At 42.8% G+C, this 71,899-nt stretch overlaps 3 protein-coding genes and 1 long non-coding RNA gene across 6 annotated transcripts; 2 read left to right on the top strand and 2 right to left on the bottom strand.

Moving 5' to 3' along the window:
- Positions 1–2,929: 2,929 nt before the first annotated feature.
- LOC125544996 lies at positions 2,930–3,862 on the bottom strand. Its single transcript, XR_007299873.1, has 3 exons — positions 3,705–3,862; positions 3,490–3,571; positions 2,930–3,374 (listed from the first exon to the last, which is right to left on the bottom strand). It is a non-coding gene; the product is annotated as an uncharacterized LOC125544996 (long non-coding RNA).
- Positions 3,863–7,450: 3,588 nt separating this feature from the next.
- On the top strand, positions 7,451–11,633 carry LOC125544997 (ultraviolet-B receptor UVR8). Of its 2 annotated transcripts, XM_048708816.1 has the most exons (9): positions 7,451–7,726; positions 8,628–8,660; positions 8,736–8,891; positions 9,063–9,221; positions 9,908–10,069; positions 10,152–10,283; positions 10,364–10,477; positions 11,010–11,108; positions 11,196–11,633. In XM_048708816.1, exons 1-9 carry the CDS (start codon positions 7,492–7,494, stop codon positions 11,369–11,371), a joined length of 1,266 nt encoding a protein of 421 aa, XP_048564773.1. In that variant the 5' UTR covers positions 7,451–7,491; the 3' UTR covers positions 11,372–11,633. The 2 variants fall into 2 exon arrangements, with proteins under 2 accessions (XP_048564773.1, XP_048564774.1); XM_048708817.1 differs by lacking the exon at positions 8,628–8,660 and having other exon boundaries at positions 7,453–7,726.
- An 18,367-nt stretch (positions 11,634–30,000) lies between these two features.
- Positions 30,001–56,190, top strand: LOC125544999 (inositol hexakisphosphate and diphosphoinositol-pentakisphosphate kinase VIP1-like). 2 transcript variants are annotated; one of them, XM_048708818.1, is made up of 31 exons: positions 30,001–30,274; positions 30,414–30,473; positions 31,284–31,330; positions 31,801–31,884; positions 32,493–32,556; positions 35,717–35,870; positions 36,383–36,453; positions 36,962–37,066; positions 37,928–38,020; positions 38,188–38,262; positions 38,964–39,058; positions 39,174–39,377; positions 39,451–39,550; positions 39,641–39,711; positions 46,516–46,594; positions 47,480–47,638; positions 47,948–47,990; positions 49,499–49,581; positions 50,319–50,381; positions 50,461–50,535; positions 50,903–51,025; positions 51,419–51,657; positions 51,766–51,810; positions 52,669–52,735; positions 53,093–53,164; positions 53,426–53,664; positions 53,742–53,799; positions 54,010–54,177; positions 54,918–54,992; positions 55,078–55,296; positions 55,778–56,190. In XM_048708818.1, exons 1-31 carry the CDS (start codon positions 30,203–30,205, stop codon positions 55,784–55,786), a joined length of 3,111 nt encoding a protein of 1,036 aa, XP_048564775.1. In that variant the 5' UTR covers positions 30,001–30,202; the 3' UTR covers positions 55,787–56,190. The 2 variants fall into 2 exon arrangements, with proteins under 2 accessions (XP_048564775.1, XP_048564776.1); XM_048708819.1 differs by lacking the exons at positions 30,001–30,274; positions 30,414–30,473; positions 31,284–31,330; ... (1 more) ...; positions 32,493–32,556; positions 35,717–35,870 and adding an exon at positions 36,616–36,667.
- Positions 56,191–56,318: 128 nt separating this feature from the next.
- LOC125545000 (uncharacterized protein At1g27050) lies at positions 56,319–57,783 on the bottom strand. The gene is made up of 2 exons (XM_048708820.1): positions 57,370–57,783; positions 56,319–56,673 (listed from the first exon to the last, which is right to left on the bottom strand). Exons 1-2 carry the CDS (start codon positions 57,700–57,702, stop codon positions 56,497–56,499), a joined length of 510 nt encoding a protein of 169 aa, XP_048564777.1. The 5' UTR covers positions 57,703–57,783; the 3' UTR covers positions 56,319–56,496.
- Positions 57,784–71,899: the final 14,116 nt, after the last annotated feature.

A 71,899-nucleotide genomic window follows, 5' to 3' on the forward strand; every position in this document is an offset into this window, starting at 1 on the left:
GCGGAGCTGGATTTTAGGGAGCAAAGCAGTTCTATACATGCCTTATAATTTGTTTAACCCTTAATTTATTTACTTAGAGCATCTCCAACAGTTCTCTTTATCCCAAATAAAATCTTTGTATTGGAGGAGTTGAGCCAAACAACAGCTTGAATAGTCCCCTTTCCTCAATAATTTTTTAGTGACCACCGAAAAGGTAACCCATATTCCCCTATTTGAAGGGAGAGTTGGCCCTCTCCCGATCCAATCCTCAATTCTTTCACGTCAGCGCACCGGCGGCGTTTCATCGCACTACAGCCCACCGTCGCCATCCCAGCCGCCGAAAGTTGTCGGATCACATCGGTCACTTTGATAGACCGCCACCGTCGCACATAGTTAGATCGCCACCGCAGATCGTCATACCGCCACCGCCCGTCACCACCCACAGGCCACCTCTGCGGCCGCATATTGATTGGACCATCGTCGCGCCGCCACACTGTGTCGCCGCCCACCGGTCGTTGTCGGTAGCTTGTATCACGTATGTCAGGTTGACAAGTGGGCCCCTTATGTCAGTTTGGTTCTGGGGTTGAGGTTATTGGGGATCTGCCGAAGCGTTCATCCCCAATAACTAAAAAAGTGCTATCGGGAGCCCTAATAAGTTGTTATTGAGGAAGGTTTTTTGGATGATTTGTTGGAGATGCTTTTAAGAAGTTGTTTTTACTCCCTCCATTTTTATTTACTTTGCATATTAGAGTTGACTGAAGTCAAACTTCGTAAAGTTTGACCAAGTTTATAGAAAACAATATAGACATTTATTATAATAAATCTATACGATGTGAAAGTACATTTAATAATAAATCTAATGTTGTTGATTTGTTACTGTATATCTTAATATTTTTGTATATAAACTTGGTCAAAGTTTGTAAAGCTTGACTTTGACCAAAGCTAATATGTGAACTAATAAAAACGAAGAGAGTATTTTTCATACTTATTTTTTTCCTCAGTGAGACTTTTCATTTATTCATAATCAATCATGATAGTACAACAAACGTCAGAGATAACAAAAAAAATCTTGAGATTGACGAAGTCATTATATGCGACGCCTCATAATCAATGAAAAATGTCGTCTTTCATTGAACAAACATCACCAAAAAGTCTAAAATAATTCCAAAAAATGCAACCACCAGTACAAAGCTAAGGACTTGAACCCTGATGGACAGGTTCCACCACAAAGAACATCTACATATGCCACCTTATCAACTCCACTAATTTTTTTATCCCAATATGCATGCATGAAAAATGCTACTTATACTAATTCCCTTAACACACGTATGCATCCTATTATTGGCCTCACTACTTTTTTTGCGTGAAACTTTTGATCTATTCATCCTTAATCATGACAGTATAACGAACATTAAAAATAATAAAAATTACATCCAGATCCATAGACCACCTAGCAACGACTAAAGCACCAGAAGCGAGTCGAAGGCGTGCCGCCGTCATCGCCCCTACCTCGCTGGAGCCATACACAACTTGTTGTAGTAAACAGTCGGAAAGTTGTCATGCTAAGGCCTCATAGGACCAACGCACCAGAACAACAACCGTCGCCGACGAAGAGAAGTGTAGATCGAAAAGATCCAACCTAAAGAAACACGAATAAAGAAGAACAAAGAACGGATCCGAGCAGATCAACCAAAGACGACCACCGACCGAATCCCGCGAGATCCGGCAGAGACACACCCCCACACGCCTCCGGACGATGCTAGGCACACCAGTAGGACAGGGGCTAGGCTGGGAGAATCTTATTCTAATTTCAGGAAGCCGTCAATGTCTTGTCTTTCTGAGCAGAACACAAACCCTAACCAAACTTGAAGTAACACCTAAGAACGGAACCCTTCCACCGGCAAGGGATGGGATCCACCATGCACTCATGACCCTAAAGCAACAGGAGACGTGGCAAATCGGCGGCTCCGCTACCGGGAGGCAGAAACCCTTGTTGCCTTTCCTTGAGAGGAGAGACAAAGGAAGGACGGACGGGCGTGGTGTCACTACTTTTATATCTCCCTGTGTGCATAAATAGTACTTGTGTTTTATAAATATCCCCTCCGTTTCTAAATATAAGTCTTTTTAGAGATTTTAATATGAATATATGTATATAGATGGATTTTAAAGTGTAAATTCATTTATTTTGCTTCGTATAAAGTCCATATTAGAATTTTTAAAAAGGTTTATATTTAGAAACGGAGGGAGTATATAATAATCAAATACAATAAATCATAGTATGTATATTTTTTAACCTTTGATCTCAAATTTAAATTCTAAGACAATTAAATCTCGTTAAAATAATATATTGCAAATGTCAACATCTATTCCCTCCGTCCCAAAATAAATGTAGTTGATTTATATTTATTTTGGGACGGAGAGAGTATGTTGAGTCGGCCATATTCATGGGCGCATTTTGTTCTTTGAGAACTTCGTGGGCGGGGCTAGTAGCTCTTGCGGTTGCTGGAGCCTGGAGGAGTCTCCACGCCGCGCCCGCGGAACGCAACGCGCCAGAAGACGGGCAGGATGCCCTTTGTCCACCCCCAGCCGCCGCTGCACATATTCTTCGTGGATCGCCGCTGCACCGATTCCGCCTCCGGGCCGCCACTCCCCGCGCAACCGGAGAGACGAAACCATCGGCTCCTGCCACAGATTGCGCGCACTACCAGTGCTAGCCTTAGCCTGTCTCTTCAGGTTCTTGTTCGAACCAATGTGCCTCTTCGCTTCCTGTATGTTCCGCTTCACTCTGTTTGACTCTGTTCGGTGCGATTCAATTCTCTGGAGGGGGCGTGTGTTTGCGTTCGTCATGGCGCTCAGTTTTGACTTTCTACCTTACCGGTGCATCTCCTGTGAGCCTGATATTGATAATGTTATTTTTGTAAAATTCAGGATGTCATAGGCTCACATCATAGAAGGTGCCGAACTTTTCTTTTTCCTCATCTTATTCGTAGACTCACATCAGATACTTTTTTTTAGGGGATCACATCAGATACATACATACATGCAACACACACCACCCACCCGTCGTGCCGCTGGAGAGCTGAACCGAACGGCAGGACGGGGTGGCTATTCTTTCTGCAGTTCTACTCTGTTCTAGGCCTCTAGGGGCATATGCTATTGCTATAGCTGAAAGCAACAGCTCAAGGGAAGCACACATACACACGACACGCATATATAAATCGCACATGTACTACTACCAGTACGTTAGGTACGTAGCTCGGCTCGGATGGTTCGTCGGTCGGTCGGTCGGTCGGCCGTCGTCTGGACCGCGTACGTGTTTCGATCAGCTCACGAATATGATGGACGGGTCGCAGCAGCACTCGTCGACGAGGCAGCAGCAGCACAGAGCAGCCAGGCTATTCGTACGTAGTTTGCGGGCATGCAAGCACAGAGCACCTCAGATTAGCACTGCCCACATAGTTTACGCAGAGGAAATTAAGAAAAACCGTCAGGTTCGTAGCTTTTTATTACCATCCTTCGAGGAATCCCGTCTGCCGTCTCGGCGGCGGGGCGTACTGCGGCGGCGCCATCACCGGCGGTCCGTTGTAATACCCTGCATGTGCGCGCGCGTTCCAGTTTCAGTTTCATGCAAGGCAGTGAGCGTGAGCAAACAAGAAGGGGAAAAGGGAAATGGAATGCAAGAAACACAAACATATATTCGTCTATCTATCATGCGTGGGAGTTACCTTGGTTGTGTGGGTACGAGTACCCGTACCTTCGGTCACTCATGTTGGTCACTGACTATGAACTATGAACCCTAGCTGCAGATGGCTGCCTGCTAGCAGAAGTGGACCGGCCGGTGCTGGACCTAGAGGGAGTATAAATAGCGGCTGCAAACCGAAGATCAAGTGGCCTGCTAGTATATTTTTGCCGTGGATTGCACTTTTAGTGGCGCTTCTGAAACATTCGGCGGGCCGCTGTCGGCAGCTCATCGATCCTAGGCGGCAGCGAGGGGAAACGAATAAAGCTACTCGATCGTTATCCGATTATTATCTCTTTGCTTCCTTTTAATTCCGCCCTTCCTTTTTGACCTTCCGTGGATTATTCCTGCCTTTAACTTCAAGCAAATGGGGGGATCATATTCATACGATTGAACTCTATCTCTGCTTGCTGTCGCTATTTACAATTACAGTAGTTATCTAACAAGCGCTAGGGATCGATGCTAATGCGCCACCTTGTAATGTGAACGGCACAACTCGGTAACCAGCATCAGACACCAAAGACGCTGGGAATCTAAACCTCTGCATGCAACGCGAGCTACGATCTTCTTCTTCTTCGTTGGTAAGAGGCAGGTAAAGCGACGTTGCCAACTCGAGACGGCGAGACGAGGAGAATGCATGGTCCGGTTAAATCATCAGAAATCGGTCGACGATTCAAGGGTAGATGCTGGGTTCTTTGTTTCTTTTGCACGATTCGTAGCAACCAGATCGCCCTTCTCTAGAGTTTTCTGTGTCTATGCCGCCCTTCCAGCAGGCACACGGGAGTGACGCGTGGTGCACAACCGTGAAACCTAAGCATAAGGGTTCAGATAACCGTCTGCATTTGCAGTTGCAGGTTGCCAGAATTCAGAAACTGTAGGGGATATCGCCACCTTTGAGGAAAAACTAAAGGAAAATCGGCAGGAACGCAGGTTTGTAGCGACTACCATCTCTTCGTAGGAAATGTACCTGACAGATTTCCGAGACATCGACATCAGATTGTGTGGCTTCAGGATCCGGCTTGCCGGCTCTCTCTTCATACTCTCATCCGTGCTTCCACTTTATCCTACAGCTGTCTTTTTTTCTTTTTCTTTTTTAATATAATCATCTTTCCCCCTGATTTTAAATGGTGGGGCCGAGCCTTATTTTGTTCCAATCAAATCAAACCACGTATGTGGGAGCACGGATGGGCGCACGTGCGGGGAGCAGGCAAGTCTCGTCCGTGGCTTCAACGACAAACTGATCGATAGAAGCATATTTGCTTTAGGTACTTTTTTAGTGTCTTGGTTGGGACGGTGATGCGGCAACGGCGTTCCAAAGTTAGAATAATATCCTCCGGTCATATCCCCGCTCTAGTGGTGCACCTAGCACTGACGAAGGGCGTGCGGATATGTGTCCTCCGCAAGGCCTTTTGGATTTGATTGGGCCTCTTTTCTGTTGGTGTCTTTGTAGGGTTAATAAGGTGGCCCGTGGCATGTTCATAAGCATCCAGAATATTTTGGACATGTGTAGCCTCTTGGTTACAAGTTTTAAAGAACAACAAAGTATCATTCACAAATAGCAAATGAGATATATCAGTAGCTCTTCCTGTAATTTTTAGCGGGAAATATTGACAATTCAATACCTTGATTTATCAGAGCAGAGAGACCATCAACAACAAACAGAAACAAATATGAAGATGAAGGGTCACCTTGCAGAAGCCTACACATCGGTGCAAAAGAATCCAAGATGGCTCCATCAATTTTTACGTGGTATCTCACTGAGGTCACACAAGTCATTATCCAACTAACCCATCGGTGAGAGAAGCCAAGTTTTTGCATCATTTGTTTAAGGTAGGACCAATCAACTCAAACATATACTTTCGATGATTTCTGTACTACTATTGCATGCCAATAATAAATCAGAGGATTTTTAGAAGAAAAAATTGAAACAACTCCTCTATGAACAAATAGAGTCCGCCAAACTTTAGTTGATTCTAAGCAAAATTATATTGTGAAGATTTAATTAAATTCTGAATACCGAAGTTGAAATCCATACATCCAACTAACACCTCTAGTATCCGCGTCTGTATATGTACACACACATACTACCAACACCGCTAGCCAACGGGTCTAATCTTTTACTCTTTTTTCACGAACCAATATGTGGTTGGATGGTTAGAAGGACAGTGGTATCCTCAGCCCAATAGGGTTCAAATCCTGGTGCTCGTATTATTTCTGAATTAATTTCAGGATTTCCGGCGATGCGCTTTCAGTGGAAGGAGATGTTCCCGTCGACGATGAGGCGTCTATGGTGACTTCGTAAATCTCAAGATGATATGTCGGCCCAGTTTCTCGGAGGTGGTCATAGGGATAGGATGTGTGTGTACTTTTAGTGTCAAAGTCTCATGCATCCATTTTTATCGCCTGAACTGGGTCATAACCATCCCTATCATGTGTCCAATTATTCCTTTGAGGTCCAGATGAAGTGCATAATGGTGATGATCTTGCATCTTGTGTCATCATTGAACATGTGATCAAGCAAGATGTCTCTAGCCCATGTATCTGTATGTAGTCTCGGTAAGGTGAACTCGAACCGATCCTTGACAGCAATTCAAAATTTCTTGGCATGCATGCATTCAAGCGCATGCTTGAGGTCCTCATTCATAGCTTTGCATATATCGCAAATGCCTAGAGGTTTGAAGTGTCGGTACTGCAAGGTGACCGAGTTTGGGAGAATACCACGCAACACTCTCCGCCAAAAAACTCTGACCTTTGATACCACATGAAGCTTCCACAGAGCAGTCCACAGCTGTTTATTTGACGGTGATGATTCTGTGTTTCGTCCCTTCATCTAGAGAGCCAAGCTCGTTACGAGTCATAAGAGAACGATACATGGATTTTACAGAGTAGATGCCCGATTTTTCAAGAGCCCAAGCTAGCGAGTCCTCTCCTCCCGCAGGGTTTAAAGGGAAGTTCAGTATAGCCTCGTCGTCAGGGTGAAAGAAATTTTGTCGCACAACATCTACATCCCAATTCCTTGTGTAGTTGTCAATCAAATCTGAAACTCTGGGGAGCTGAGCAACACCGGTGCGCCCCATTGGCTTCATAGTGACAGTATCCGGAATCCAACAATCCGTTCATGTCGCAATCGATGTGCCATCTCTAACACGTTTTATGAGACCCATGTCAAGAGCCTTCTGACCTGCCACAATAGCCTTCCACGTACTAAGATGATCGAGCTGGTGTAGTGGCATTCTGAAAGTCTGAGAGCGGGAAATATTTTTCTTTTAGAACTCTCGAGCAAAGGGTCTCCGGATGGGTAATTAATCTCCAGCCTTGCTTCCCTAGCATAGCTATATTAAATAAGTGAAGATAAGAGAGGGTTAAAGTGCCTCTGTTGTGGGATAGATACTCCCTCCGGTTCTTTTTAGTTCGCATATAAGATTTGACTGAAGTCAAGACTCATAAAGTTTGACCGACTTTATAGAAAAGAGTATCAACATTTACAATCTAAAATCAATATCAATAGATGTGTCATTACTTAAAATTTCTTATTGTAGTATAACTTTAGCATGACAGATGTTGATATTTTTTCATATAAATACGGTCAAATTTTATGAAGTTTGACTTCAGAGAATTCTAATATGCAGAGTAAAAAGGACCGGAGGGGGTACCTAGTAGATTACCTTCTTCTCCGCCCTGAGCGAAATCCTGGCCATTCGCTTCCCGATCGGACGGTGTAGTCTCAGTAATTCGATTGAGACCACGACCACGGGTCAATCGAGCCGACACGGATGACCTCTCTTCCTCAGGGCGGCATGGAGAAAACGGCGGCGGCGGCGGCGGTGGCGGCCGAAGAGGAGCCGGAGGAAGCGTGGGCGTGGACCTGGGGCGCGGGCACGGACGGGCAGCTGGGAAACGGCGGCTTCCAGGACTATCATCTCCCGCAGCCGCTCCTCCTCCCGCCTCGCTGCCGCGGCCGCGTTTCCTTCGTCGCCGGCGGCGGCGCCCACGCCATCGCCCTCACAAGTACGTTCGGTCTTCGTTCAGATACCCCACCTCAGTAGGATCTTTCTCGATAGGATTTGGTCAGGCGGGCCTGCTCGTCTTCGTGGTCCTCGTCGTCTAATGATTGCACGGCTCTCACATGGGTAGAAGCTGAACTCGATTAGATACTTAGATTGGTGAGGAGTTTGTGCACGACAATGGGCTTTGGTAACCATAGCATCACAGTTTCAGAGAGTTGGAATTGCATTGCAGGTTTCCTTCTTGTACACGCACCTACTTGCCTGCTTCTAGGTCCCTGTGTCCTATGAATCTTGTCTGGACATCCTCATCTCGTTCCCTTGAGCTGGATTTGCATATACATATTCAGTGCGGACTTATATGATAGACACGCTGCTCGGTAGGAATAGAGTTCCACCGCATGGTTTTAGAACTGCCTCCTTGTCCAACTTGGTAATGCAAGAGAGGATCTTATATTCACAGTTCCATACAGTGATACACCATTGTATCGTTCAGTGACTAAGGGTTGTTTGGTTCTTGCCTATAGCTGCCCTGCCAATATTGGCTTGCCAATTATTTGGCGTGGGATTCCACCGCCCAGGGTTGGCCAAAAATTTGGCAAGAATCTGTGAAGAAAAGAATAGAGGACTCGTTGGCAGCCAAATATTTGGCAACAAAGCAAACAACATATAAGGGATTTGGCGTGACCAATATTTTGGTAGGGTTAGTTGGGGGCATAAACCAAACAGCCCCCCTCTTCAGTTCAGTGATTAAGTTGCTTTTTAGTTCAGGTCCGCTTTCCATCTTGGCGAGTAGGAATGATTAAAGCATTTTGACATGCTGATCTCTCCCTGGGCATTTTACTTGTCAACATACTATGTTTGTTGAAGATAATCTGTTTACCTTGCTGTGCCATTTTTACCAGTGACTCAAGAAAAAACTTGTCTATGCACCAAAGGTCATTTTCCCCTCACTGATGTCTGACTAGACCAATATGGGTTAGTTTTCTGAAAATCTTTACTCAACATTTCAGGTGATGGTGAAGTATTTACTTGGGGCAGAGGTACCCATGGTCAGCTTGGCCATGGGAACATAGAGAACATCCCTCATCCAAAGTCCGTTAAGTTCTTTGAAAACTATACAGTAACCTGTGTGTCTACTGGATGGAACCATTCTGGATTTGCTACAGGTCTCCAAATTCTGAAACCATTCATTTACGTTTTACTTCTATTTTGGTCTTCACGTTTCATGCCAGCCCGTTTCTTATTTTGTTTTGCTTTAGAACTGTTGTCTTATTTTGTTTGGAAAGTGAATTGTCACTGATGAGCTTTGCTGTGATGTTTCTAGTTGTTATTTTCAGATTCTGGGCAACTCTTCATGTGCGGAGATGGCTCATTTGGACAGCTTGGCACTGGTGATACTCAGTCAAGGAACTCGCCATTTGAAGTGCCATCCTTTACCACAAAGCATGTTGAGAAGCTTGCATTTGGGATGCGCCATTCTCTTGTCCTATTGAAAGGTAGGTAAAATTATGACAGACTGTTACAGTGACACATTAATTTATAAGAAACTGCATGTTCATGGGCAGCCCGGTGCATGAAATTGCATGTTCATGGAACAACACAAATTTCTCTGGTAATACCTTTTCCATAACAACTTGATCAGTAATCTTTTTAGTCTCTGGCAACACCCAATATCTATAGCATGGTTTTTGAGTCGCTGATTAATCGCTGTATAGTCGCCGACTAATCGCCAAGTCATTTTCTAGAAATCAGGGCGACTCGCGACTATACAGCGACTTGGGTCAACTAATCGCCGAGCCGCAGGGCTGGCGGCGACTTGACTAGTCGCAACTCAAAAACCATGATCTATAGTGACTCATTTATGCCTTCCCTAAGGTTCTGACATCCGCAAGGCAATACTTAATCAATATTCCAGTATTCTGTATTTTGTGCGGAAAACAGGGCGCAACTTGCTGAAAATTATGGAAAGCAAAAAATCTGTAAATGAAGCTACTAAAGAGGAAAAAGGAAAAAAAGTTAGATCATCATGATCTTAGGATCTTTTCACCAGACAGCTGGAAGTTTATTGACCATACCATTTCTCCTTTATAACAGACTTCTTTCTTCCAGATAAATGACACAGTTATCAAATTTGGCCCATGTGCATTACGAGTAAATGACACATTATTCTTATTTCTTCCAGATAATTCAGTTTATGGATTTGGCTCAGCAAGACGGGGACAAGTTGGCAAATCTGCTTCCAAAAATCAGAAGTTTTGTAATACTCCTAGATTAATTGATGGTTTTCCAAACTGCAAAATAGTGAATTTATATGCCAATGGAGATCATAGTGCTGCATTGGATGGTAAGCATTGTAGACCTGCAGTTACCAACTCTCTTCTATTTGATACTTGGCCTAATAATTTCCCTTTCATTGAATATAACAGAATCTGGCCAGTTGTACATCTGGGGAAGAGCATTAGTTGGTGAACATGATGATGACCAACCTCGGGCAGCCTTTCCCTCTTTGAGTATTTCTCAAGTGGCATTAGGATGGCATCATGCACTAGTTTTATCTGGTATGTAGTTGTTTCATATTAATTGAACTATGTTTTCCAGAAGCTTTCTCAGAAGGTTGACATTTTTTTATTTATCTTAGGAGGTGAATTGTACACCATTGGTGCTTACCGCCATCAGAAGTGTGACCCTTCTGTGTCAGAAAATGCAGTAGCGCAGAAACTGAATCTTATCACAACAAGCAGTAAACATCATGGTACTCCTCACAACTTTTGATATGCTACATCATATTTGAATTATGGAACAGAGACATGTATCTTGTATATTCATCTGGTAAATACTGCCAAGCAGTTGAGCATCCTTCAAAACGAGAATATGCCAACTGTTTGCACAAAATGGTACCTTCAGATGGGAAGTCAAATCTATATGACTGCGACAACTTGTCTGCACCCCATGGCAAGAATGCATTCTCTTGATCTCTTCTGTATTTAAAAGAATGAGAAAAAAGACAATCATAGATGTACAGCATATGAACTTGTGAAAATTCATGAGAAAATATGACTGGTGTGAACTGTACAAAAGCGTTTTGCAGATAGTGCACACTGCACGAACGGATGATGAGAAAATACTATCATTATGTATGCTCACACTACATGCCGTTAATACACGCCCCAGCCTATTCTATATCCATTTTAACTTTCCTAGAGTAGATTCATATTTGTTCCATCTGATGACCATGTCGCATTTGCACCTCCCACGCCCTCTGAAAGTATGTGTGTGTTGTGCAGAATCATCTTCAGTGTCAAATTTAGCGAAGGTGCCCTCTATTCATGGACAGCAGGTGACCCAGATAGCAGCCGGCACTGAACATTCAGCTTTGGTGACAGGTAAGAGGTCATTTTATCCCAGAATCTAAAAATGAATAAGATGAGCAGCGGCCGGGCTAACTGCTGCTCTTCGCATGTTTTTCTCAGACAGCGGAGCATTGTTCACCTGGGGCTGGGGAGAGCACGGGCAACTGGGCTTGGGAGATACTTGTGATCAGGTGGTTCCTCGGAGAGTAAATCTAGGCGACGAGGGCTCACGTTCTTCTGCTTCGCTCAGCGTGTACTGTGGGAGCGGATTTACCGTCGCCGTGAGCCTGCCTTAGTGGCAGATGTACTGTTGTACCACCGTATTTTGGTTATGTCTCCACACAGTATGTCAGAAAGGTGAACACCAGTGTAGATGCTTTCTTGTAATGCTGTTGGAGAGTGAAGGAGGAGCGCAACAGGATTTGCTCCGTGTGTGTATGAATGAACCACTTGTTGTCTAGTATTATAATCCGGCTCGGGGCAGCAATATTGTTGCATCCCGCGATTTGGACTTGTCAACTGGAGTATTAGTGAAAATGGAAGATGGAATAATACAGACACCGTACTGTCCAGTGCCATTCATAATTGCAGAGGACCATATTGTGGATTGGGGATATAAATACTACAGGGTATCAATAGTGATGCATCTGGTTCCTGGAGGAAAAGAAAACAACAGTGTGCCCGGACGCCATCTTCAAAGTTCAAACCAAGGAAAAGAGGAAGAGATACGCTACATATACAGAGGCTGTGGTCGATAGGTGGGCTGGCTCTTGCGTAAACCGAAGGTCAAATTCCAAGCTGAGTATGGATGTTGGAGGGAAGGCTCCAACAAGTCTTTTGGAGTAGATGGATGGTGTCAGTAGTATATTTGGTGGGGACGGATCCCAAGACCAGGACCGACGTTTGGGATATTCCGGCTGGATGCTCCGCGATCCCGACGTCTACGTACGGCGACGGGAACAGCCATTAGATCGGCCATCATCAATCAATCAAGTCAGGAGGGCTGCCTGACTTGGGATGCTCTTCCATGGGGGAGCATTTGCCTGCCTGCTTGGATATTCCCGGTCTTGCTGAATGTTCCCTATAATATTCCTACTTGGTCTTTCCTTATTCAGCGCAAGGCCACACAAGTCCTAATACTAATGGGGGGCAGTTATATACAAGACTAAAGAGTGATTAAGCCGCCTGACGTGTTTGACCATACGCCATGAAACTGGTTAAAAAAAACATACGCTATGAATCCACTCTCAGCTGCTCCATACTTTAATACTGTATTGTCATGTGAATTTTCCTGCTTTCCCGTGTCTTGTTAGAGAACGTTTGTCTTGCTATTCGATAAATATACGCCTTTCTACGATTGTATCTATTCGCTCCGTTCGGCATTATAAGATATCCTACTCCCTCTGATCCATATTACTTGCCTCAACTTTAATAAATGTTTACTAAAGCACTAAAGCTACGACAAGTAATATGATCCGGTTTCGCGTAACTCTGGATGCTCTTCCATTCCATGGGGAGCAGAGCATTTGGCTGCTCGGATATTCCCACCCGGCCTAGCTGAATGTTCACTGTAATATTCCTACTTGGGTCTTTCCTTATTCAGTTCAAGGTCTGTCTGACACACTTAATACTAATGGGAAACAGTTATACTTCATCTGTCTCACATATTATTTTAAGTGTAATAACATCTTATATATGAATGGAGGGAGTAGAAGACTAAAGAGGTGCTAAGCTGCCTGACGTGTTTGTCCTGCTCTTCGTTACTCTAAATAATACTCTATTGTGAATGTCCTGCTTTCCTGTGTCTCCTTAGAGAATGTTTGTCTTGCTCTTCTATAAATATAGGGATTTTGCTCTCTACGAAGATGCCATATACTACGAGTCAAATTCGACCCCGAGAATCAAGGGCTTGTGCAAACTGTACATTTAGGCTCTGATATAGGTTGACTCAGTCAATTGTGGTAATTCTGTTAATCTTTTCAGGTTTGCCTACTCTATTATTTTTGCAAGAAATTTCCAATCTATTCGTCAATCATGACAGTACAAAAAACGCTAGAGGTAATAAAAACTACAATCAGGTCCATGGATCACCTAGCGACGACTACAAGCACTGGAGCGAGCCGAAGGCGCGCTGCCGTCATCGCTCTCCATCACCAGAGCCGGGCAAACCTTGTAGTAGTAGACAGTCGGAAAGTCGTCATGCTAAGGTCCCAAAGGACTAGCGCACCAGATCGAAAAGTTCAAACTCAGTAACCACAAGAACGAAGTCGAACAAAAGCTGGATCTAAATAGATCCACTGAAGACCAACACTGAACGAATCCCGTGAGATTCGACGGAGACACACCTGCACACATCCTCCTCCGACGCTATTTTTTATTCCTACTGAGGGACATCGCCACCGCCACATAACCCCAACCAAGCTGTTGAACCTACCAAAAACAAGAACTGGTCCCTCCCGCCGACTCTATTGTTGGTTGGCGATTTTTAATACGTATCGCCCAACGAAGTTTTTCCTTCACTAACCTTAGGTGGCTAGGGCAAACTATTCTCTCCGAAGTTCGTCGGCGAGCCCATGGATTCGCCTCCCCTCTGCCTGCGGCTCCAGCGGCCGGTGGCGGAGTGGGGAATTCCGGTGCCTCTGCTCCGGCTAGTAGTTTAGGTTAGGATTTTTTTAGTCCTCGCAGGGGCGGTGCTCGAGCAGATGACAACGCTACTTCTTTGAGTTTATCTTCCGGACTCTGATCCTCCTCGAGTACGTATGTCTGTACGTAGTCGATGGAGCTCCGGCGTAATTCCTGGCGTCTCTTTGGGCCGGTGAGGTTAGTGTTTCTCATCATGTGGACATATTTGGTGTAAGGTGCTTCAGATCTATGTAAGGATTCAACGGCGACGACTGCGTCTCTAGGGCGGTGGTCTTTAGGGGCACGTGCACGAAGACTTTTTGGCTGCCATCGACAAGGTAAGCCTACTCCGGTGGGGGAGCGGCGACAGCGGCGCGTTGGCGGCTCGTTCTAGCGGCAATAGTGGTTGTTTGGGAGTCTTGGAATCTCAATGCAATTTTTATTATGTTCGAGATGCTTTCCACTTTCGCGGAACTTTGATAATAGATCTGGATCATTTTCGCAAAACGAAACTAGGTTATTCCAAATTGAATTTAAATTATCTATATTCATCATGACTAAAGAGTGTCATGCCTATTTGATTATCTGATATACATCATGGTATATTCATTTTAAATTTGGTGTCAAAACACGACTAAGCGTGTCATGCACACAAAAAAGGGCAACTTAACACAATTTGAGAACTGGACTCTTTTTTACATAATTTGTGAACTGGACTTTGTCTATAACACTTGGACTGTGATATTTGGCACATGTGCGCCATATAAGCAAAACTGTCACATCTCTATCTCTTTCACTTTAAAATACCACACGATCCTTCTTCCTTCAACCCCGCCTTCTCTCGAACGACCCTGCAGGCTTGCCCGAGAAACCTACTTCTCCCGCACATCTCGCGCGCCCATCCCTGAGAAAACTGCCATTTATTCACGTCTACCACATGATAAAAAATATTGCACATGTGGGATTCAAACCCACACCTCCTTGGCACCAAAGCGCGCCACCACAACAACCCCACCCTTAGGTATTTGTTGCTCAAACTAAAGAAACTAATCGTTTTGATCCTTTTTTTACAATTGTGTTACTACAAAAAAGTACAGAAAATTACCACGATTTTCCTTCAGGACAAAGTTACCATGGTATTCGCATGCAAGTTATCAGGCCTGTGTTGCGTAAGTCGCCACCACAACTACATTGCTCAAAGCATCGAAAAGCACATTAGAAGCTTGAGCATTGAGATAAGAGTTTTTCTCATCCTCTAAAGATAATCTTTGAGGATCCTTTGGAGGAGAAAAACCAATATCTACAATTCGCTCTAAATTTGGATCCATGACCCTAAAGAGATTAAGCATGCGAATTACCCAAAGATCAAAATTTGTGCCATCGAAACTAAGAGTGTGAGAGAATCCTAATCCCCTAGTCGACATCTTTACTCTCTAGGCGGTTAAGCCTAACAAAGAGAGACGAGGCTCTGATACCAATTGAAAGATCGTGGATGTCGCCTAGAGGGGGGGTGAATAGGCGTTTCAAAATAATTACGATTTAGGCTTGAACAAATGCGGAATAAACCTAGCGGTTAATTTGTCAAGCACAAAACCTAAAACAACTAGGCTCACCTATGTGCACCAACAACTTATGCTAAGCAAGATAAGCAACTATGTGATAGCAAGATATATGACAAGAAACAATACGGCTATCACAAAGTAAAGTGCATAAGTAAAGAGCTCGGGTAAGAGATAACCGAGGCACGTGGAGACGACGATGTATCCCGAAGTTCACACCCTTGCGGATGCTAATCTCCGTTTGGAGCGGTGTGGAGGCACAATGCTCCCCAAGAAGCCACTAGGGCCACCGTAATCTCCTCACGCCCTCGCACAATGCAAGATGCCGTGATTCCACTAAGGGACCCTTGAGGGCGGTCACCGAACCCGTACAAATGGCAACCCTTGGGGGCGGTCACCGAACCCGTACACTTTGGCAACCCTTGGGGGCGGTCACCGGTACCCGTCAAATTGCTCGGGGCGATCTCCACAACCTAATTGGAGACTCTGACGCTTGTCCGGAGCTTTACACCACAATGATTGAGCTCCGAACAACACCAACCGTCTAGGGCGCCAAGGCACCCAAGAGGAACAAGCTCTAGGGTGCCCAAACACCCAAGAGTAATAAGCTTCTCAAACTTCACTTCCACGTATCACCGTGGAGAACTCAAACCGATGCACCAAATGCAATGGCAAGGGCACACGGAGTGCCCAAGTCCTTCTCTCTCAAATCCCACTGGAGCAACTAATGCTAGGGAGGAAAATGAGAGGAAGAACAAGGAGAACACCAAGAACTCCAAGATCTAGATCCAAGGGGTTTCCCTCACATAGAGGAGAAAGTGATTGGTGGAAATGTGGATCTAGATCTCCTCTATCTTTTCCCTCAAAAACTAGCAAGAATCCATGGAGGGATTGAGAGTTAGCAAGCTCAAAGAAGGTCAACAATGGGGGCAAAAACGAGCTCAAGAGATAAGGTTCATTGGGGAAGAAGACCCCCTTTTATAGGTGGGGAAAAATCCAACCGTTATGCTCACAGCCCGCACAAAGCAGTACTACCGCTCCAAGGAGCGGTACTACCGCTAGGGCGGAAGTACCCCTTTGAAAAACAACAGCGAGGAGGCAAAAGGCCAGAAGAACCGCCGGAGCGGTACTACCGCTCGTCCTCACGGTACTATCGCAAATGGTAGCGGTACTACTGCTTGCGAGCGGTACTAAAAAAATATATCCGGGCCTACCACCGCAAGACTTGGGACGAGTTTTTGGTCCGGAGCGGTACTACCGCTGTAGGAGCCGCGGTAGTACTGCTCTGGAGCGGTAGTAAAAAATTACATCCGCTCCAATTCGCGGTAGTACCGCTGCAGCCTTTTCAGAACACCAAAACTGTCACAACTTTTGCAAACGGACTCCGAATTCGATGAAACCAAGTTTGTTGGAAAGCTAGCGACAAGGGCTAACACAATCTTCAAAGAAATATCAATAAGAAGCAAATGAGAAAAGTCCCATAAGAAAATGGTGAGAACCCTTCCTCGGAAAAGACCGGTAAAACCTCCAACAGCGAAAACATCATAGAAGATGCATGCGAACTCCGTTTTCGATGAACTCAAGCTTGTAATCAAGATGACCATAAGCTCTAAGACTCACAAAGAGAACCAAACAAGAACCAAGAAAGATGATGCAAGGATGCAATGGTTTGAGCTGTCTACTAACGATACGATCAAGCTACCAACTTGAGAGCCCCCTTTGATAGTACGGCAAACGATCCTATAACCCGGTCTCCAAACTACCACCATGAGACCGGTAAAATAGAAAACCTATCAAGGGAAAACCTTTGCCTTGCACATGGTCCACTTGAGCTAGATGATGACGATCTTGACTCCCTCAAATTGGACCACCTTTCTTGATTGTGTTAGCTCGATGAAGACTAGATGATTGCTCCCCCATAGTCCACTATGGGTGAGCCACTCTTTGGCACATCTTCACAAGTCCATTGTCACCACAATGGACGGCAAGCTTCAAGCACTTGATCTCTTCGCGATGATCCACTTGAACTTGCACATGGCAATCTTGATGACGATCACCACTTGATGTCATCCTCTCCATGGGTTGAGTGATATCTTCCTCTTGACACAAGCCCATGAACACGTACCTAACCCCACGTAGAACTCTCACATAGACCATGGGTTAGTACACAAAGCACAATGGACAATGCTTACCAAACCATGGGATCACTTGATCCCTCTCGGTACATCTTCTACGCTTTGTGAGTTGATCAACTTGATTCACTCTTGACTTAGTCTTGATCAACCTTGAATCTTTCCAACTCTCTTCATTTGGATGATGTCTTGAAGGTAAACATGAATGATCACACAATCTTCTTCTTCAAGACATGCTTGCAATAAGCTCAACTCTCACATGACCAAGCTTTGGATAATTCCTTAATAGCACCTTGGTCAACACAAACTCTCCTTGAAACCAACACATGTACTCCAAGAAAAGCCTATGGACAAAACCTTCAAATATAACTCAAGGCAACCATTAGTCCATAGAGATTGTCATCAATTACCAAAACCAAACATGGGGGCACCGCATGTTCTTTCATACTTACACATAAAAAACTGGGTGTGTTTCGGTAACTTTTTCCATAGGTCAAAAATTACCACGATGTTTTTGCATAACTTATCACGCCTATAGCGCGTCAAAGTGGGCCATTTTTCTGGGCCAACCCACGAGTACATGTGCTTCCTCATGACACTAAACATTATGTGGCTTTTCTGTGGCACATCTGTTGGGTTTCGTAGTAATTTCAATAAAATTTCCTACGCACACGCAAGATCATGGTGATGCATAGCAACGAGAGGGGGAGAGTGTGATCTACGTACCCTTGTAGATCGACAACGGAAGCGTTAACTTGGTTGATGTAGTCGTACGTCTTCACGGCCCGACCGATCAAGCACCGAAACTACGGCACCTCCGAGTTCTAGCACACGTTCAGCTCAATGACGATCCCTGGACTCCGATCCAGCAAAGTGTCGGGGAAGAGTTCCGTCAGCACGACGGCATGGTGACGATCTTGATGTACTACTGTCACAGGGCTTCGCCTAAGCACCGCTACAATATTATCAAGGACTATGGTGGAAGGGGGCACCACACACGGCTAAGAATATGATCACGTGGATCAACTTGTGTGTCTAGGGGTGCCCCCTGCCCCCGTATATAAAGGAGCAAGGGGAAGGAGGCCGGCCGGCCCCTATGGCGCGCCAAGGAGGAGTCCTCCTCCTAGTAGGAGTAGGACTCCTACTAGGAGGGGGAAAGAAGTGGGGAGGGAGAAGGAAAGGGGGGCGCCGCCCCCCTCTCCTAGTCCAATTCGGACCAGGGGGAGGAGGCGCGCGGCCCACCTTTGGCTGCCCCTCTCTCTCCACTAAGGCCCATATGGCCCATTACTTCTCCCGGGGGGGTTCCGGTAACCCTCCGGCTCTCTGGTTTTCTCCGAAATCACCCGGAACACTTCCGGTGTTCGAATATAGCCGTCCAATATATCAATCTTTATGTCTCGACCATTTCGAGACTCCTCGTAATGTCTGTGATCACATCCGGGACTCCGAACAACCTTCGGTACATCAAAATGCATAAACTCATAATATAACTGTCATCGTAACCTTAAGCGTGCGGACCCTGCGGGTTCGAGAACAATGTAGACATGACCGAGACACGTCTCGGGTCAATAACCAATAGTGGAACCTGGATGCTTATATTGGCTCCTACATATTCTACGAAGATCTTTTATCGGTCAGACCGCATAACAACATATGTTGTTCCCTTTGTCATCGGTATGTTACTTGCCCGAGATTCGATCGTCGGTATCCTATACCTAGTTCAATCTCGTTACCGGCAAGTCTCTTTACTCGTTCTGTAATACATCATCCCGCAACCAACTCATTAGTTGCAATGCTTGCAAGGCTTAAGTGATGTGCATTACCGAGAGGGCCCAGAGATACCTCTCCGACAATCGGAGTGACAAATCCTAATATCGAAATACGCCAACTCAACACGTACCTTTGGAGACACCTGTAGAGCTCCTTTATAATCACCCAGTTACGTTGTGACGTTTGGTAGCACACAAAGTGTTCCTCTGGCAAACGGGAGTTGCATAATCTCATAGTCATAGGAACATGTATAAGTCATGAAGAAAGCAATAGCAACATACTAAACGATCGGGTGCTAAGCTAATGGAATGGGTCATGTCAATCAGATCATTCAACTAATGATGTGATCCCGTTAATCAAATGACAACTCTTTGTCCATGGTTAGGAAACATAACCATCTTTGATTAACGAGCTAGTCAAGTAGAGGCATACTAGTGACACTCTGTTTGTCTATGTATTCACACATGTATTATGTTTCCGGTTAATACAATTCTAGCATGAATAATAAACTTTTATCATGATATAAGGAAATAAATAATAACTTTATTATTGCCTCTAGGGCATATTTCCTTCAGTCTCCCACTTGCACCAGAGTCAATAATCTAGTTCACATCGCCATGTGATTTAACAGCAATTGTTCACATCACCATGTGATTAACACCCATAGTTCACATCGATATGTGATCAACACCCAAAGGGTTTACTAAAGTCAGTAATCTAGTTCACATTGCTATGTGATTAACACCCAAAGAGTACTAAGGTGTGATCATGTTTTGCTTGTGAGATAATTTTAGTCAACGGGTCTGTCACATTCAGATCCGTAAGTTTTGCGAATTTCTATGTCAACAATGCTTTGCACGGAGCTACTCTAGCTTATTGCTCCCACTTTCAATATGTATCTAGATCGAGACTTAGAGTCATCCAGATCTGTGTCAAAACTTGCATCGATGTAACTTTTTACGACGAACCTTTTTGTCACCTCCATAATTGAGAAATATTTCCTTATTCCACTAAGGATAATTTTGACCGCTGTCCAGTGATCTACTCTTAGATCACTATTGTACCCCCTTGCTTAACACAGTGTAGGGTATACAATAGATCTGGTACACAGCATGGCATACTTTATAGAACTATGGCTGAGGCATAGGGAATGACTTTCATTCTATTTCTATCTTCTGCCGTGGTCGGGCTTTGAGTCTTACTCAATTTCATACCTTGCAACACAGGCAAGAACTCTTTCTTTGACTGTTCCATTTTGAACACTTCAAAATCTTGTCAAGGTATGTACTCATTGAAAAAACTTATCAAGCGTCTTAATCTATCTCTATAGATCTTGATGCTCAATATGTAAGCAGCTTTACCGAGGTCTTTCTTTGAAAAACTCCTTTCAAATATTCCTTTATGCTTTCCAGAAAATTATACATTATTTCTGATCAACAATATGTTGTTCACATATATTTATCAGAAATGTTGTAGTGCTCCCACTCACTTTCTTGTAAATACAGGCTTCACCGTAAGTCTGTATAAAACTATATGCTTTGATCAACTTATCAAAGCGTATATTCCAACTCCGAGATGCTTGCACCAGTCCATAGATGGATCGTTGGAGCTTGCATATTTTGTTAACACCTTTAGGATTGACAAAACCTTCTGGTTGCATCATATACAACTCTTCTTTAAGAAATCCATTAAGGAATGCAGTTTTGTTTATCCATTTGCCAGATTTCATAAAATGCGGCAATTGCTAACATGATTCGGACAGACTTAAGCATATATACGAGTGAGAAAATCTCATCGTAGTCAACACCTTGAACTTTCGAAAACCTTTTTCGACAATTCTAGCTTTGTAGATAGTAACACTACTATCAGCGTCCGTCTTCCTCTTGAAGATCCATTTATTTTCTATGGCTTGCTGATCATCGGGCAAATCCATCAAAGTCCATACTTTGTTCTCATACATGGATCATATCTCAGATTTTATGGCCTCAAACAATTTCATGGAATCTGGGCTCATCATTGCTTCCTCATAGTTCGCAAGTTCATCATGGTCTAGTAACATGACTTCCAGAATAGGATTTCCGTACCACTCTGGTGCAGATCTCACTCTGGTTTACCTACGAGATTCGGTAGTAACTTGATCTGAAGTTACATGATCATCATCATTAGCTTCCTCACTAATTGGTGTAGTAGTCACAGGAACAGATTTCTGTAATGAACTACTTTCCAATAAGGGAGCAGGTACAGTTACCTCATCAAGTTCTACTTTCCTCCCACTCACTTCTTTCGAGAGAAACTCCTTCTCTAGAAAAACTCCGAATTTAGAAAACAAAGTCTTGCCTTCGGATTTGTGATAGAAGGTGTACCCAACAGTCTCCTTTGGGTATCCTATGAAGACATACTTCTCCGATTTGGGTTTGAGCTTATCAGGTTGAAACTTTTTCACATAAGCATTGCAACCTCAAACTTTAAGAAACGACAGCTTAGGTTTCTTGCCAAACCATAGTTCATACGGTGTCGTTTCAACGGATTTAGATGGTGCCCTATTTAACGTGAATGCAGCTGTCTCTAATGCATAATCTCAAAACGATAGTGGTAGATTGGTAAGAGACATCATAGTTCGCACCATATCTAATAAAGTATGGTTATGACGTTCGGACACACCATTATGCTGTGGTGTTCCAGGTGGCGTGAGTAGTGAAACTATTTCACATTGTTTTTAACTGAAGGCCAAACTCGTAACTTAAATATTTTACTTCTGCGATCATATCGTAGAAACTTTTTATTTTTGTTATGATGATTCTCCACTTCACTCTGAAATTCTTTGAACTTTTCAAATGTTTCAGACTTGTGTTTCATCAAGTAGATATACCCATATCTGCTCAAATCATCTGTGAAGGTCAAAAAATAACGATACCCGCCATGAGCCTCAACACTCATCGGATCACATACATCAGTATGTATTATTTCCAATAAGTCAGTTGCTCGCTCCATTGTTCCGGAGAACGGAGTCTTAGTCATCTTGCCCATAAGGCATGGTTCGCAAGCATCAAGTGATTCATAATCAAGTGATTCCAAAATCCCATCAGCATGGAGTTTCTTCATGCGCTTTACACCAATATGACCTAAACGGCAGTGCCACAAATAAGTTGCACTATCATTATTAACTTTGCATCTTTTGGTTTCAATATTATGATTATGTGTATCACTACGATCGAGATCCAACGAACTATTTTCATTGGGTGTGTAACCATATAAGGTTTTATTCATGTAAACAGAACAACAATTATTCTCTAACTTAAATGAATAACCGTATTGCAATAAACATGATCAAATCATATTCATGCTCAACGCAAACACCAAATAACACTTATTTAGGTCCAACACTAATCCCGAAAGTATAGGGAGTGTGCGATGATGATCATATCAATCTTGGAACTACTTCCAACACACATCGTCACTTCACCCTTAACTAGTTTCTGTTCATTCTGCAACTCCCGTTTCGAGTTACTACTTTTAGCAACTGAACCAGTATCAAATACCGAGGGGTTGCTACGAACACTAGTAAAATACACATTAATAATCTGTATATCAAATATACCTTTGTTCACTTTGCCATCCTTCTTATCCGCCAAATACTTGGGGCAGTTCCGCTTCCAGTGACCAGTCCCTTTGTAGTAGAAGCACTTAGTCTCAGGCTTAGGACCAGACTTGGGCTTCTTCACTTAAGCAGCAACTTGCTTGCTGTTCTTCTTGAAGTTCCCCTTCTTCCCTTTGCCCTTTTATTGAAACTAGTGGTCTTGACTACCATCAACACTTGATGCTCTTTCTTGATTTCTACCTTCATCGATTTCATCATTATGAAAAGCTCGGGAGTCGTTTTCGTCATCCCTTGCATACTATAGTTCATCACGAAGTTCTACTAACTTGGTGATGGTGACTAGAGAATTCTGTCAATCACTATCTTATCTGGAAGATTAACTCCCACTTGATTCAAGCGATTGTAGTACTCAGACAATCTGAGCACATGCTCACTAGTTGAGCGATTCTCCTCCATCTTTTGGCTATAGAACTTGTTGGAGACTTCATATCTCTCAACTCAGGTATTTGCTTGAAATATTAACTTCAACTCCTGGAACATCTCATATGCTCCATGACGTTCAAAACGTCTTTGAAGTCCCGATTCTAAGCCATTAAGCATGGTGCACTAAACTATCAAGTAGTCATCATATTGAGCTAGCCAAACGTTCATAACGTCTGCATCTGCTCCTGCAATAGGTCCGTCACCTAGTGGTGCATCAAGGACATAATTCTTCTGTGCAGCAATGAGGATAAACCTCAGATCACGGATCCAATCCGTATCATTGCTACTAACATCTTTCAACACAATTTTCTCTAGGAACATATCAAAATAAACACAGGGAAGCAACAACGCGAGCTATTGATCTACAACATAATTTGCAAAATACTACCAGGTCTAAGTTCATGATAAATTTAAGTTCAATTAATCATATTACTTAAGAACTCCCACTTAGATAGACATCTCTCTAATCCTCTAAGTGATCACGTGATCCAAATCAACTAAACCATGTCCGATCATCACGTGAGATGGAGTAGTTTCATTGGTGAACATCACTATGTTGATCATATCTACTATATGATTCACGCTCGACCTTTCGGTCTCCGTGTTCCGAGGCCATATCTGTATATGCTTGGCTCGTCAAGTATAACCTGAGTATTTCGTGTGTGCAACTGTTTTGCACCCGTTGTATTTGAACGTAGAGCCTATCACACCCGATCATCACGTGGTGTCTCAGCACGAAGAACTTTCGCAACAGTGCATACTCAGGGAGAACACTTCTTGATAATTAGTGAGAGATCATCTTATAATGCTACCGTCAATCAAAGCAAGATAAGATGCATAAAAGATAAACATCACATGCAATCAATATAAGTGATATGATATGGCCATCATCATCTTGTGCTTGTGATCTCCATCTCTGAAGCACTGTCATGATCACCATCGTCACCGGCGCGACACCTTGATCTCCATCGTAGCATCGTTGTCATCTCGCCAATCTTATGATTCCATGACTATCGCTACCGCTTAGTGATAAAGTAAAGCATTACAACGCGATTGCATTGCATACAATAAAGCGACAACCATATGGCTCCTGCCAGTTACCGATAACTCGGTTACAAAACATGATCATCTCATACAATAAAATTTAGCATCATGTCTTGACCATATCACATCACAACATGCCCTGCAAAAACAAGTTAGACGTCCTCTACTTTGTTGTTGCATGTTTTACGTGGCTGCTACGGGCTTAAGCAAGAACCAATCTTACCTACGCATCAAAACCACAACGATAGTTTGTCAAGTTGGTGCTGTTTTAACCTTCACAAGGACCGGGCGTAGCCACACTCGGTTCAACTAAAGTTGGAGAAACTGTCACCCGCAAGCCACCTATGTGCAAAGCACGTCGGGAGAACCGGTCTCGCGTAAGCGTACGTGTAATGTCGGTCCGGGCCGCTTCGTCCAACAATACCGCCGAACCAAAGTATGACATGCTGGTAAGCAGTATGACTTATATCGCCCACAACTCACTTGTGTTCTACTCGTGCATATAACATCAACATATAAAACCTAGGCTCGGATGCCACTGTTGGGTTTCGTAGTAATTTCAAAAAAAATTCCTACGCACACGCAAGATCATGGTGATGCATAGCAATGAGAGGGGGAGAGTGTGATCTACGTACCCTTGTAGATCGACAACGAAAGCGTTAACTTGGTTGATGTAGTCGTACGTCTTCACGGCCCGACCGATCAAGCACCGAAACTACGGCACCTCCGAGTTCTAGCACACGTTCAGCTCGATGACGATTCCCGGGCTCCAATCCAGCAAAGTGTCGGGGAAGAGTTCCGTCAGCACGACGGCGTGGTGACGATCTTGATGTACTACTGTCACAGGGCTTCGCCTAAGCACCGCTACAATATTATCGAGGACTATGGTGGAAGGGGGCACCGCACACGGCTAAGAATATTATCACATGGATCAACTTGTGTGTCTAGGGGTGCCCCCTGCCCCCGTATATAAAGGAGCAAGGGGAAGGAGGCCGGCCGGCCCCTATGGCGCGCCAAGGAGGAGTCCTCCTCCTAGTAGGAGTAGGACTCCTACTAGGAGGGGGAAAGAAGTGGGGAGGGAGAAGGAAAGGGGGGCGCCGCCCCCCTCTCCTAGTCCAATTCAGACCAGGGGGGAGGAGGCGCGCGGCCCACCTTTGGCTGCCCCTCTCTCTCTCTCCACTAAGGCCCATATGGCCCATTACTTCTCCCGGGGGGGGTTCCGGTAACCCTCCGGCTCTCCGGTTTTCTCCGAAATCACCCGGAACATTTCCGGTGTCCGAATATAGCCGTCCAATATATCAATCTTTATGTCGACCATTTCGAGACTCCTCGTCATGTCCGTGAATCACAATCCGGACTCCAAAACAACCTTCGGTACATCAAAATGCATAAACTCATAATATAACTGTCATCGTAACCTTAAGCGTGCGGACCCTACGGGTTCGAGAACAATGTAGACATGACCGAGACACGTCTCAGTCAATAACCAATAGCGGAACCTGGATGCTCATATTGGCTCCTACATATTCTACGAAGATCTTTTATCGGTCAGACCGCATAACAACATACGTTGTTCCCTTTGTCATCGGTATGTTACTTGCCCGAGATTCGATCGTCGGTATGCTATACCTAGTTCAATCTCGTTACCGGCAAGTCTCTTTACTCGTTCTGTAATACATCATCCTGCAACCAACTCATTAGTTGCAATGCTTGCAAGACTTAAGTGATGTGCATTACCAAGAGGGCCCAGAGATACCTCTCCGACAATCGGAGTGACAAATCCTAATATCGAAATACGCCAACTCAACACGTACCTTTGGAGACACCTGTAGAGCTCCTTTATAATCACCCAGTTACGTTGTGACGTTTGGTAGCACACAAAGTGTTCCTCTGGCAAACGGGAGTTGCATAATCTCATAAGTCATAGGAACATGTATAAGTCATGAAGAAAGCAATAGCAACATACTAAACGATCGGGTGCTAAGCTAATGGAATGGGTCATGTCAATCAGATCATTCAACTAATGATGTGATCCCGTTAATCAAATGACAACTCTTTGTCCATGGTTAGGAAACATAACCATCTTTGATTAACGAGCTAGTCAAGTAGAGGCATACTAGTGACACTCTGTTTGTCTATGTATTCACACATGTATTATGTTTCTGGTTAATACAATTCTAGCATGAATAATAAACTTTTATCATGATATAAGGAAATAAATAATAACTTTATTATTGCCTCTAGGGCATATTTCCTTCAACATCATGTGTTGTGTTCATCTAAGAGGCCCCGCGAGGCGAGTGTATGTTTCTAACAACTTGTTTTCCTTTGGTAAAAAGTTACCATCATGTTTATATTGTAAGTTATCGGTTATGCGGTGCTTATATTATCATGTTATTCACGTAAAAATTATCAGGGATGTTTTAAACAACTTGTCTCCGGGACAAAAGGTTATCATGGTGATTCTAGGTAACCTATCAAGCCCGCAGTGCTTAAAATATCATGCTATTTACACAAACTTTATCAGGGGTATGTTTCAGCGAAATTCCCCCCCATGGGTCAAAAACTTATCATGGTGTTTAGTTATCGCGGGGCATATGTTTTTATGCTATTTACACATAAAAATACCAGGGGATGGAGGTATAGTACCGTACTATTTACACAGAAGATACTGGAGTATCTTTTAAAAAAAATCTTCCCTATGGTCAAAGTTACCATGGTGTTTCTATCTCAGTTATCAGATGTGCGCTGCGTATATTATCATCTATTTACACATAAATTATCTGGTATCTTTTCACATTTTTCTTCCCCAATGGTTAAAGTTACCATAATGTTTGTATCTAAATTATCAGGTCTATGGCGTGAATGTTATCGTGCTATTTACAGAAATTACCGGGGGCCGGGGTTCAACAAATTTCTTTCCAATGATCAAAGTTACCACGATGCTTTCACCAAAGTTATCACGCCATCAATGCTTATGACCATGCTACTTACACATAATGTATTGCGTGGTATACAGAAGTTATCATGTTGGTGGTGCGTCATTTATCGTGGTGGTGATGGAGAATTTACCACGGGAAAAGTTTATGTGCCAGGTTTGATAGGTGAAACAAAAGTTTTTTCAGTGCTAAAATATTAAAGGCAAAACTTGTCAAAAACATTATTTTTCTTAGCTTGTTCAACAATTAGTGTCATATGCGAGATGGTTAGCTCCCTTCGTTAATTACCTGCAGACTAGAGATAAATCCCAATTCAAGCATTATTTTTGCCCAAAAATCTGAAAGGCGCATAGGGCCGTAACTGGTGAAAATTAGGAGGGCGGGAAAGAAAGGAGATCGGGAGGACGTGCGGGAAAGGAAGGAGATCGGGAGGCGTGCGGGAAAGGAAAGAGATCGGGATGGCGATGCGTGTGGCAGTTTTGCAATCTGCCACACGGTTGCCACTTACATATTTCGATAACACTTTTTACAGCTCACACTCATACTCTTAATTATACCAAGAACATGAAAGAAAAATGAACGTACATACATCCGTTTGAGCGACAAGTAATATGGATCAGAGGGAGTAGGATTTTTCTACAGTTTTTCGCTGAGCAAATCCATAAGAGCAACTCCAACGGGCCGACCAAACGGACGGCGATTTCGTCCGCTTTTTGTCCGTTTGGGTCGGCCGCTCACCCAGCGTCCGCCCTGTTTTTCATATGGGTCGGCAGCGCGTCCAACGCGCCGACTCATATGTGCAGGCGTGGCCGGCTGGCCGCCCAATTTTACATTGATTTGCATTCAAACATATTGTGAAATGAAATAACAAGCAAAATAGTTTAGCCCCCTAAATAAATAGTATAGTTTTACAAGCCAAATACAAATAAAAATGTTTCACATAGTTTTGCAAACGAATAAAAGAAGATACATCTATTGGTTGCCAACATGAGCCCACATATGCTCAACCAAATCATTTTGCAGTTGCACGTGAGTTTCCCAATCACGCATGTCTTCATGAAACTGAGTGAACTGTTCAAATGTTGCCGCTACTCCATGCTCAGCCACAACATTCTCACCCCAAAACTGAAAGCCTTGATCGTACAAACATTTCGGGCGCTCGTCTTCTACTATCATATTGTGCATGATCACACAAGCAGTCATCACCTCCCATAGTTTCTGCGTGCTCCAAGTATTAGCAGGATACCGAACGATGCCCCATCGAGATTGCAAAACACCAAAGGCACGCTCGACATCCTTTCTAGCACTCTCTTGCTCTTGGGCAAATCTTTTCCTTTTCTCTCCGACAGGGTTGGGTATTGTCTTGACAATAGTGGTTCACTGAGGATAGGTACTGTCACCCAAATAGCACCCTTTGTCATAGTTGTGGCCGTTGACAGTAAAGTTCACCGGTGGGCTGTTGCCTTCGGCAAGCCTAGCAAACACCGGCGAGCGCTGAAGCACGTTGATATCATTATGTGATCCAGCCATGCCAAAGAAAGAGTGTCAGATCCAGAGATCTTGAGACGCCACGGCCTCTAGTATGGCAATGCAAGCCCTGACATGTCCCTTATACTGCCCTTGCCAAGCAGAAGGGCAGTTCTTCCACTCCCAGTGCATGCAGTCTATTCTGCCAAGCATCCCCGGGAAGCCCCTGCTGGCATTCATCGCCAACAAACGGGCTGTATCTTCAGCTGTCGGCTCTCTCAAGTACTCAGGGCCAAACACAGCAATCACAGCCGTGCAGAACTTATACAGGGACTCTAGGCATGTAGACTCGCTCATACGGACATACTCGTCAATGAGATCACCGGGCACCCCGTATGCAAGCATTCAGATGGCGGCAGTGCATTTCTGATAAGAGGAGAAACCAATCTTGCCGACAACATCCTCTTTGCACTCGAAGTAGTCATCATAGCCGACCACTCGCTCTCTAATACGGTTGAAATCATGCCTACTCATACGGAACCGGCGGCGGAATTTGTGATGTTTGAACAACGGGTTTGTTATAACAAATTAGTCCTTTCACAGAAGGAAATGCCCGCTCTCTCGGTTACGATTCAACGCCGGAAGGTGGCCCGGAATGGAGCCACGGAACAACGGCCGCTGGTTGTTGAGGTGGTGATGGACCAACACGGCAGTCAATATCTCCTCCTCGTCGTCGGACGACGAATCGTCAGAGTCGCAAAGGAAATTGTGGAAAAAGAACTCGTCGGCGGAGTCTATTTTCGTACCTTGGCAAACTGTCGAACAACTTGCGGGCATCGAAGAAGGAGACGGCCGACGAGGGTAGACGCGGCGCCCACAGACTAGCTAGTTGCCCTGCCGGCGTCCGACGAGTGTGACGGCGTCCGACGAGCGTGCTGGTCGGATGTGGCGGGGGCGGCGAGGCGTCTTCTTGATCGCGGGCGGCTGTGTGGTGGGGGAAGCGGCGGCGGGAACCAGTTTACTCCCCGGCGGCAAACGGCGACGGCGGGCAACTGGGGGTAGGGGCGGCGTGCTGGACGAGAAACGGACGCGCATCCGTTTGGGTCGGCGCGTTGGGCCGCCTTTTCTGTCCGCGCCGACCCAAACAAATGACCGCGGACAAAATGAATCGTCCCATTAAAGTTGCTCTAATAGATTAAAATCCATAAATAAACACGGCGTTCGGGGGGAAAGAAAGCCGCTCAAGTCAGCTCAAAAGAAAAAGAAAAAGCGTCTCAGTCAGCTCAAAAGACGAAGAAGGAGAAGAAAAGAAACCTCCCAGTCTCATTTACACAGTACTCACTGCTGACATCCCCTCTTCTTCTTGGGCTGCGTTCACTTCTCCTCCTTCCTCCCCTCTGTAAAGCATAAAGCCTCCCAGATTCCGGTCCTGGGGAGCAAGAATGCCCAAGAAACAAACATCCCCTTTCCTGCTGTAACCTTTGGACCAACGGACGGGAGGGGACCGGAGGGGATGGAGCGGCGGAACCATGGTGCCCACGGCGGAGGCAAGATCAGGATTGGTGTCTGCGTCATGGAGAAGAAGGTGCGCGTTTTGGGACAAGAAAATTTCGAGTTCTCGTGGTCTGTGTTTCTTGGGTTGGCCGCAATGCGGGAGTGAGAAGAAAAATATCAAGATTATCTGAGTCCTTCTCCCGCTTGTTTCTTCGTGTTTTTTTTTGCAGGTGTCATGTTCTCCCATGGAGCAGATTCTTGAGAGGCTGCACGCGTTCGGCGAATTCGAGGTATGGCTCGGGATTCGGCCGCCCTTCCGTGCGGATTATCGCCTATGTTTTCTTTCGTAACTAATTTGGTGCTTGTAGAAATGATTTAATTGGTTACAATGATTGAGGAGATAAACAGAGTTGTGGGGAATGCTTGGCTCCCTTGGTTGGGGGATCGGGGGTAGTACAGTCCCGCCACTTGGGTTCAATTCCTTGTGTCCGTGAATGAAGTTTTTTTTTTCTCGTTCTGCTTAATCAGTCCCTTGCACCATTCTTGGAATATTAGTCGTCACAAAAAGTACATATCATCGTACCATACAGTTCTTGAATCAGTGCATACAACTGAATAATGTGTCGCAGAGACACAAATTCAAGTTTATAATCATCATAGAAAAAATATGCATGCTTAGCAAATGGCACTCCCTCCGTCCCAAAATATGTGTCTCAACTTTGTACTAACTATAGTATAAAGTTGTACTATTTTTTTTGCGTGTAGTATAAAGTTGTACTAGAGTTGAGACACTTATTTTGGGACAGAGGGAGTATAAAGGAATAACCTTGCAAGGTGCGCACACACGCGCGTGCGAGTCTGTGTGTGTAAATGTGAACACCAGAATTTGAGGCTGGACCATTAAGTTTATATTACTGCTGGCATGATTCAGAAATACAGAACCTCTTAAGCTCTTAGACGAGCTTTTCATTTATTGTCCTTTCCCCTGTTTCTGTTCAAATGTTAGGAACTCTAGTTCTTTAGCATGGTAAGTTACTAAAATCATTGTCCTGATCATCAAGATTCAAGACTGAAGTAATATGCATGTTTGATGTATGCAGATTATAATTTTTGGTGACAAGGTAATTCTAGAAGATCCGATTGAAAGGTATACCTGACAATGTGAAGGGCAAGTCTTCTTAGAATATGAATTTTTCAGTATTAATTTTCTGAATGAAAAAAGAAAGTGAGTATAGGCAGGCCAAAATTTACTTTACAGATACACAAACAGGACTAGTGGATCATGCTGTCCTACTCGAAGGATGGAGTTTAGTAAATATTATTACTTAACTAACTACTATTCCTCTAGCTTATCCATATTTATTCAATGTGGGAGTGACTGGAAATATCTGTGTGTATTGTAAAATCTTAGAATTTTGTACTTTGTGGTGCTAAATTTCCATTATCTATGCGCTTCTTAGCAGATGTTAAGTTCTTATTCCTGTAATGTCGATGATTATCATCTATGTCACTTACCCATCAGACCTGCCATGACCCCATGACAGTATTTTTGTTTGTGACACCATTAGAAGTGCAAGTTTTCATAGTATTGAACTAACCACTGTTTTTTTTTGGCAGTTGGCCTTTATGTGACTGTCTAATCGCCTTTTATTCAGCTGGCTACCCATTAGAAAAGGCGGAGAAATATGCTGTTTTACGCAGGTTAAATGCTTTCTGTCTCATAAATTCTTCAAAGCACCCACTTTAAATATGCATCAAATGATCTTAGTATTGGGTTTGACAAAGTTTTATAGTTGTGCATTATGCTTTCCTGACATGCAAATATTTTCTAAGACTGACCATATATGTGTGGCTTCTGTATGGATTCCCAGTCCTCATTCAAAACACCTTTCCTTTTTGTCTTCAAGGATTGCTCCCTTCTAAAAAGTTACTCCGATACAGTTGCCCTTGAATTTACCCATGACTAATTCACCTGCCTAAATCAATTCTGTTTAAAACAATATTTCTTAAACTCCTATCAGTATTCATAGGTGTGATCTCCTCCATGCCCCTTTTCCCATAACCGGAGAAATGAAAGAATTCACAGATCGTATAGATAATCCTCTGAGTTCATTTTTGCGCTGCAAAGCTGCATGCGCCAACTTAGTTTGAATGTATTTCCTTTTTGTTTCTGTTTGAAAAGACACAAGCAAATGACACTTCAATTATATATTTTATCCTTTCAAGAACACAACTTCGATTAGAAGTTATAATACTTATTCAACTTTGAAGGAGTTCTACGATCTGATTTTGTTAATATTGCTATTCAGGCCTTTTTTGGTCAATGAGTTGGACCCACAATACCTGCTTCATGATCGCAGCAAAGTATATGAGGTATATCATAACAAGCTGGCCTTCATGTATTTCTTATAGATTTATTTCAATCATTAACTTTACTTAAAATCATTAACTTCCCTTCGGAGCTCAAATGAGTTTCCCCCTCTATAGTAGATGCTTTGAAGCTGGATTTTTTCATGCCTTTTATCATTGGAAGACGACAGTTTAATGTCATCCCAAACTAAAAGGAAGGACTTTTCTTTCACAAGATTATTTTTTGCTGCAGTCTATTCATGACTGTGTTAATTTCAGGCCTACAGTATTGGGTATCGCCGCGTGACACTGTTCATACAAATAGGATATTTTTCCCCAATAAATACAGTAGTTCGAAACTTCAAATGCACTTCTTTTTGGGGGAAATTTGCACAACCGAGATAACCATATTTTAGCAAACGATGTAATCAGAGATGTTTATTTTGGCTTGCAAAGAAAACCCATTTTTAATTCATAAGTACTACTAGAGATATTCGTAGGCTAGTTTAGCCTACAAAAACGTCTTATATTTTGAGATGGAGGTATATCTTTCATTTATGTTCTGGAATTTTCGGAACTTTGCCTAACGTAACTATGTTAGTATATGGTTACCGTATACTAGCTTTTCTCAAAGACGCCACCAAAATGCCTGCCATTTTGTATTTGAAGAAAATTGTCTAGATGATGCAAAGTATACACTATGATTTTATATTTGTTCGTTACACTATGGATTTTTTCTGATCTTAATCCGCACACGCAATACATCGGTTGTGTTAGAGTACGTAATTGGCCCGGGCTGGCGCTATAGCCCATTAGTCTTAGGGTTAATGAGAGATAAGGGTCGCTTGCTTAGGGGTCAAGTAAGCCTTGCTAGGGAGTCAAGTAAACTTCTCTATATAAGGGGAGGAGATATATCAATCTAATCAAGCAAGAATTAAGAAGGAAATCCCATCCCTCTTGCCCGGCCATGGGCAAAAAGGCCCCCGGCCGGCCCTTTCACGCCCTGCTTCTAGCAGTACTATAACAATTTGGTATCAGATAGCTTTGGTGCGATCATGTCCTCGCCGCCGCCCACCCCGACCCTCCCGCTGCCGACCGCGACGACCGCCCCGATGGCCACCACGGCCAGCGCCCCGCTCTCCTCCGCCGCGCCCGTCCCCGTCGTCTTCACCCCCGAGGAGATGACGGCTGCCATCCGGGATCTCACCCAGGCGGTCACGGGCATCTACACGTTCCTCGGGAGATCCTATGGGCTGCAGCCGCCTGTGCCCTTCGCCATCGCCCCGTTGCCGCAGCAGCCGCCGTGGCAGCTGCCATCCTCGGCGACCCCCGTCGCCGCCGCCATGCAGCAGCTGCTGTGGCAGCCGCCACCAGCGACGAACCCCGGCGCCTCCACCATGCAGCAGGGGCAACAGCTACAGCCGCCGCCATCGGCGACCGCGGCCCTGGGCCCGGGGGTGCCCATCCACCAGGTCCGGTTTCCCCCGTCGCCGTCTCCGTTACCGGCCTGGCTTGCTGGGTCCCTTGAGCCGGTCTACACGACGGCCTTGGTTGGGCCGCACGTGCTGCCTCCGCCGGTGACGCACCCGGCCATGCAGTTTGGCGGGTCCTCGGGCTCCGCCGAGCCCTTCGCCAACGTCGACGGGCCCCTGTTCCAGGGCGGCACCCTGATGCCCGCCTACTCGGCCCCGTCATCCTCGCCGCTCCGTGCTGACGAAGCGCACCCGCCCGTCGTCCACGTCCAGACGCCGCCGAGATTCTCCAAGCTGGAGTTCGTGACCTACGATGGCACCGTCGACCCCCTGAATTGGCTCAACCAATGCGACCAATTTTTCAAGGGACAACGCACGCTCGTGTCCGACCGCACCTGGATCGCCTCGTATCATCTTCGAGGAGCCGCGCAGACGTGGTACTACGCCCTCAACCAGGACGAGGGTGGCATGCCACCATGGGAGCGCTCCCGCAATTTGTGCCTCTTGCGCTTCGGTCTGCCTATACGCGGGAGCCGTCCGGCGGAGCTTGGGCGTCTTCCGTTCCTCACCTCGGTGCAAGACTTCGCCGATCGCTTCCAAGCACTGGCGTGCCACGCCCCTGTCGTTTCGGCTCGTTAGCGGGCTGAGCTCTTTGTCGGCGGCCTACCGGACCACATCCGCATGGACGTGGAGATGCGCGGGCCACAGGACCTCTAGACGGCCATGTACTGCGCCCGCGCGTTCGAGCGTCACGCGGTAGCCATCCAGCAGGTGCCACTGCCCTGGGCCGCTGGGCCGCCACCCTGGCCGGAAGTTACCGCGCAGGGTCGGCTTGCCCAGGCTTCCGCGGCGCCCCTTGCCGTGGCTGCGGCACGCCCATTCCGCCGCTCACTCCGGCTGAGCAACTCGAGCGTCGCCGCCAAGGGTTGTGCTTCAACTGCGACGAGCCCTACGTACCGGGCCACGTCTGCCCACGACTCTTCTACCTGGAGGCTGCAGACTACATTGAGGAGGACCCCGCCAACGCCGGGCTCGGCGACCAGGCCGCCCCAGTTGACGTGGAGGTGTTTGGCGACCGTTGATCTTCCCCGCCTTCCAGCTCGAGGACGAGCTGTTTGTGCAGGCGGGGAGAGATGTTATGACTGGCATATTAGGGGCTTAGCCTAGTTAGTTGTGGCCCAGTTTATCTTATCGTTATTAGGGGCTTAGCCCAATTATCTTATTAGGAGGATTATATAAACTCGTGTAAGGACCCGTTTTGGGATTAAGCAAGAAGCAATCATATTTGCTCGGCTTCCTTAGGGAGCCGGGAGACCTAACCCTAGCCGCCGCCCCTGCGCTCTCTCTCTCTCTCGCGCGCGCGCGCACGCAACGACGGCGCCCCAGCACCGGCGACCACGCCTTCCTCCACGCCATCCCTCCTTCCACCTCTACAACCTGAGACCACGCCCTGGTAGGGATCCGGTTCCTACCAGGTTGTCTACTTTGTTATTCCATCTTCGGTATTTCAATAAAACGCTTGTCCTGTAACAGTTTATCCTTTTACTTCTTGATAGAGTAGTGTCATTCTATGATGCTTGGGGAAGAAATGATCTTGCTCAAAACTCAGTGCATTCTGATTGTAGCCTATTACATAAAGGCTTCTTCATCTTACATTCAAACATATATTCTCTTGATCTAAATGTTGATATATTTGTATTTTGCTTGTTTAGCACCTTAAATTGTTCGGAGTTCCGGTCCCTACTTATGCTGTTGTCAGAAGAGAGCATCCTAATCAAGAGTTAAACTACTTTATCGAGCAAGATGATTTTATTGAGATTCATGGAAAGCGTTTTTGCAAGCCTTTCGTGGAGAAACCCATTGATGGTAATATCTCTTGATTAATATATTCAGCCTGTCCTTCCATGATTTGTTGTTTTCCCTTCACCGATTTGCACAAAGAATAGAAGCTGTTTCTTTTTCTTTCAGCTCAATACTTGCCTACCATAAAAAATTAGAATATTACCACAGATATTGTTGCTGACATGGTATGTATATTACATATTAGTTTGATGGATAAAATGTTCACCTTTTCTTGTTATTTTATAACCTACTATAGGCATGGTACTTCTAAATTGCATGCTTGTGTTCAGTGTGCTCTTCCATTTTCTGAAAAGCCTGCCCTTCCTAACTGCCTAGTTGTTCTGTAATTAATTCTGGACGCATGGAGCCTTTTTGTGTGAGTTGCCAGTATTGGTGCGTCCATGCATATTCCGTTATATGTACAATACTGCAATTTCATTGTCAAACTGTTGTTCTCTTGACTACTAGTCACCTACTTAAGGTGAAGAAGTATTAAAATAAACCTGTTCTGCTCCTGATTACCTTTATTCATGAAGGAGATGACCATAATATAATGATATATTATCCTAGCTATGCTGGTGGAGGAATGAAAGAACTGTTCCGTAAGGTAAAGTTTTGATACCATTAATTTCACACACTTCTTGGTTGAAATTTGCGATCAAATCTTTATGTTCAAGAAAATCCAAGTTGAAACCATAGCAGCTAATACAGTATTAGCATTCTTTTTTACTTCTAGAAAATGCAATGACTGCTGTGCCTTGTTGTACAGGCCTGAAATAGGCTACAGCTAGAGAAAATACAAACGAGCCTACTCTGACACGGTATTAGTTATAAGCTTATAATTAACTAGAAAATGATCTGCTTTCTGTTTAAACACTTTACTTATCTTTTTTGCTTCTAAATTGACACTGTCAGTATTCCTTGCTGACACTCTTGCATAGTTCAGGAGCACTACAATGAACTAGCTTATTTCCTATAAAATGCATAAATGCTCCCTCCATCCCAAAATAAGTGTCTCAAGCTTAGTGTACAAAGTTGAGACACTTATTTTGGGACGGAGGGAGTAATATCTTGGCTTCATATGGGTGAATAATATCTCCTCCAAATTTATGCAGGTTGGCAACAGATCTAGTGAATTTTATCCAGAAGTTAGGAAGGTGAGGCGAGATGGATCTTACATTTATGAGGAGTTCATGCCTACAGGAGGAACAGATGTCAAGGTGATACACCTTGCATTTATCACTTTCTCTTTTTCTTTATTTTTCCTCTCCTGTGTAATATGTGAAAAAATGGGCTTGTACAACTTGCTGATGGTTATAATTTAGACACTTGAATAGAAAGATACATTCATCAACACATGTCATAAACTCTGTAATTTACTTGAGCATCATAAAACCCACCATGATAAGGAGCCTAGAATCTCTGTAGAATTACCAAAAGGGGTTCAAATTCACCCTGAATTCTGGCATCCGAAGGAAGTCCGTCTTCAAAATCATGGTTTCTTGATGGATGCAGGGTGTTTTTTTGCCCTATTATAAGCTATAAAAACACTAACCCAGATTTCATGTAAAGAAATTAAGCAACAAGACGGTCATCCACAACAGGCTCAAACAGATCTGGTCCTGCATTAGCTTCTTGATTGAGTTACTAAGCAGTGAGAATTCATCCCTCGAGTTCTCGGGTGCCGTATATTTAATCTGCACTTGTCACCAAACTGACTGCAGAGATTTTAAGTACTATCTGATTACCAAGATTGTAATCATTCTTGTGATATGTCATCCACAATACAATAGTGCCCACCGTATCACCACAGGTCCGTGGATTTAGCCCATATGGTCCATTTTAAATATATCTCTGTTAATTGAAGTGACAGCACAAATACTCTTGTAGTCAATATTCCTACTTGTATAGGTAATTTAGTGATTCTGTTAGAATTTTGCATGGCAGCACAGTACTAAAGTAGTTATATGGTAGTAATGGCTACATTTCTTCTTCTAAGGAAAGGAGCAATAGATAGTTATATTGTTAGATACACTCTTACTTCTATTAACTGAAAAGGGAATGTGCGCTTTCTGTTGTAGGTTTATACAATTGGACCAGGATATGCACATGCTGAAGCTCGTAAATCCCCAGTTGTAGATGGGGTTGTCATGAGAAATTCTGATGGAAAAGAGGTACCCTTCCTTGCCTCATTAGGATTCACTACTTTATATCTATTAGACTAGTGTTTTTGGCATGTTGATGGAACAATTAAAGAAAAGAGAAAGTGATAAATTGCTTCCTTGGTGTGTTCCTTCGTTTCTTGTCTTGTCTTATAATGTATTTGGTATCTTGCTTGAAGGTCCGCTATCCTGTTTTACTGACACCTACCGAGAAACAAATTGCACGGAATGTTTGCCAAGCCTTCAGACAAGCGGTACATTCAAGATGCTTTTCTCTTTTAATGACTACTATGATGAAATCTACATTCAGAACCTATGCATATATCTCTCTTATTCATTATGAGCTGTTAGAGTGTGGGTACAACCAGAAAAAGTGGATACCGACATCGAGATCATTCTTGTTTTCTCTTCTCAAACATTCCAGTTGGATTTGTTTGTTATCAAATATCAATTGATTGCTGTGGAAGTCAGAGTAGGTGAGTTTTGGCCGCAACTCAGCCAGAAATTTGAAATAGGCTTAGCTTAATTATCGTTCTTTCATCAGTCTAAAGTGTATCTTGGTATCACTCATGGCTAATCTTGAGACGGCCACATTGGGAGTAGGACGTAGGCCAAAGCCTGTGTCAATATGTAAGAACTTGTCTCAGCAGTTGACTTCAAATTTGTTAAATGGTAAAATCTGATAAGGTCCAGACTCTTTTTTCCATGGTAGACCTTGGTGTTGAACAAGGTCAAACCAAATCCACAGAACATGATCGATTCCTTGAGCAGTGCACTTCCTCATATGGTCTTCTATGGTTGAAATTTAACTGGACAAGAATCTAGAATATAAGCTATGCTCGTCATTGCTTGAGCCAATCTCCAAATGAGCAGAGCCCAGACTGAAGCTATCTGAAATTTCCAACCACGCACTTACGTAGCATCCCCATGTTACATATCCCTTTTTTGTGTGTAGGTATGTGGCTTTGATCTTCTAAGGTGTGACCTGGGGGAGGCAAGATCTTATGTATGTGATGTGAATGGCTGGAGTTTTGTGAAAAGCTCATACAAGTAAGCATCTTTCTGGTGACAACGACCATTCTAAAATTTTCATGTATTAGTATGGTCAGAGCCCAGAAGTCCTTTGTATATCTTATTTAGATGGCGAATGCTTTCATAATTCCAGGTACTATGATGACGCTGCATGCATTCTGAGGAAAATGTTTCTTGATGAGAAAGCTCCACATATTTATACCATTCCTGCCCATCTTCCATGGAGAATCAGTGAGCCAGCGCAACCATCAGATGCTGTAAGAAATCGAGAACGGGGAACTGTGGGCATACCCATGCAATCAGAAGAGTTGCGCTGTGTCATAGCTGTTATACGCCAGTAAGGATAATTATTAAGATTCTCAATTTTTTTTTACCATGAAGCTGCTTTCTGATACTGCAAATTATGCAAGTGGGGATCGCACACCAAAGCAGAAGGTAAAGCTGAAAATAACTCAAGAGAAGCTTTTAAAATTGATGCTGAAATACAATGGCGGAAAGGCCCATGCGGAGGTGAGAAAATTATGTTAATTTTATTTGGTTCTATTCAAATCCTTTGTATCTTCGCTGCTTGACAAAAAATCTGTTGTTATAATTACGCAGGCGAAGCTTAAAAGTGCCTTGCAACTGCAAGATCTGTTAGATGCAACAAGAATCCTTGTACCACGTGCTAGGTAACTTTCTGGAATCTCAAGGTTGCTCCACTTTTATGGTTTATGGAGCTCTAAACGATCCCTATACCCCCACCAAGATCTATTTTAAATATGTTTACATTATAATTGCTTTCCGTCCAATTCGTGCTCAACATCATTAGTTCTGTGGAAAATGCAAGAGATACATGTTACTCTGTTAGGATTCTTTGTAGCTCATCATCATCAAATATTGTAAGAGTTAGGGTTACTCTGTTAGGATTCTGTGTAGCTCATCATTGTTAGGAAATATGCAACTTGTATTTCCAGGTGGCCATAGGCCAGTATATATACATGTACAGGTGTGGAATATATGCAGGAAACCCCTTATACAATAGGGTAAATATGAAAGGTTACATGGCTATATGTATATAACTCTAACACCCCCCCTCAAACTCATGGTGGATGAACAACACTGAGTTTGGAGAGGTAGAAGCCATGCTGCGCTCTAGTCTGGGCCTTCGTAAGAAAATCCGCCAACTGTAACTCAGAAGGCACATACTGAAGAGCAATAACCTGATCCTGCACACCAGCGCGCACATAGAAAGCATCAACACCAATATGCTTGGTGAGCTCATGCTTCACAGGATCGCGCGCAATGCTAATAGCACCTGTACTGTCAGACAAGAGCGGAGTAGGTGTAGTAACAGAAACACCGAAATCCTGAAGTAACCACCGTAATCAAGTCACCTCTGCCGTCAAAAGAGCCATAGCTCGTAACTCAGCCTCTGCACTCGAACGGGAAACTGCAGTCTGTTTCTTCGTCTTCCAGGCAATGAGAGAACCACCAAGAAAAACACAGTAAGCAGAAAGTGAACGGCGATCGGAGGGATCACTAGCCCACGTAGCATCCGAATAGGCCTGAAGCTGTAACGAACTGGAGCGAGGAAAGAATAGACGATGAGAGATCGTGCCCCGAAGATATCGGAGAACACGAAGGAGGTGACTATAGTGAACCGAAGTGGGAGCGGAGACAAACTGACTCAGAATATGAACCGGATAAGAGATATCCGGACGAGTGACAGCTAGATAGACAAGACTCCCAACAAGATGACGATAACGCGTCGGGTCAGGCAAGGGGTCACCATCAGTATCACGGAGGTGAACATTGAGCTCCATTGGAGTCTCAACAATGCGCTCATCGGTAAGAGCAGCACGAACAAGAAGATCCTGTATATACTTTTCCTGGGATATAAAAAAGCCATCAGAGGTAGAAGAGACTTCAATCCCAAGAAAATAGCGAAGAGGTCCAAGATCGGACATAAGAAACTGCTCACTAAGACGGGCCTTTACAAAGGCAATATACTCGGGGTCATCGCCAGTGATGATCATGTCATCAACATAGAGAAGAAGAGTCCGACCACGAGGAGAAAGGTGGACAAACAATGCTGGATCATGAGCACTCGCTGAAAAACCGGCGGCAGTCACCACAGAGGCAAAACACTCAAACCAGGCACGAGGGGCTTGCTTAAGGCCATAGAGAGAGCGACGAAGACGGCATACCATGCCATCAGGAATAAAATACCCAGGTGGTGGCTGCATGTATACCTCCTCACGCAGCTCACCATTAAGAAAGACATTCTTAACATCAAGCTGGGATACAGACCAGTGGCGTGCAGAGGCCACGACAAGAAGTGTGCGGATAGTGGTCATATGGGCCACATGAGCAAATGTCTCATCATAATCACGACCATGCTCCTGCTGAAAACCACGAGCCACAAGACGAACTTTGTAACGCTCAAGAGAACCATCGGAGCGAGTCTTAACCTTGTAGACCCACTTACAAGTGATGGGACGGACACCTGGAGGAAGAGAAACAAGATCCCATGTACCAGTGCGTTCAAGAGCAACAATCTCCTCTGCCATCGCAAACTGCCATTCAGGATGAACAACAGCCTCACGATAAGAAGTCGGCTCAAGAACAACAACACCAACGGTTGAAAAACCAAGGCGATCAACAGGCGGAAGCGGACGAGGACGCAAGCCATAGGTAGGCTGAGACGAGGAGGATGGCACGTCAGCAGAAACATCCACAGTACGTGAACGACGAGTGTAATGCTGAGGCAAAGATGGAAGAATACTAGGAGGAATAGCCGAGGTAGAATCAGGAGGTGGAGACGAAGAAATCACCGGGGATGAAGGTGCAGAATCTAGTGACATGCGAGGTAAGGAAACCGTGGGAGATGGTGGCGGCAAATCGGCAAGAGGTGGAGAAGTAGAGTGAGCAGGACGGAGAGACAAGGGCTCAACTGGAGTGATAGGTGTGTCGGGAAAAGTGAGGAAAGAGATATCCTCCACAGAAAAGGTCGAGGAAGATGGATGCGGGTAGAAGGGACGAGACTCATCAAAAGTCACATCCCGAGAAATACGCATCCGACGACCGATAGGATCCCAACAACGATAGCCCTTATGCTCATCACTATAGCCTAAGAAAACACACTCAACAGACTGAGCGGTCAGTTTGGTGCGTTCCCGAGGGGCAAGAAGAACGTAGCAAACACAACCAAACAAGCGAAGCGTCGAATAATCAGGAGAACGATCACAGAGACGCTCGAAAGGAACACCACCCTGGAGAGCAGCGGACGGCTGAAGGTTGATGAGATAGGTGGAGGTGAATATAGCCTCGGCCCAAAAATGAGGTGGAAGAGAAGCGGCGATCATCAACGCACGAGCCGTCTCAAGAAGGTGGCGATGCTTTCGCTCAGCCACGCCATTCTGAGCATGAGCACCAGGACAAGAGAACTGAGGAAGAGTGCCCTGCTCAGCAAGAACACCACGCAACATCTTGGAAATATACTCGCCAGCGGAGTCAGCACGGAACACACGAATAGGCGAAGAGAACTGAGTGTGAACCATGGCAGCAAAACGCTTATAGATGGAAAGAACCTCACTGTGAGAACTCATAAAATAAAGCCAAGTTTAACGAGAGAAATCATCTATGAAAATAATATAGTATCGATGGCCCCCTTTCGAAGCGAAGGGAGCAGGACCCCATACATCAGAATGGGCTAAATCAAAAGGACGCTGAGACACCGACTCACTAATAGGGTAAGGTAACTGAATCTGTTTTCCTAGTCTACAGCCCTGACACTCTAAAGAGACATCTCCTGAGACAGACCCCAGAAGACCTCGACGAACTAATGACGACAAGCGAGACCCACAAAGATGACCAAGTCGATGATGCCACTGCTGGAAGGAACCGGTAGCTGAAGCGACAGAAGCTGATGGACTGGCGATAGTGGTGGCAGCGGAAGGAACATGAAGCCAGTCTAGCTCCCAAAGACCCTGAGAGTCACGACGGCGAGGGCCAGCCCCAACCAAAGTGTGCGTTCGACGATCCTGAATAGAACAAGAGTTAACGTCAAGGATGACGCAACAACCAGAATCAGTAAGTTGACCGGCAGAAAAAAGATTCATGGTAAGTTGAGGAACATGAGCAACATCAGGAACAGAGTAAGAAGGTGTGGTAAGATTGCCTCGACTAGCAACAGAAAGAGGAGTACCATTAGCAGTGAGTACATGAACAGGAAAATCAAGCGATTTAAGAGAGGACAAACTGGAAGAATGAGAAGACATATGAAAAGAAGCTCCGGAGTCCAGAACCCACGAGGATGTACCTGACTGTGTAGAGGGTGGTTGCTCAGTGCGGGAAGCATCAGTCACAGAACCTGCAGTACCTGTCCAAGGAGAACCTGAAGCGGCAAGCAAACGCTTAAGTCGCAGAATATCCTGCTCAGTCAAGGCGGTGGCTGAAGATGTCGAAGTAGAAGAAGTCCCTGAAGCTGATGAGCGCGCCTTACGCATGTGTTTCTTCTTCTGGAAGCATTGAGACTCAACATGACCATCCATCTTCCAGTAGTCGCAGTGAGGACGAGACCGACCCTGACCATCCGTAGGAGTAGGCAAGAGCGGCGGAGCACGCGAGTGGGAAGGAGTCGGTGCAGCAGGCATAGTAGGAACTCGAGTAGCAAGCACAGAGGGAACCTCAAGTAAACCAGCGCCACGGAGGCGAGTCTCCTCAGCACGGATCTTAGAAAGTGCCTCCATGAGGGAGATACGACCACGAGCAAACAACTGAGCGCGCCGGGGCTCAAACTCCTTACGGAGTCGAGACAAGAACTCGTAGACACGATGAAACTCCAAATTAGCCCGCACAGCCTGGCAACACTGATAAGTACGACAACCAGCAGTGCGGAGAGAATCAAGCTGACGCCAGATAGCAGAACTCTGTGCATAGAACTCATCAACAGTGGAGTCACCCTGCTGAAGAGCATGCTCCTGACGAACCACAGATAGGTATAAGGCATCACCAGAGGGCTGATAGTGCTGACGAAGTCGAGTCCACATCTCGAATACAGTAGAGAGGCCGAGAAACTCAGAGGCAAACTGAGGCAGAACACTAGCAGTGAGAATAGCTGCGGCACGAGCATCATCATCAAGCCACTGAGTGTAAGCAGACAGATCTGCATGATAAGTCTGAAGTGCGTCCTCATAGGTCTGAACCTGCTCATCATAAGCAAGAACGGCAGCGTCATCAGCCAGCTTAGCTGCATCCTTGGCAGCTTGATCAGCGTCGGTAGCAAGAACCAGTGGCGTCGGCGGAGTAGGAGCCACAGGAGGAACTGGACACGGCGGACTGGGGACTTCACCAGAAAGAACGCCCCAGAGACAAAGGCCACGCATATGAATGCGCATGAAGCCGATAAACTCAATGTAGTTGGTACCATCAAAAATCAACGGACAGCGAGGAACAGCAACACAACCCGAGGACTGAGACATCGTGCCTTTTTTTTGGATCAATAGAAGGCAGACGTTCAGGAGTATCGATTTGTAGCAGCGGCAGGAGGCTCGATCAGGCCATAGGAATCAGAAGTGGACGAGCCTCGGAAGCAGAATCTCGATCTGGCCTCGAGCGGAAGTCTGGGCGGGGCAGAGCAGGCCGATCCAATCGGGGGCTGCGGGCGACGAGTGGAGCAGGCCGATCCAATCGGGGGCTGCGGGCGACGAGTTGGAGTAGGCCGATCCAATCGGGGGCTGCGGGCGACGAGTTGGAGTTGGCAAGGAGCGATGGAGCGGAACCGGCTTCGATCCCGGCAACTTCGAGCCGAGCGACTTCAATCCGAGCTTGAGCAGAGGTTGGGCAAGAAGCGGGTGGCTTCGATCCCGGAGACTTCGTGTCGAGCAGAGAGGAGACCGGCTTCGCGTCGGCGGCTTCGATCGAGGAAAGAGTGGAGCGGACGTGGGGAATCGACGGCGGAGAGAGAAGCAGCCGCGGCGCCACGGGAGGATCAATCACACGAGTTGCGGCGTGTAAAAAAATTGACCTGGCTCTAATACCATGTTAGGAAATATGCAACCTGTATTTCCAGGTGGCCATAGGCCAGTATATATACATGTACAGGTGTGGAATATATGCAGGAAACCCCTTATACAATAGGGTAAATACGAAAGGTTACATGGCTATATGTATATAACTCTAACAATCATCATCAAGGATATGTATGATAATGTTGTGACAAGTGTTCGAACAAATGTTGGCGACAATGATGACTTCCCGATTAAAATAGAACTGCACCAAGGGTCAGCTTTGAGCCCTTATATTTTTGCTTTGGTGATGGATGAGGTCACAAGGGATATACAAGGAGATATCCCATGGTGTATGCTCTTTGTGGATGATGTGGTGCTAGTCATTGATAGTCGGGCGGGGGTTAATAGAAAGTTAGAGATATGTAGACAAACTTTGGAATCAAAAGGTTTTAGGATTAGTAGAACTAAAACCGAGTACATGAGGTGCAGTTTCGGTACTACTAGGCATGAGGAGGAGGTTAGCCTTGATGGTAGGTAGTACCTCAGAAGGACACCTTTAGATATTTGGGGTCAATGCTGCAGAAGGATGGTGATATCGATGAAGATGTGAGCCACGGAATCAAAGCCGGATGGATGAAGTAGCGCCAAGCTTCTGACGTTCTCTGTGACAAGAGAGTGCCACAAAAGCTAAAAGGCAGGTCCTAGAGAATGGCGATTCGACTTGCAAATTGTATGGCTCTGAGTGTTGGCCGACTAAAAGGTGACATGTTCAACAGTTAGGTGTAGCGGAGATGCACATGTTGAGATTGATATGCAACCACACAAGTAAGGATCATGTTTGGAATGATGATATACGGGATATATTTGGGGCAGCACCGATTCAAGAGAAGCTTGTCCAACATCGTCTGAGATGGTTTGGCATATTCAGCGCATGCCTCCAGACGCTCCAGTGCATAGCGGACGGCTAAAGCGTGGTGATAATGTCAAGAGAGGTTAGGGTAGACCGAACATGTCATGGGAGGAGTCGGTAAAGATAGATCTGAAGGACTGGAATATCACCAAAGAACTAGCCATGGACGGGGGTGCGTGGAAGCTAGCTATCCATGTGCCAGAACCATGAGTTGGTTGCGAGATCTTATGGGTTTCAGCTCTAGCCTACCCTGACTTGTTTGGGACTAAAGCCTTTGATGTTGTTGTTGTAGGATTACTCTGTTTTGTTACATTGTGCCATTGAATTGGGTAATTTTGGACAACAGCTACCAAATTTCATACACACCACTTATAGAATATGTTAAAAGTGTTCTTAAGAAGTCGTCACACTCCCAAGCGGGAGCCCAGTGGAATTCTTAAGTAGGTTTCACAGCATCTGACCATAATTTTACTACCTTATTGTTCTCATATTTAGAACATAAATCAAATTTATTTAATATTGGTTCTCTTTTGCGTCCTCAATAAAGATGAGAAAATTGCTATGAACTTTAGATCTGGCCGTGAAAGTGATAGTGATGCTGAGGTCGAGCATGCAGAGAAGCTACGGCAAGTTAGAGCGGTTCTTGAAGAGGTAACAAAGTTAAAGTATTTATAAATTATGATTTACCTCGATAATGTTTTAGATTATAATCGCTTTGTATACCTTGTTTACCTAGAAAGCAAGCATAGAAGTCATGGTGCAAACAAGTTGATATATCCTTACACCATACAGTCCTCTTAACAACCTGGAATTTTATACATGTCAGCATGCAAATATTAGATCTGAAGATACAATTATTTGGTTGACGGTGGGAACTAAATCATAGTGAAAACTTAGTAGACTTAGCGAGATTCTACAAGAACTAAGAAATGTGACTCCATGTATATGTGAACGGAAGAGAAATGTCTGCTGTTATTATGTATACCAACATAAAAATGCACGAGTTGGTTGATATGCTTTTGATCTGAGCCGTCCAAAATCTCTAATCCAATTTTTATAATATCCATCCGATGGTTGTGGACAGATGTTATACTTAATCTCGTTTCACCTAGAGGGTTATCTTTGGTTCTCCAAGATTTATGTGGTCCAGTGGCATAATTCGATACTACCATCCCAAACTTGAGGCTAAGTGGTCCAGCGGCATATGTCATATTTACTCATAAAACAGCCTGGTCATCAGTGAGGTTAGATTTATCTTGACAAAAATACTGTCCTAGCTTATAATGCTGCATGAAACTCAAATATGAAACTATTTTCTAAGGATACTTTTTGTTGATGTAAATACAAGGACATCAGTAGGCAAATTATTTAGCCATGTTTCTCGTCCTGAAATGCACTTGTGCTGCGGTATACAGGAATATGATTAGACATGTATATTTTGCTTAGCACATGTATTCTGCACATCTTTCTATCCTTGGGTATTTGAAGAAAACAATAATTTTACACACATTAAATATTAGTTCCTGTGGCCTTCAGGGTGGACACTTTTCAGGTATCTATAGGAAAGTACAGCTAAAACCATCAAACTGGGCCCATATTCCTAAAAGTAGTGGAGAAGGGGAGGAGGAGGTTCCAAGCGAAGCCCTAATGATTCTTAAGTATGGTGGTGTTCTAACCCATGCAGGAAGAAAGCAGGTTGGCACTACTTCACATGTTCAAGTTTCTGTTATGTTCTTAAGCCATTGTTTGATGAACATAATGGGCACCTTGCTAAAGATTTTGGGGTGTTAAGGATGTTATGCAGTACTTTATTGATTTCTTATGTTTCTTGGGTTAGCTCAACGATCTTTTCGTATCCCAGTGTACAAATATTGAGCCTACTGTTCTCTAAATATAAAGTTGTTACTATTTTATCTCTACAACCTTAACATGCCTGAATTCCTTTAAGTTCACTCACATAAATTCCTGTCATGCATTTTTCATGTGCATTTTTTCATTGTGCAGGCAGAAGAGCTGGGAAGATATTTCAGAAATAATATGTATCCAAGTACGCCTTCATAAACCTTGGTACATTTGCTATATCAAATTGTCTATTTGCCACATCATTCTTTTAGTCGCCAAAGAGATAATCGAATTTAGCTGAAATGCATGTGTGAACTGAGTAACTAAACATTTTCCATAAGCTATCCATATTATTCTACTTTTCACTAGAACAATTTTTCTTAATGTTACCACTTGAGTTTCAGTGCGCAGCTTTGGCTTTGGCTAAAATTTCAATATTTCTGGCCAGTTTAGGTTCAGTTCAGTTGATTTACTTTAATGCAAGTTGTATGTTGAATTTTTTTTAGTTATCATGTCATCAAGAAGGTGAGGAAATTTGCAGCTTGTATTTCCATGAGGCCATATGTTGATATATACACGCACGTAGTGTGTTAAATACGCCAAAAAGAACTCACAGTTTTCTCTCTCCCCCTCTCAAAACTCATGGTGGATGAACAACACTGTTTGGAGGTGTAAAACTTGTGTTGTGCTCTAATTTGGGCCTTAGTGAAAAATCCACAAAACAGAAGCCAGGAAGGCACATACTAAAGAGTAAACAGCTGTTGCACATGGAATCGCAAGAAGGAAACATCAACGCCAGTATGCTATGCGAGCTCATGCTTCATAAGGTCACTAGCAAGGCCGATTGCACCTATAGAAGAAGACGAGTCCGACCTCGGGACAAATGGTGGACAAGAGTGGAGGATCATGATCACTCACTAAATACCCAGCAGTGACCAGAGGTGAGACGCTCAAATCAAGCATAAAGGGCTTGCTTAAGGCCATAAGGAGAACGGTGAAGATGACATACCATGCCCTCAGGAACAAAATACCCAGGTGTTGGGTTGGGTATATGTAGACCTCCTCACCATTAAGAAAAGCACTCTTAGAACTTCATCTTTTCATGTTCCTTCTGTTGCTCATGTTCCTCAATTTACCATGCAGTTCCTTTCTGCTGGTCAGATTGTTGACTCTGCTTATATGGTCATTCTCCATTGTCTCATGTCCATTCATATCCTTAGAGAACGTGCAAAAGTTTTGCACATCTTATCATTAAGCAGAAAAGCATAGTCATATAGAAGACCGCAAAAAGCATCTTGAAAATGAAATAAACACAAAAAAAGTCCTAAACAACACAGACTAGAGGGTAAACCTCACAGGGGATCATGCGACCGATGAGTGAAAGCAACTGCCGAATGCTCAGATTCTGCTTTGAACTCATCTAACACATACACTATGTCACTGGATTCCGGATAAAAGACCTTGCTGTTGTGCCCTCGCCATGTGGACCACATTCTTGATCGCGCTTATTCCCGTTCTTGATCTTTTTTTAATTCCCATTCTTGATCTTTGGTACCCTAAGTATATCCTTTTTTTTCTTTGTTAATTTGGCTCTTATTTCTGTTCAGACTTCACTAGACAGCGGCTCTCAAGTGTTTTGTGAACCATCTGAATGGACTAAACAGTTAATGCCTGTGAATGTTGTGTTGATTTTTACAAATTTGGTTCACTTAGGTGAAGGACCAGGATTGCTTCGCCTGCACAGTACATATAGGCATGATCTGAAAATATATAGTTCAGATGAAGGCCGTGTCCAGGTAAACCGTAGTATTCTTCTTGCAATCCTGTGTTATCAAAGTATGTCATGGTCCATAGCAGGTTTTAGGATTTCGGAACGGAAACCAAAACCTGCATGCAGGCCAGTGATAATGAAGCTTCCATTTTCTAAAATAAAATCATGCATACTCTCTTCGAAAGAATAAACATCTCGCTTACTTTATTAATAAAATAACTGCTCCCCCCCCCCCCCCCCCGCGCGTACAGTTTTGGGAGAAAATGCATGTCCACATGACATGATTCATTATTTACTCGCAACTCTTCTAATTCCACTGCCTGTCACTGGGACACCCAAAATAGTACTCCATCCATTCCCTTATACAAGGCCACTTCATATTTTTATGTCTAACTTTGACCATTAATTTTACCTACAAAAATTGAGTTATATGCCATAAAGAACTATTTCATTGGATGCACATTTCAAAGAACTTTCCGATGATATATTTTTAATGACATATAATTCATATTTTGTTGGCCAAATTATAACTCAAAGTTTGACACGAAAAACGTAGTGGCCTTGTAAAAAAAATGGAGGGGGTAGCATTATCCTATTATAAATTGGTTGATCTTTCATACGGTTGTAAGGTTGTTCCATTGAACCCAACTGTTTTAGGCATTGGGAAGGACATTTCCCAGTCTTTACTGTTGTTATGTCATTCTGCATGTATTGGTAATTTTGGATTGGTTGCTTCCATATTTGCTAATTGATTTATTGTAGATGTCTGCCGCGGCTTTCGCAAAGGGTCTTCTTGATTTGGAAGGGGACTTAACGCCAATCCTGGTCTGTTCCTCTTCAATACTATATATATGTCAGTTGAAGCAAAGCAGAACTGCTATTCACTGGATTGTGATATGTCCAGGTTTCACTAGTGAGTAAGGACTCGTCTATGCTTGATGGACTGCAGGATGGTACTATTGAGATAAGTGAAGCAAAGGTATGCTTCAGATGCCAATACCATAACTATAGTAAATATTAGTTTGAAACTTCAAATAAGTTTTGCCACGGGAACCAATATAAACTCATAATACCCTTTTTTTTGTGGGTGTGTGTGTGTGTGGGGGATAACTCATAATACCCAAAAACTCGATCGCACTAAGAAATTAGAGAGTGAAAACTATAGATGATATTTAGAACTGAATGAAGTAAAACGATTAGCTGTTAGAAGGAAATTGAACCAATTGTGCAAATATAAGCCTCAGTGAGACTATCCTGTGCTTATGATCTTGGATATATTTTGCTCATAAATAAACGTTTCATGTTGAGATTGAGTCCAATGTTTCTAAAATGCCCGTTCACTGCAGGCTCAGTTGCATGATATTATCATCTCTTCAAAAGTTGCAAATGGTGGTGATCCTGCGGGGTTTCCATGGATGGTTGATGGGGCTGATGTGTCTACAAATGCTGCTCAGCTTCTAACAGATTTGGTAAATCCATTAGATATCTTCTTTCATTTCCCTTGAATTCTAGATTTATACTTTTTATACAAGAGTGACTTGATTCCCCCACCCTTTCCAAAATAAAAGCTCTTGTTCGAGTCGGGAACAAACCCTTTACTCCAAACCGGGCTACTGTCAAAACTGGTGCATGGTATCCCGAAAACTGGTTGAAATTTTGTGTTTTGCCATGTCGGCCACAGGTTCCACACAAATGTGCTACTTCTTCTCTATTTCTCGCTTCAATTGCCATGAATCGCGAATGCCCCAGAGAATGCCAAAACTATTGCTCATTCTTCTCACTTAAAGCATCCAGCAATATCTTCAACACACTCTAATATGTCAATTATAATGGTAGTAACTAAGTTGTCCCTCTCTGATCAGGCTGAGTTAACAAAAGAAATAACTTCACAAGTGAAGCGGCTCTCTGATGATGAAAATGAGGAGGTTGCAACCGATAGTGACTCACCTAATCATCCTTATGATCAAGCGAAGGCACTATGGAGAACAGAAATTGACATGGACCGCATCGCTGCTGGATTGCCTTGTGGCAGCGAAAGCTTCCTTTTGATGTTTGCCCGTTGGAAGAAACTAGAGAGGGATCTCTACAATGAAAGGAAAAAGTATGCCTCCCAGCTTTAACATTCTTATTGAGTGCTTGCCCGTTTAGAAGTCCTCTTAAGGAAATGCAGCCTTGTGTAACCATTGTCAGAATTCTCTCTATAATGCAGGCGCTTTGACACTACACAGATTCCCGATATATATGACTCTTGCAAGTAGGTAACAGTCTATCCCTCAGATTCTTACTTCTGTTTGGGTTTTGTCTTTACAGAAGAGCTGAATATATGTTTTCATATACTCTTCTGTAAGATCTCTGGAAATTACTGCCAGACCCATTCAAAGTTGTCTTTTATAATGAGCTTGCAAGATGGTAACACCCTGCATCTTTCCTGAAAACTAGCAGTGATATAATTTTCCATGTTCCTCTTCCAACTAAATCTGGGAAACAGCTATAAAAAAGGCAAACAGCTGGCCTTTATTTTCTGATAAAGATCGAATAGAAGTGCTATGGAAAATCATAGCCAACAACTTTTTAGTGTCTGACAACTTAGTTAATCTTTTGCTGTCACTGTCTATTTTCCATGCTCAGCAATAGACCTACTTCAACAAGAATAATGAGTTACTTGCCTCATGTAGGCGTCATTTGGTACAAAGACCTACTTTAACAAGAATAGTGAGTTCACTGAAGGGTCATAGGACAATAAATTTCTGATCTCATACTCTGCCCAAGTCCCGGAGAAGATCTGAGCTTACCTGCAGGTCTTTTTAGCCTTGATTAGTGTTATATATGCTGCTCTGGTGGATCACTTCAAATTTCAAATGGAGGTATCACAAAGAGAAAGAAATATCACCGTACCAACACTGTTTTGCCTTTTTTGCTGATTGCTTTCCGGTGCCTGTGTGCATCTGCTGTGTGCATTATTTTTCTTTAAATATTTTATTTCTTATATTCAAAGCTTCCTGTGCTTATTCAAAATGGCATGATGCATCTGAAGAAGATGGTGGTTCTTCATTTCTGCACATCACCTTTAAGCTGATCTGTCATTATTTTCTAATAATACTGTACATGACAGGTATGACCTTCTGCATAACTCACATCTAAATCTTAATGGTCTGCATGATCTCTTCAAAGTATCTCAGGTAAACCGAGCATGTTTCTCATCCCCAAAGTAAAACAGAGTTGATAGATGCAATGCTCCCCGCTGTTGATCATTTTATTCGGTGCTGGAGCTATCCGGGCCCAAGAAGTTCTCAGTCCTTGATTTTTTGGCATACAGTGTGACAAAAAGAGTGTCATTTTTGTGAAACAAAATATGAGAAGTGTAGTATTTTGATAGTTTGATGAAAGTATGCCTAGTCTTACGAAACGTACTCTTCAATTTGATGTTTCCTCATTCCAGTGCTATCTCTCGATCCATTTTCAGCCCAATATTTTTGTTTTCTGAAATTTTCTGCTCTACATTTCTAATTATTTTGTTGTGTTACTATTTCACTCAGTTGCTAGCTGATGGTGTCATTCCAAACGAGTACGGGATAAATCCGAAACAAAAACTCAAAATAGGTTCAAAGGTATTGTCTTTTGAATTGATTCTGTTAGTTGGGTTTGTTCAATGTGACGTATCTTGTATAGTTGTATATTCAATTGCTCATTATGCAGTATTTATTGTAAATAAGAAGATAAAGTTATTTAGACAGGGAGGATGCTGAATATAAATAAACTGATAACTTGTGGACAATCCGCAGACATTCTACTACTCAACGCTAGGGTGTTTTCCCCTTTGTTTCGTGGTAAAAATCATCACATTCTATTTCTTCTGTCCATTTCTGCAGATAGCACGCCGTTTATTGGGCAAGATACTGATTGACCTGCACAACACCAGACGAGAGATTACCGAGGTAGCTGCTGAATCTAGTACACGACATGATCCAATAGTAGTATCTTCTACAAAACGTAAGGAGAGGTGTTACCATGATAGTGTTAGGAATGAGAGTTTTGAAGGATCTAGCACAGACGAGAAGTCAGTTGATCTAGATTCCCATAAAGAAACAAAATACTGCTTAGATCCGAAGTAAGTAACTTACCAAGAATTCCAGTCATTTTGACTTCTGAATGATACAAACAGATAAGCAAATAATCTTCCTGCAGATATGCAAATGTGATGGATCCCGAGAGACGTGTTCGAACAAGGCTCTATTTTACATCGGTATGTAGATGATCTTCAACCTTTATTTCTTTTTTGCAAGATTTTTTTGTTCATTTGTGTTTTCTCGTGTTATGACATCATAGAGCATGAAATATCAATCATGCTCATTTTTTACATTCTCAATAAATTAAGTGTATCCTGGAGTAGTTTTCTTGTTCACTCGTTTTCTCCTCAGAAGCGACTCAAGATTTTGTTCTTCTCTTCTTGTAGGAATCACATATACATTCTCTAATGAACGTACTTCGATACTGCTATTTGGATGAGTCTCTGAATGGAGAAGAGAGTCTTATCTGCAAAAATGCTTCAGATCATCTATTTAAAACAAAGGAACTTGACTACATGAGTTACATTGTGTTGCGTATGTTTGAGAATACGGAGGTATTAAAATTCCCTTAACCATGTGTGATGGATCGTCGTACCTTTGCAGTGTTTGTTACTAACTTCACCAACGAAAAGCAAACAGTACAACTATTACTGTCTTTATCTTTTATTTTTTAGAAAAGGATCTACTATTAAATGTGTAAATACACTTGTTTTCTTACATGTTACTTGGTGCAGTATAATTGCTATCAAATTGATACAAACTTGTGAAACCTGCAGTAAATAGCTGATGTAGTTTCCATCTCTTGGTATAAACAAGTTTGGAACCCAATTTGCCAGCATCATGCCAGGAAAAAACATAAAGCATGACCAATTGAAATACAGATAAATCTTCTACATCTGTTCCAGATTTAGTTTCAGTATCTTGATATTGGGGGAATATTAAGTATTTGTTTCCGTGAATTTAATCCTCAAAATCCCTGATACGGAGAAGCATTAACAGTGGGGTTGCGGCACTGCTTCTTTAAGCAATCTAGTTGCACCCATATTAATTATAATAATGGAGAACAGCATGCCAGCAACTACATCAGTTTCATACAGGTGCTTTTAATGCTTTTAGGATTCATTCCATGGCAATATTTTAGATAAATAATATCTCTGATTCTGTCTTATAAGTTTTGAGGCTTATACCACCTCGAAGTCATGAACTGATTTTCTGGAACAATTAGGACATGCAAGAAACATATCTAACATGAAGCAATGTTGTTTCTTTTCTTTAATTGGCACTACTATTACAGGTGCCTTTGGAAGATCCAAAGAGGTTCCGTATAGAGATGACATATAGTCGTGGCGCAGATATAAGTTGCTTAGAGGTGATTTTGGTTGATTAACATGAATTTGTTCTTAATGAATGCATTACTCTTTAATTCACATGTTTCTTAAAATTTCTCCATGCAGAGTGCAACTAACACAGATTGTTTTCTACCTGATGACCACACAATGCAAATTATGGAACCGGAGCAATTGCAAGAAGTTGGTTCATATCTCACCTTAGACAAATTTGATAAAATGACCCGCCCATTTGCAATGCCAGCTGAAGATTTCCCCCCAGCTACTCATTCTCAATGTTTGGCAGTCCGCTTTTGTGAAGATATCGAATCGCAAGGAGCAAGACGGGTTAATCTCTATCCCTGTTCCTATTATCAATATTGTTGCTAGTGGATAAAACCTTCCTTTCCTGTCTCTTTGTCTTTTATTCCCGTTGCTTTCATTTGATGAAGTGCACACATTTTGTCTTAATAACCTTAGTGCACTATGGCATGCTGTTCTTGAGCTTCATAATCCAAAAAGAGTATGAAGATGCGACCAAGATAATGTTAGAATTATGTCTGCTTTTTTTGACCAATCTATCTGTGTAGAACGTTGGTTACTTCTGACAGTAATCAACCAGTCATATCAACACTATCCTATGAATAATTGGGCAGGCAGATATTATTACAAGGCTATTCTCCTCTTTCAACAAATGATGCATTTTGGCTATACCTTGTATTTAACCTGTTGTGACATTGGCCTAGAATTTACGTCTTCGTTTATCTTACCAGCACACAGATTACTACTTGGGATTCTCCTTAACTTTCTTTATTTTAAAAATTTGTAGCAACATTAGTGAGACATGCTGAGTGGTACCCCAAAAGGAAGGCAAGAAGCTTCAAGAATAGCACATAATTGCTCAGTTCAGCTGCAATGTGTTCTGAGTCAGTAAAGTCACCATTTGAAAGAGCTCAAGTAAGTGGTGTACCAACAGACTGAAGTTGATAAAGCACCCAACTATCACCAAGATGAGGCAAGCCATTCAGTGAAAATGCTGGCAAGGTCCAATGACATCATGCTGCAGAAAGAATCTTGCCCACACTAAGAAAGGAACTTGCTCATTTCCCAGATACTAATGTGTAAATAATAGCTTGTGTGTATAGGCTAACTATTTGATACCATTTCTTCCAGGATATACATGGAGTACAGATGATGTGCCCTTTAAATTTTATTGTTGCTACTTTTTATGCTGGTCGAGAACACAATTTTGGTTAACCAGGAGTTGCTTTCTGGTTTCTTTTTTGCCTACATCACTTTGTTTCTAGTACAAATGTAATCATGTATAATGCCTGATTTGCATGGTAGTAAATTAATTCAGTGAAAACTCACATAGTACGACACTGCTTGATCTACACATAGGTTCAATGATGAAGACAAGCAATTAGTTGCAGCCTACAGTGCAACATCACAAGATAGGAGATACCTCGGTTACAGTTAGACACCTAAAGACCCTAATATTGCACAACAGCACACTGATTTCTCCCTTATCTAGAGTAAGAACGCCTATCAGAACAGATCATCATAAGCGACTATTTCTCGTGCTTTGTGGATCGCTTCTGGAGCTATTCTGGAGCTTGGGATGGCCAAAGCATCACTCGCAATATTGTTACTCGCATCCGCTGGGTCTGATTGAACTACGCTTGTCGAATTATTTGGCGCCTCACTTGCCTGTACAACTAAAACCTGTATCAAACGAAAGAAACACCAATCTGAGTACCAAAGGTTGGCGAATAAAGTGAAAGCAAGACACAGTATACATCTGAAACCCACACCCATACGCTTCATATGAATTGAGCAAGAATCTCACAGAGATCAACAGAGTCTATTGGGTGATGTCAAGCAGTATATCACAGATATAAATGCTTAATTCTGGTCTGTATTCAATTTTGCAAGTCCTGCCATTTTAATCAGTTATTGTTACTGCTATGAAGCACAACATATCAAATAGTCAATCAACTTTGCAGAGATAATGAGTATGCAAATTGATTAGATTACGAAAATCTAGAATGCTTGGGTAAATAAAAATTAAACTACCAAGTGAATGACAAAAGTGAACAACCAGATTGGGTTTGACATGTCTGAACTGAGCTAAAACCTACCAACATAATATGAACCTAAAAGGGGTAATGGACTACCAATGCCTGGTCTAGCCTTGTTAGAGGCATCAGGGAAATTCACGCATTCACCATCAACTAGCTGGTTTGCACCTCAACAAATCCAGCTGTTTTGGCACTACAAGTAAAAGAAGGCTGGAACCTTAACCGGATCTTGCTAGATGTACAGCAAGTTAGCATTGGCCCGAATCTAGCAAAAAATTGGCTCCCCTGATGCTGAATCCAGCAACTGCGACATCACGCTTCAGCAAACGTAGATCTTTACCTTCTTGGATCCGATGGTGATGCCGCACTCGGGGTCGAGGGAAGCGGCAATGGCGGCCGTGGCAGCGGCAGCGGAGCGGAAGGTGACGTGCCCGGTGGCCGCGGCTGCGTCTATGCGAGTGCGCGCGACGGGGCCGTACGCCTCCAGGCGCGACTTTAGCTCTATCACCCCGCACCCGGGCGGCAGCCCGGCGACCATCACTACGGACGGCGCTGGAGCTGGAGCGGCCTCCAGCTCGCCGGGCATCGACTCCAGCGGGCCGCGGCGGCGCTTCGCCGGGGGGTCCGGGCTCGTGCGCCCGCGCTTGCCTCTGCGGCGCGAGCGTCGATTCATGACTCTAGTCCGTACAGATTGAGGGTGCCAGAGCTCAGACTTCAGTTGGTTTCGTGGCTGGTCGCCTTTTGAGACTCTGCGGCGTTGTTTTTCTGATATACGGTTGTGCTACTTGATTTATAATTTCTTTGGAGAAGAACTTAGATTTATACTACCTGTAAATGTGCGGGAGATCAAACAATAACACACGTCTCTAATATCATAAGCATTCTCACCACTCTTCACAAGTCCATGCCCTCTGTTTTAACATCACAACCAGTGGTCATTCGGCACAGTGAGCTTCCAAAACAATGAACAACATGTCGAACAATGAATCAACTGAGGATAGGATTTCTCAGGATGTCAATTTGAAACATGAGATTTGGTCCCGAGTCAACTTACTTCAGCTTATTAAAAATAAATAATATTATGAACAAATTTAATAGTAACAATAACATCAAGTAGATTAATCTGGAGTAACGGTGGGAGCAAGCAAAACATGTTTGTTTGTGTTAGGCAAGATCATGATTGATATCTGGTCGAGACCTCCCGCCCTTCCAATCACCGTCTGATGTCACGGCTTGTGCAAACTCCAGGCCCTGCCTCCCTTGAGCACCCCCCCCCCCCCCCCCCCCCCCCCCCCCCCCCCCGCGCGCATGAATCGGACATTATTCCTTTTTAGTCCATGTCATTTGTAGCCGACCATCAACTGCTTCACATTGGTGGGCGTTGACATGCAATGGCGGCAGCCCCACTGTACACAACGACATGTAGACATATATTTCTACACGTACATATATATCACTAAGCTAGCTAGTAGTTTTTCTTTGAAAAAGAACAAAAGCTAGCTGGTAGTTTTTTTTTAAAGGAGCGAAAGCTAGGCACCAAATAATATATTTTGTGAGAGCATCTAACTATCTTATCTAGTCAATTTAAATGAGTGGAAAACATATATAATTGACATTTTCGAAATACCACATATAAGAAAAAGTACTATTTTTCTTAAATGATTAACATGTAAGATAATAGCATTTTTGGAATCTACACATTTTTTCTGAGCGATTTTCATAAATAACATGTTAAATTTGGTGTTAATTTTTGAAAGATATGAATATTTTAAAAAGTAATTGAATGTGTCAAAAAGTAGAAAAGTTAAACAAAGAAGCCAGGCCGAATTGTGACATTGTACTATCCTATCTAGTTAATTTAAATGGGTAGGAAAAATATATAATAGACATTTTAAAATACCACATATAAGAAAAAGTATTAACTTTTTTGAAATGATTAACATGTAAGATTTCTGAGGAAAAAGCATTTTTGAAATCTACACATTTTTCTAAGCGATTTCCATAAATAACATGTTAAATTTGGTGTTAATTTTTGAAAAATATGATTATTTTAAAAATACTTAAATGTCCAAAAAAAGAAAAGTTAAACAGAGAGGCTGGGTCGAACTGTGACACTGTGCGGCCCACCTACTCATTAGAAGAGAAAAAAACAGAAAATAGAGAGTAGGGGAATCGAACCGCTTGCCAGTTAGAAGAGGAAAAAAACAGAAAACAGGGAGTAGGGGGGATTGAAACGCTTGACAGTTAGCGAGTTGTTCACTTGTGATGTTTTAGGACATAGATGTACATGAACTAAAAGCCAGTGGAGGCAACTTAAGAAAAAAACGATTTTGACTTACGGGTGGAATTGATGGGTATTTTTTTTAACTTATAGGGTAAATTACATGACGTACCGCCAGAAGCAATAGCCCTTTTATTATTAGGTAGAGATTTTCTTAGTCAGATTCTCCTGTGCAATATCCACCTTTTCTCTCTCCAGTTTTCTGTTTTCTTAGTAAGAGTCAGAGCCGACGACGAATCAGCAATAGCTTCATCGATGCCCATTGATTTTCTCTCAAAAACTCTCGTGGATGGTATGGCTATTTTCCTAAATTAATAAAGATAACCACGATGCCCTTTGTGAGTATTGATGTTATCAAAAGCCACTTATTTTTCATATTTAATATTTTAAAGTTATAGATCTCCGAAAATTAATAAAACTGTGACACGAGGTCGATTAAAGCATCTAAAGATAGTCTTTGATGCAATCTAAGGTGAACCCTAACCGATTTTGAAATCCCCCAAACCCCTAAAACTACCTGAATTGATAATAAGGAGAGATTCATAAATTACTCATATGGAGATCTAGGGCATGTTTGGTTTCTTGGCTTGCACCTGCATCGCATCCACCATACAATTTTCTCCATGTTTGGTAGGCTGCATGTCTCATTGGGCCAGACCCGACTGATGCAAAATCGGGCTCCCAGCCAGGCTGAGCGGAAACACAGGGATCGGCTGCTAATTTATAGGACCTCATGAATGCTGACAATGGAGTACACAAAGAAATACATTGGTTTTCATTTGTTTCCTTTCGCTGTTTAGCCACCTCTTTGATTCAAAGGATCTTCATATGAAATTAGTCAGATTTAGAATATCAGGATTTCTTATCTGTATTTGATCATTTTTTTTACTTCAATAAGCAAATATCTGAGTTGAAGTGCATGTCACCAAAACTATCTTCTAATTATTTTACATACATGTATAAGTACCTGATACGTCTCCAACGCATCTATAATTTTTGATTGCTCCATGCTATATTATCTACTGTTTTGGACTATATTGGGCTTTATTTTCCACTTTTATATTATTTTTGGGACTAACCTATTAACCGGAGGCCCAACCCAGAATTGCTGTTTTTTTGCCTATTTCAGTGTTTCGGATAAACAGAATAGCAAACGGAGTCCAAACGGAATAAAATCTTCGGAAACGTGATTTTCTCACCGAACGTGATCTAGGAGACTTGGACCCTACTGCAAGGGATCAAAGAGGAGGTCACGAGGGTGGGGGGCGCCCCCCTAGGGCGCGCCCCCTGCCTCGTGAGCCCTTCGGTGCTCCACCGACGTACTCCTTCCTCCTATATATACACACGTACCCCCAAACGATCAGAACAGGAGCCAAAAACCTAATTCCACCGCCGCAACTTTCTGTATCCACGAGATCCCATCTTGGGGCCTGTTCCGGAGCTCCGCCGGAAGAGGGCCGTCATCACGGAGGGCTTCTACATCATCATATCCTCTCCGATGAAGTGTGAGTAGTTTACCTCAGACCTTCGGGTCCATAGTTAGTAGCTGGATGGCTTCTTCTCTCTCTTTGAATCTCAATACAAAGTTCTCCCCCTCTCTTGTGGAGATCTATTCGATGTAATCTTGTTTTTGCGGTGTGTTTGTTGAGACCGATGAATTGTGGGTTTATGATCAAGTCTATCTATGAACAATATTTGAATCTTCTCTGAATTCTTTTATGCATGATTGGTTATCTTTACAAGTCTCTTCGAATTATCCGTTTGGTTTGGCCAACTAGATTGGTAGTTCTTGCCATGGGAGAAGTGCTTAGCTTTGGGTTCAATCTTGCGGTGTCCTTACCCAGTGACAGAAGGGGCAGCAAGGCACGTATTGTATTGTTGCCATCGAGGATAACAAGATGGGGTTTATTTCATATTGCATGAATTTATCTCTCTACACCATGTCATCTTGCTTAAAGCGTTACTCTGTTTTTAACTTAATACTCTAGATGCATGCTGGATAGCGGTCGATGAGTGGAGTAAAGTAGTAGATGCAGAATCGTTTTGATCTACTTGTCACGGACGTGGTGCCTATATACATGATCATGCCTAGATATTCTCATAATTATGCACAATTCTATCAATTGCTCAACAGTAATTTGTTCACCCACCGTAGAATACTTATGCTCTTGAGAGAAGCCACTAGTGAAACCTATGGCCCCCGGGTCTATTCTCATCATATCAATCTCCATAACTTTTATATTGTTTTGCTATTTACTTTGCCTTTACTTTTTACTTTGCATCTTTATATCAAAAATACCAAAAATATTCTATCTATCAGATCTCACTCTCGTAAGTGACCGTGAAAGGCTTGACAACCCCTAATCGCGTTGGTTGCGAGTAGCTATCGCTTTGTGCAGGTACGAGGGACTTGAGCGTGGGCTCCTACTGGATTGATACCTTGGTTCTCAAAAACTAAGGGAAATACTTACGCTACTCTGCTGCATCATTCCTTCCTCTTCGGGGAAAACCAACGCAAGCTCAAGACATAGCAAGAAGGATTTTTGGCACCGTTGCCGGGGAGTCTACGCAAAAAGTCAATATACCAAGTACCCATCACAATCCCTATCTCTCGCATTACATTATTTGCCATTTGCCTCTCGTTTTCCTCTCCCCCCAATTCACCCTTGCCGTTTTATTTTCCCTCTCTCTCTATCCTCCCTCTCTATTTGTCTCTTTTTGTCCGTTTGCTTTTTGTTTGCTCGTGTGTTAGATTGCTTGTTTGTCGCGATGGCTCAAGATACTACCAAATTATGTGACTTCACCAATACCAATAATAATGATTTCCCTAGCACTTCGATTGCTCCTCTTACCGATGCTAAATCTTGCGAAATTAATACTGCTTTGTTGAATCTTGTTATGAAAGATCAATTCGCCGGCCTTCCTAGCGAAGATGCCGCTACTCATCTGAATAGCTTCGTTGGTTTATGTGATATGCAAAAGAAAAAAATATGTCAATAATGATGTCGTTAAATTGAAGCTATTTCCCTTTTCGCTTAGAGATCGTGCTAAAGCTTGGTTTTCGTCTTTGCCTAAGAATAGTATTGATTCATGGAACAAATGCAAAGATGCTTTTATCTCTAAGTATTTTCCTCCCGCTAAGATCATCTCTCTTAGAAACGATATTATGAACTTTAAACAACTTGATCATGAACATGTTGCACAAGCTTGGGAGAGAATGAAATTAATGATACGTAATTGCCCTACTCATGGTTTGAATTTGTGGATGATTATACAATTTTTTTTGCCGGATTGAATTTTGCTTCTAGAAATCTTTTAGATTCGGCCGCGGGAGGCACTTTTATGGAAATCACTTTAGGATATGCTACTAAACTCCTAGATAATATTATGGTTAATTATTCTCAATGGCATACTGAAAGAACTTCTAATAAAAAGGTGCATGCGATAGAAGAAATTAATGTGTTGAGTGGAAAGATGGATGAACTTATGAAATTATTTTCTACTAAGAGTGTTTCTTCTGATCCTAATGATATGCCTTTGTCTACTTTGATTGAGAATAATAATGAATCTATGGATGTGAATTTTGTTGGTAGGAATAATTTTGGTAACAACGCTTATAGAGGGAATTTTAATCCTAGGCCATATCCTAGTAATCCTTCTAATAATTATGGGAATTCCTGCAACAACTCTTATGGAAATTATAATAAGATGCCCTCTGATTTTGAATCTAATATTAAATAATTTATTTCTTTGCGAAAGAATTTTAATGCTATGATTGAAGAAAAATTGCTTAAGATTGATGATTTGGCTAGGAACGTTGATAGAATTGCTCTTGATGTTGATGCTTTGAAACTTAGATCTATTCCACCTAAGCATGATATTAATGAATCTCTAAAAGCCAAGATAATCTCAATTGATGAGTGTAAAGAAAGAACCACTAGGATGCGTGCTTCCAAAGATGCCTTTATTAAAGCGTGTTCTACCAATTCCTATGAAAGTAATGATGAAGATCTAAAAGTTATTGATGTGTCTCCCATTAAATCTTTATTTTGCAATATGAATCTTGATGAAACTGAATATGATCTTCCTTTACCTAGAAGGCGTTCTAAAAATTCAGAGTATTTAGATCTTAATGATGAAATTGATGAAAGTGGGATTGAAAGAAATAAAAATCTAGATGTTGCTAAACCCACTATATTGGATTTCAAGGAATTTAATTATGAAAATTGCTTTTTGATTGATTGTATTTCCTTGTTGCAATCCGTGCTAAATTCTCCACATGCTTATAGTCGAAATAAAGCCTTCACCGAACATATTGTTGATGCCTTGATGCAATCTTATGAAGAAAAACTTGAGTTGAAAGTTTCTATCCCTAGAAAACTTTATGATGAGTGGGAACCAACTATTAAAATTAAAATTAAAGATCATGAGTTTTATGCTTTGTGTGATTTGGGTGCTAGTGTCTCTACTATTCCCAAGACTTTGTGTGATTTACTAGATTTTCGTAATTTTGATGATTGCTCTCTAAACTTGCATCTTGCGGATTCCACTATTAAGAAACCTATAGGAAGAATTAATGATGTTCTTATTGTTGCAAATAGGAATTATGTGCCCACAGATTTCATTGTTCTTGATATAGATTGCAATCCTTCTTGCCCTATTATTCTTGGTAGACCTTTCCTTAGAACGGTTGGTGCGATTATTGATATGAAGGAAGGGAATATTAGATTTCAATTTTCATTAAAAAAGGGCATGGAACACTTTCCAAGAAAGAAAATAAAATTACCATATGAAACTATCATGAGAGCCACTTATGGGTTGCCTACCAAAGATGGCAATACCTAGATCTATCCTTGCTTGTTATGCCTAGCTAGGGGCGTTAAACGATAGCGCTTGCTGGGAGGCAACCCAATTTTATTTTTATTCCTTGCTATTTGCTCCTGTTTATTAATAAATAAATTATTTAGCCTATGTTTAGGTTGTGTTTTTTGTGTTTAATTAGTGTTTGTGCCAAGTAGAACCGTTGGGAAGACTTGGGGAAAGTCTTGTTGAACTTGCTGTAAAAAATAGAAACTTTAGCACTCACGAGAACTGCTGCCATTTTTATTTGAAGAGTGATATTTAGTTAATTCTTTTTGAAGATGATTAATAGATAAATTCCTCACGTCCAGAAATTTATTTTAGAATTTTTGGGGTTCCAGATGTTGCTCTAGCTACAGATTACTACAGACTGTTCTGTTTTTGACAGATTCTGTTTTTCGTGTGTTGTTTGCTTATTTTGATGAATCTATGGCTAGTAAAATAGTTTATAATCCATAGAGAAGTTGGAATACAGTAGGTTTAACACCAATATAAATAAATAATGAGTTCATTACAGTACCTTGAAGTGGTCTTTTGTTTTCTTTCGCTAACGGAGCTCACGAGTTTTCTATTTTGAGTTTTGTGTTGTGAAGTTTTCAAGTTTTGGGTGAATTCTTTTGATGGATCATAGAACAAGGAGTGGAAAGAGCCTAAGATTGGGGATGCCCATGGCACCCCCAAGATAATCCAAGGACACCAAAAAGTTAAAGCTTGGGGATGCCCCGGAAGGCATCCCCTCTTTTCGTCCACTTCCATCGGTAATTTACTTGGAGCTATATTTTTATTCACCAACATGATATGTGTTTTGCTTGGAGCATCTTGTATTATTTGTGTCTTTGTTTGCTAGTATACCACAATCATCCTTGCTGTACACACCTTTTGGGAGAGCCATACATGAATTAAAATTTGATAGAATACTCTATGTGCTTCACTTATATCCTTTGAGCTAGATAATTTTGCTCTATGTTCTTCACTTATATCTTTTGAGCTAGATAATTTTGCTCTATGTTCTTCACTTATATCCTTTGAGCTAGATAATTTTGCTCTATGTGCTTCACTTAGATCTTTTAGAGCACGGTGGTGGATTCATTTTAAAGAAACTATTGATCTCCCATGCTTCACTTAAATTAATTTGAGAGTCTCTTAATAGCATGGTAATTTGCCTAATAATAATATGCTTGGTATTCTAGATTTGTGAAACTTTCTTTTGAGTGTGTTGAATACTAAGAAAATATTGAAGCATGATAATTGTTTTGAGATATGGAGGTGATAATATTAAAGTCATGCTAGTTGAGTAGTTGTGAATTTAAAGAATACTTGTGTTGAAGTTTGTGATTCCCGTAGCATGCACGTATGGTGAACCGTTATGTGATGAAGTCGGAGCATGATTTATTTATTGATTGTCTTCCTTATGAGTGGCGGTCGGGGACGAGCGATGGTCTTTTCCTACCAATCTATCTCCCTAGGAGCATGCGCGTAATACTTTGCTTTGATAACTTCTAAATTTTTGCAATAAGTATATGAGTTCTTTATGACTAATGTTAAGCCCATGGATTATACGCACTCTCACATTTCCACCCTTGCTAGCCTCTCTAATACCGCGCACCTTTCGCCGGTATCATACACCTACCATATACCTTCCTCAAAATAGCCACCATACCTACCTATTATGGCATTTTCATAGCCATTCCGAGATATATTGCCATGCAACTTTCCACCATCTAGTTCGTCATGACACATCCATCATTGTCATATTGCTTAGCATGATCATGTAGTTGACATAGTACTTGTGGCAAAGCCACCGTTCATAATTCTTTCATACTTGTCACTCTTGATTCATTGCATATCCCGGTACACCGCCGGAGGCATTCATATAGAGTCATACTTTGTTTTAGTATCAAGTTGTAATCATTGAGTTGTAAATAAATAGAAGTGTGATGATCATCATTCAATAGAGCATTGTCCCAAAAAAAGAGAAAGGCCAAAAAAAGAAGGCCCCCCCCAAAAAAATAAAAAATAAAAAGGGGCAATGCTACTATCCTTTTTCCACACTTGTGCTTCAAAGTAGCACCATGTTATAGCGAGTCTCATATTCATACCACAATTAAGAAGATTTGCATTGAAATTATGCCAAGTAGCACTCCGCATCAAAAATTTTCTTTTTATCATTTACCTACTCGAGGACGAGCATGAATTAAGCTTGGGGATGCCTGATACGTCTCCAACGTATCTATAATTTTTGATTGCTCCATGCTATATTATCTACTGTTTTGGACTATATTGGGCTTTATTTTCCACTTTTATATTATTTTTGGGACTAACCTATTAACCGGAGGCCCAGCCCAGAATTCCTGTTTTTTTGCCTATTTCAGTGTTTCGGATAAACAGAATATCAAACGGAGTCCAAATGGAATAAAATCTTCAGAAACGTGATTTTCTCACCGAACGTGATCCAGGAGACTTGGACCCTACTGCAAGGGATCAAAGAGGAGGTCACGAGGGTGGGGGGCACGCCCCCCCTAGGGCGCGCCCCTACCTCATGGGCCCCTCGGTGCTCCACCGACGTACTCCTTCCTCCTATATATACACACGTACCCCCAAACGATCAAAACAGGAGCCAAAAACCTAATTCCACCGCCGCAACTTTCTGTATCCATGAGATCCCATCTTGGGGCCTGTTCCAGAGCTCCGCCGGAAGAGGGCCGTCATCACGGAGGGCTTCTACATCATCATAGCCTCTCCGATGAAGTGTGAGTAGTTTACCTCAGACCTTCGGGTCCATAGTTAGTAGCTGGATGGCTTCTTCTCTCTCTTTGAATCTCAATACAAAGTTCTCCCCCTCTCTTGTGGAGATCTATTTGATGTAATCTTGTTTTTGCGGTGTGTTTGTTGAGACCGATGAATTGTGGGTTTATGATCAAGTCTATCTATGAACAATATTTGAATCTTCTCTGAATTCTTTTATGCATGATTGGTTATCTTTACAAGTCTCTTCGAATTATCCGTTTGGTTTGGCCAACTAGATTGGTAGTTCTTGCCATGGGAGAAGTGCTTAGCTTTGGGTTCAATCTTGCGGTGTCCTTACCCAGTGACAGAAGGGGCAGCAAGGCACATATTGTATTGTTGCCATCGAGGATAACAAGATGGGGTTTATTTCATATTGCATGAATTTATCTCTCTGCATCATGTCATCTTGCTTAAAGCGTTACTCTGTTTTTAACTTAATACTCTAGATGCATGCTGGATAGCGGTCGATGAGTGGAGTAATAGTAGTAGATGCAGAATCTTTTCGATCTACTTGTCACGGACGTGATGCCTATATACATGATCATGCCTAGATATTCTCAGAATTATGCACAATTCTATCAATTGCTCAACAGTAATTTGTTCACCCACCGTAGAATACTTATGCTCTTGAGAGAAGCCACTAGTGAAACCTATGGCCCCCGGGTCTATTCTCATCATATCAATGTCCATCACTTTTATATTGTTTTGCTATTTACTTTGCCTTTACTTTTTACTTTGCATCTTTATATCAAAAATACCAAAAATATTCTATCTATCAGATCTCACTCTCGTAAGTGACCGTGAAGGGCTTGACAACCCCTAATCGCGTTGGTTGCGAGTAGCTATCGCTTTGTGCAGGTACGAGGGACTTGAGCGTGGGCTCCTACTGGATTGATACCTTGGTTCTCAAAAACTGAGGGAAATACTTACGCTATTCTGCTGCATCATCCCTTCCTCTTCGGGGAAAACCAACGCAAGCTCAAGACGTAGTAGTACCTAGAATCAAATTCCACATCTATCATATTATTTGGCCTCATGCAGCCTACCAAACAACATCTGAGGTGAACCTAGCCCCATGCAAGTACACCAAACACACATCTCAACTCCATCTTGCATCAGCTCAACCAGGCCAGACCCAACCGAGCTCCCTCATGTGATGCAGGTCGGATGCACCTAGGAAACCAAACACTCCCTAGTTATGGTGACAGATCTGCTCGTCACACCATTGTACGATGTTGGGTTCATGTCAGTGATCTTCGTCTCACACCTTGTCACTGCCGTGAGAGAGAGGGGGGAGGGGCAATTGCGATGTGAAGATGAGAAGAGAAGGGGATGAAGGTGAAGGGGCAGAGGGTCATTTAGACCGCTCCTAGCAAAACCTATATCTTGTTGGAAATATGCCCTAGAGGCAATAATAAAGTGGTTATTATTATATTTCATTAATAATGATAAAGGTTTATTATTCATGCTATAATTGTATTGATCGAAAACTTAAATACATGTATGAATACATAAACAAATACCAAGTCCCTAGTAAGCCTCTACTAGACTAGCTTGTTGATCAAAAGATGGTTAAGGTTTCCTGACCATAGACATGAGTTATCATTTGATAACGAGATCACGTCATTAGGAGAATGATGTGATGGACAAGACTCATCCGTTAGCATAGCATATGATCGTTCAGTTTATTGCTACTCCTTTCTTAATGTCAAATACACATTCCTTCGACCATGAGATCATGCAACTCCCGGACTCCAAAGGAATGCCTTGTGTGTATGAAACATCACTTCGTAACTGGGTGATCATAAAGGTGCTCTACATGTATCTCCGAAGCTGTCTATTGAGTTGGCATGGATCGAGATTGGGATTTGTCACTCCATATGACGGAGAGGTATCTATGGGCCCTCTCGGTAATACAACAACACAAGAAGCTTGCAAGCAAAGTGACTAAGGAGTTAGTTACAAGATGATGTATTACAGAACGAGTAAAGAGACTTGCTAGTAACGAGATTGAACTAGGTATGGAGATACCGACGATCGAATCTCGGGTAAGTAACATACCGACAGACAAAGGGAACTACGTATGTTGTCATAAAGGTTTGACCGATAAAGATCTTCGTAGAATATGTAGGAACCAATATGGGCATCGAGGTCCCGCTATTGGTTATTGACCAGAGAAGCGTCTTGGTCATGTCTACATCATTCTCAAATCCATAGGGTCTGCACGCTTAACGTTCGTTGACGATATAGTATTATATGAGTTATGTATGTTGGTGACCAAATGTTGTTCGGGGTCATGGATGAGATCACGGACATGACAAGGAGCTCCGAAATGGTCCGAAGGTAAAGATTGATACATGGGATGATAGTGTTTGATCTCCGAAAGGGTTTTAGATGTTTCCAGAAATGTTCTGGTGCGAGGACACTTTGGTTGGGCCAAGGGTTAAGGCCCACGGGGCTTTAGGTCGATGCAAAAGGAAGTTTTGCGGAGGTCAGGGACCAGACGCCAGGGACCCTGGCGTCTGGTGCTGGAATCCGAGAAGGACTCTTCCTTGCATTTCAAACCGACTTTGGAGAGGCCCTCTCTCCAAGTTACGACCCAGGGCTCAACATATAAATAGAGGGGCAGGGCTAGCCCCTAGAACACACCACGATTCACCAAGCCATGTGCCGGCGCCCCCTCTCCCTCTAGTTCATCCTATGATCTAAAACTGTTGTGCTTGGCCCTGCGGAAATAGTTTCACCACCATCGTCACCACGCTATCATGCTGCCGGAACTCATCTACTACTTCGCCCCTCACTGGATCAAGAAGGCAAGGACGTCATCGAGCTGAACGTGTGTTGAACGCGGAGGTGCTGTACGTTCGGTGCTTGATCGGAACGGATCCTGAAGGTATACGACTACATCAACTGTGTTGATAAACGCTTCCATTTAGCGATCTACAAAGGTATGTAGATGCTCTCCCCTCTCATAGCTATACATCTCCATGGATAGATCTTGCGTGTGCGTAGAAATTTTTGTTTTCCATGCAACATTTCCCAACATATCTGGCATGGTCGGTTGGTCGCTCAACCTACCATTCCACACTACTTTGTAGTTGCAATTGCATTTGGTCGCTCAACCCAAGCGTCATGTAGGCAGAACCACCGTTCCATACCGCTTCGGTGGGGTCGGGAGTGATTTGTATGGTTTTCGATAGTTGAGGAGATTAAGATCCTATTTTTTCACATGAGGGTTTATGTGGACGAAACGAGATACTTCTATGGGTATCTATACTTTTCCTTCCCCTTATGTAATCATCACAATGGAACGGAAAGCGATTCTGTACCAAGGCTCATCTATGCCCGGATGTGAATAGTAAATTCAAAAAAAACAGTAACAAAAGGAATTTTTTAGGCATTCAAGATGCTCATGTGCATGCAATTTTAGGCATTCAAGAGGATTTTTTTAGGCATTCAAGACGCTCAGTTAGTATAATTCCTCTTGTGCATATACCTTTAGAAAAATCCATCTAAAGGTATACTGGTCATCTTGTAACTGTATATTCGATAAAGCTTTTAGAAAGACGGCGGGGAGGGGAGGCAAGACTTCATCTTCTGACACTACAACCCTCCCCGCCATCACTCCTCTCTCTTTCTCTCTCGTTTTTTGAGTTTTCTTTTCCTACTTTTACTTCTATAGCTGTTGCCTTTTGTTTTCTCCCATTTTAATCATTTATGATTCAATTGTTTAAACAAATACTCGAAGTATGCATATTTGTCCAAAGATGACTAAAGTTTCACATACCTAACTATCCTCCCCATACTCGCATTAGAGCACTAATACAAAAAACTGCCATTTGAAAGTTACAACATTGTTAACAACGCGTATGAGCATATACTTCCTCCAGTCCTTTTTAGTCTGCATATAAGTTTTGTTCGAAGTCAAAGTATTTGTACTTTGACCAAATTTATAGAAAAAAGCATCAACATTCACAATACCAAATCAATATTGTTAGATTCACTATGAAATGTAGTTTCGTAATATATATATATATATATTTGGTATCGTAGATGTTGATAGTTTTCAATATAACTTTGATCAAACTTTGTAAAGTTTGACTTGACATAAATCTAATACACAAAGTAAAAAGAACCCGAGGGAGTATATGCATGTGAAAGACTGTTTGGTACACCTGAATGGATGGTCATACAAACATTTCCAAGATAGGCAAAACAATAATTGTCACATCTTGAGCATTTTAGTCCAATGTCGTTCAAAAAGCCACATGCAAAACAACATGATATGGTCCTGCAAAAAACAACATAACATGAATTACTTGAAATGGATTGCTGAATCTAACTAGAGACAAAAGGTTGTAAGACGATGGATCAGTTCGATCCATTCAACATGGAGAGCCAGATGGTGGGCCAGGGCCAAACGCCATGGACCATGGCGTCTACAGTGCAATGCAAGCGTCACAGTGGGCGGCGTCATCAAAAGGTCAAACTGTGAAAAACTTTCAAGATGGGGTCAAATCATGCTAGACTTTAGCCAAAAGGTTAAAACAATGATTTTTTAGTCACCAAGCTTGACCACGGTGCACTTTTGTTTGGGTACAGTAAAGCAAAATTGGGTCGGTATACTACATACTCCTATGGTATCTTTTGGATCCTTAGCTGCCCACTTGTTCCTCTAAAGTCGACTCCCAAAAGGATTTTCAATTATTTTTTTGCGAGGGAAAATGATTTTCAATTTAAAGTGTGAGAGTTGTGGCAAGTGCTTCAAGAAGACATGGAATCTCTACTAAACAACGAGTCAACTATTTATGACTGAGTCGTTGAGTCAGGATTGGTTGATCAGTGTGTTTTCGTTGTTCGTGGTGGGGTATTTTCGGAAGGATGAACCTAGAATACATATCTTTACTAGTATTATTAAGTATTTTTTGTCCTGGATGAACCA

The sequence above is a fragment of the Triticum urartu genome, chromosome 3 (assembly GCF_003073215.2).
Source record: "Triticum urartu cultivar G1812 chromosome 3, Tu2.1, whole genome shotgun sequence".
NCBI lineage: Eukaryota > Viridiplantae > Streptophyta > Magnoliopsida > Poales > Poaceae > Triticum > Triticum urartu.

Excerpts from the sequence above, each read along its gene's own strand:
- LOC125544999 (XM_048708818.1), top strand. The coding sequence starts at position 30,203 with ATGGAGCGGCGGAACCATGGTGCCCACGGCGGAGGCAAGATCAGGATT. Across the intron at positions 39,712-46,515 it reads ATCCTTGTACCACGTGCTAG|ATCTGGCCGTGAAAGTGATA; the intron begins GTAACTTTCTGG and ends TATGAACTTTAG. Across the intron at positions 53,800-54,009 it reads CAAGGCTCTATTTTACATCG|GAATCACATATACATTCTCT; the intron begins GTATGTAGATGA and ends CTCTTCTTGTAG.
- LOC125544997 (XM_048708816.1), top strand. The coding sequence starts at position 7,492 with ATGACCTCTCTTCCTCAGGGCGGCATGGAGAAAACGGCGGCGGCGGCG. Across the intron at positions 10,070-10,151 it reads TCATAGTGCTGCATTGGATG|AATCTGGCCAGTTGTACATC; the intron begins GTAAGCATTGTA and ends TGAATATAACAG. Across the intron at positions 11,109-11,195 it reads ACATTCAGCTTTGGTGACAG|ACAGCGGAGCATTGTTCACC; the intron begins GTAAGAGGTCAT and ends TGTTTTTCTCAG.
- LOC125545000 (XM_048708820.1), bottom strand. The coding sequence starts at position 57,702 with ATGAATCGACGCTCGCGCCGCAGAGGCAAGCGCGGGCGCACGAGCCCG. Across the intron at positions 56,674-57,369 it reads TCACCATCGGATCCAAGAAG|GTTTTAGTTGTACAGGCAAG; the intron begins GTAAAGATCTAC and ends CGTTTGATACAG.